Raw genomic sequence first — 72,089 nt, 5'->3', positions numbered from 1 at the left:
TGACTGTTGGCTAGTTGGTTGATAGAAAACAAACCCCCCCCCAAATGTTTTCTTGATTATGAAAACTCCACTGTTTAAGAGAGGAGCTGTAGCTACTCAGAACAATGTCACTAGATGTTGGTAAGACATGGAAGAGGGTCTAAAAAGGGAGAGGCAAAGAAGGATTGTATCATTTATTAAAATGCTCGTGCTTCTGAAGAAGACAGGAATGTGCTTTAGAACTGGTATCTGATTTTGAAGAGAATTCCTTTATAAGCGTAACTATCAGATTTTATATTTTAACACACTAGCTTGTTTTCTAACAACCTCAGATAAAGGAAGACACTTATCTACTCTCTTTCCCTCTATGGTTTGGCTTCTGAAGATTTTTATGAAAAAGATTTTTTAAAAATTCACAATCTATTATTCCAGTTGGCGGCTGCAATGAGCAGCTTCTGCATCAGACCTTGGTTTCTGTTATCACATGCTGCTGACTTCCTAAGGGCAGCCCAAGGAGTTCGTGGACAGGGAAGAAAGAATGAGGGAAGTCTATGCTCTACAATCTCCTTTTCTGGCCTGAAACACAGAGAAGTATGGTCTCTGGCTCGCAGCCCTGACACTATTTGCAAATTAGTACTGATTTTTGTATTCTATTCTAATCCAAAGTAGCGACTTGAAACTACCTCCACTTTGATGGAATAGTCTGTTTCTTGTTGTAGCTGATGGTTTTGGAGAGAACAAAGAAATATTTAGTGACCAAGAAAAAGCTGTTTGAAAACTACAGAAAAATTATGTGCCCTGAATGTGTGGACAATATGAAACACAGTGGTAGATGTGCTATGTTAGATAAATGGTTCTAAAACCCGACCTGAAGGGCTTGTTGAAACAGATCATGAGGGGCACCTCCAAAGTTTCTTATTGAGTTATGTCCGGTGTGGGTCCTGAGAATTTGCATTTTTAACGTGTTCCCAGGTGATTCTGGTGCTGCTAGTCCAGAGACCACACTTTTTTTTTTTTTTATTCTCTGCGGTACGCGGGCCTCTCACTGCTGTGGCCTCTCCCGTTGCAGAGCACAGGCTCCGGACGCGCAGGCTCAGCGGCCATGGCTCATGGGCCCAGCCGCTCCGCGGCATGTGGGATCTTCCCGGACCGGGGCACGAACCCGCGTTCCCCGCACTGGCAGACGGACTCTCAACCACTGCGCCACCAGGGAAGTCCCAGAGACCACACTTTTGAGATCTTTTAGATCTCAGGATGCTGAGAATCATGGTGATATTATTCTTTTAGGGGAAGGGAAGTCTATCAACTGGCAGGTTGCAGGTTGAAACAGGCGGACATTCCAACTGAAACTAAAATAGTTACATATAACCAGCCTGCTAACACTTCTGCCCTTTCCTCCTCTGTTACTGAAGTAAGAGGCCAGAGAACACTGTCCTTGCAGACATTCTTTGGGAGGAGGTTTGTTCTAGTTTCCTATTGCTGCTGTAACAAATTACTACAAACCTGGTGGCTTTAAACAACATAAACATTATCTTACAGTTCTACAGGTCAAATACAGGTCTCACTGGCTATAACCAAGGTATCAGCAAGGCTGTACTTCTTCTGAAGGCTCTAGGGGAGAATACATTTCCTTGCTTTCTCCACTTTCCACAGTCTACCCACATTCCTTGGCTTCCGGCTCCCTTTTCCATCTTCAAAGCCAGCAGTGGCTATACAATCCTTCCCACTCCATCACTCTGACATGGAATCTTTTCACATAGTTCTCCTACCCTCCCACATAAGGACCCTTATGATAACATTGGGCCCATCTGGATAATCTCCCAAATTTAAGGGATGCTAACGGATTAGCATCCTTAATTCCATCTGCAACCTTAATTCCCTTTTGCGACGTAATGTAAAATATTTACAGGTTCAGGGGATTAGGAAGTAGACATCTTTAGGAGGTCATTGTTCTATCATGGGATTCAAGGGTGACTCCTATCCAAATATTGTCTGAATACTTGGGAGGCATCTTGTTAGAAATCAGAATCTGTATTTTAACCGAGATCCCCAGGAAATTTGCATGTATGTTAAAATGGAGAGAAGCCCTGATATAATCAGTATATATGAAACAGTATTTATGAAACAGTATTTAAGGGTAACATATGTCAAGCCAAAATACTAAAGTCCTGATTTAGTTCCTTGATGCTAATACTCCCATACTCACTCATCATCAACAAAAGTTTATTGAGGGATTACTGTGTAATAGACAATGTAATAGATGCTGGGGAGACTGCAATATTTAAAACCAATGGGGCCCGTGCAGTGATGGGAGTTGCTTTCTGGAGGAAGAAGATAGAAAAAAAACAAAACAAAACAAAAGAGCAAATAAAGAAATATGTTGATTTTACATAGGGGTAAGTGCCATAATAACAATGAAACATCATCCTGTGATGCAGCAGATGAAAGAGGGCATTTTAGAGAACGTGATCAGGAGGCCTGAAATATTAAACTGACACCTGAATAATGGGAAGGAGCTATAGCCCTGTGCAGAGTCAAAGAAAGTGTCCTGAGCAAGAGATGCCGGTGCCACATCTTGTGTGCGGCACTAAGCTTGACATGTTTAAAGGAGAAAAACAAGGGAAGAATGGCTCAAGATGAGGTTCTAAAGGTTCTCCAGGCCAGATCGCACTGGGCCTTAGAGAGACTCCTTATGGTAAGGAGTCTGCAATAGGAAGCTTTGAAGGGTTTAAGCAGGACGCCGTGACGACATTGTAAAGAGACGTTCTGGCTGCTCGGGGAGGATGGATTACGGGGACAGGGAATGGAAGCTGGCAGCCCAATTTGGAGGCAGTAATAGTTGTCCAGGCAAGAGATAGTGGTGGCTTGGACTAGATGGTGAGAAGTGGTTGTATATTGGAGGTGGAGTTGATGGGACTTGCTGTGGGGCTGGGTGTAGAAATGAGGAAATGAAACAATTACGTTGGTTTCTAGCTTCCCTTAGGATCTTGCTTCTCATTTTTCCATGATTTAAACTTTTAGGTCTCTCTAATACGTGCCCTATAGATATATTTTTTAAAGCCAGTTAAAAAGTAAACACAGATGTGTCACACAACACGCGTCATGATTGGAGCAGATGCAGGCTGATGGTAAAAGAACACGCTTTGTGTATGAACAGCTGGGAAATTTTGTGCTGGTTGAGGATGATTACCTTGACATCACCGTCTGATGCCCCTTGTTCCCTTGAGATGGAGAAACTATTCTGTTAAGCCTTTCAGACTGATATGGCTTTCAGCCACTTGGACCATCCGGATTGTTACTAGAGTGTCTGAAACACAGCAGGTGGTCAGTGATCCTCGGAGTCATCTATGTGAGCGTGAACTACAGACAGGGCTTTCCTTACAGTGCTTTTATGGTGCTCTTCTGTAATGTCGCCATGACTTTGACCACTGATTCTCTTTACATTGGAAAAAATATGTTAAGCGGCCTCCTTGTTTCTATTCTGGGCATCCTCCATCTACTCTTCACACTCTATCCAGAGTATGTAGAACATACATAAGCATATCATCTGCTTTGGTTAACATCCTTAAATGTCTCTCTACTGCTCTTGGTATAAAAACCCCAAATCCTTATCACAGCAGGTGAAGTCCTGCTTGGTCTCTCTTCCTCTTTAGCCTCTTTTACAGAGGTGCTTTTTTTTTTTTTTTTTTTAAGAAGATGTTGGGGGTAGGAGTTTAGTAATTTATTTATTTATTTTTACTGTGTTGGGTCTTCGTTTCTGTGCGAGGGCTTTGTCTAGTTGTGGCAAGTGGGGGCCACTCTTCATCGCGGTGCGCGGGCCTCTCACTATCGCGGCCTCTCTTGTTGCGGAGCACAGGCTCCAGACGCGCAGGCTCAGCGGCCATGGCTCACGGGCCTAGTTGCTCTGCGGCATGTGGGATCCTCCCAGACCAGGGCTCAAACCCGTGTCCCCTGGATTAGCAGACAGATTCTCAACCACTGCACCACCAGAGAAGCCCCAGAGATGCTTTTTCCTGTGTCCTGCACCTCAACAATTCTGGGAACTTTCACTGGCTGGAACTCTGTGCTCCCTCTGGCCGTGAAGATGTCAGGCTGGCTCCCTGTGTCAGGTGTGCTCTCCTGCTGACTCTCTTAACCTTGTTAGCTTGCGTCACCTTCAGATCTCTGGACTTCCCTGCTTAGGCTAGATCCTTATTTTCTCGTAGAACTTGGTTCTTTTCCTTCTGAACACTGACCTCCTTTTGTTACCAGGCTTTTAGAGCTGTGGTCTCACTGTGATTTCCAGAGCAGTAGCATCTGTACCACCTGGGAACTTACATGTGCAAGTGCTCACTCTACTCCAGACCTGCTGAATCAGAAACTCTGGGAATGGGGCCCAGCAATCTTTATTTTACCAAGCCCTCCAGAGATTCTGATAAAGGCTCAAGTTGGAGATTAGTGGCTTCAGACTACAGCCTCCATGAGAGTAGGGCTCTTGTCTGTTTTTGCTCAAAATTGCTACCCCAGCTTCTAGTCAGCGTCTGACTAATGGTGTGCTCTCAGCAATTGTTTGTTTAGGGAATAAAATATAGGAAACTGAATGCTGAGCAACATTTAGAGGGGAAAGATCTTTTACCAGCATAGCTAACAGGACCAGAAATTCAAGTAAACTCTGTGTCATCTATTTCTGGAATCTTTGAATTTTGACCTCATCAGACTTTCTATTGAAACATTTTCAGTGTGTATTGGGCAGACAGATGATCTTGTTGTTTTTTAATGGACTAAGGTGATAAAATAGGTAAATGTGGAGTAGATACATTTTATTGTGAATAGCAGTCATATTGGTATGCTCAATGACTGTTAACAATATATATTCATTGAAAAATATCTGACATAAAGCTTAATGACCCTTTTCACTAGTCTGGGGGTGATATTACTGACCTTTATGTAAAATTGTGATATCCAATTTCTCACAATAAAAATGAATTTTTACTAGGTCACCAGACATGAATAATGGGAATGTTTACATAAATTTAAAAGGAAAACTCCCACATAGAAAAAGATTCCTCATTGTTTTTTTTTTTAGCGATACGCGGGCCTCTCACTCTTGTGGTCTCTCCCATTGCGGAGCACAGGCTCTGGACGCGCAGGCTCAGCGGCCATGGCTCACGGGCCCAGCCACTCCGCGGCATGTGGGATCTTCCCGGACCGGGGCACGAACCCATGTCCCCCGCATCGGCAGGCGGACTCTCAACCACTGCGCCACCAGGGAAGCCCAAGATTCCTCATTTTTAAAGGAGATGGTCCTACACATGTCTCAAACTTTTTGCCCTGGCTTATTTTAAAATCCTGACTCCTATCAAAATATGTCAGGGAGGACTCCCTTATTCTTTATTAAAGACAACAGTCCAAAGGTCTTTAGAAGAGTGTGGCCCTGTCTTTATACACCTACCTGCAGGGCATGCTGAGGCTTGCAGTGTTTGCGCCAGTTCCTTTGATCCAGAGAAGACCCAGGCCATGGGACCTGGGCAAACACTGCCCTCTGGTTCTGCCCGCCAGGTAGGACGCAGCCCCTGGAACACTGGCTCTTTGTGCTGAGTTTGTGCTCAGAGGTGCAGGTGGCTGCTTTCTTTGTTTCAGCAAAGGGTACTGGCCAACATGCTTGGCAAAAGGAACTGTTTGGAGTGATGCACTTTCTGCTCAAATTTATTACATCATGCTAATTAGAGTTAGTTAGTAAGGACAGGAATGCACATGGGCCTTGTGGCCACTGTTGGAAGAGCTGCAGCCTGCAAGGGTTTGTATTAGGTACCTAAGTAGGAGAATAAAAAAATCTAACAAGTTCCAAGAGTGAAATCTGATCTACACTCTAGAACTGGATTTGAACTCTTTTTTCAAATTCAGAATTGGCATTTACTCACCCCTAAAATGCCCTGATTTTAGCCTAAGACCTGAAGTGAAAGCACTTTGAAAGCAACCATAGGGAACCACTTTTTTTTTTTTTTAATACTCAGCTCACTTAGAATATTTACCACGTGAAGCAACAGAGCAGTGACAACCCCAGTCAAGGAAAGAGCAACTGGAATCTTAATCATTTGAGCATGGAGTTAACTTATGCCAACACCCTTCACTCAGGGAAGTTTCTAAACTCAGAAAATTCTTATCCAGGAGTAAGACATAAATGTTATATTGCTTACTGTGCTATTAAATCAATACCTCTTATTTCATGGATCATATGTTTGCTGAAAGCAAAATTTTCATTAAGGAAGGTCTGTTTTCCTATTAATTTGCAGCATTTTCATGTATTTCTGTGCATGAAAATAAATATCGCTTAATAAGTTGGTGATTTCTGTCTTGCCAGAACAACGCTTGTCACAGAATGGGAGCTGAATAACTACTTAAGTGAATAAATGAAGAATGGAGGGCTTCCCTGGTGGCACAGTGGTTGAGAGTCCGCCTGCCGATGCAGGGGACACGGGTTCATGCCCCGGTCCGGGAAGATCCCACATGCCACGGAGCGGCTGGGCCTGTGAGCCATGGCCACTGAACCTGTGCGTCCGGAGCCTGTGCCCCGCAACAGGAAAGGCCACAGCAGTGAGAGGCCCACGTACCGCAAAAAAAAAAAAAAAAAAAGAATGGAGGGGTTAATGACAAGCTGGATATCATAGGTAGTCAATGGTATCATTATAATTTTTGGTGACTATTTTGTAAAGATTTCCCTGAGTTCCAGAAATTTTGTTTATTTCAGGTGGGCAGAAGTTCTCAAACTTTAAGCCTTTCCTCCTCTGAGCAGTAGTTTCTAGACTCCAGTAATACTTCAGAATCACCTGATTAGCTCTGAGGGGGAGCGCAGCATCTGCACTGTTAATAAGCATCTTGATCGGAAGGCAGGTGGCCCCTGGACCACATTTTGAGGAATGCTATCTTCAAGTCCAGTGTTTGCATAAATGCTATATTATTTTACTTTACCACCTAGAATACCAATAATACATGGATACTAGGGTCTGAAATGGTATCTGTGGTATAGAAGATAAACTGCAAGTGCCCAATTCAGTCAATTCAAAATATGACACAAAATAAGGGTCACTAGAAATGCAGACACTTTGGAAATAGCCTTCCCCAGAATATGTGGTTTCATTTTAACATATTTCATTGTAGGCCAGTTATAAAATGGGAATGCACATAGGTTCTCAAATTTTGTTCATTTTCTTTCTCTTCTTATATTCTAAATGATTAGAATGTATGTATAAAAATATTTTCAGTGATTAAAAAATTACAAAATGCTGGCTTCAAGGCTATTTTGTGGGAAAGTGATTGATACAGTCTGGCTAAGGGCTATGGATATGCTGTTCAAAACTAATTATTCATGTACTGCTTTTATGAGTTTGGCTAACTCCAAGTATAATCTGTTATCAATACTTTTCTAGTTGAGGTTCCTCTTTTTATATATTTATTCAACAATTATGTATTACTTATTGCATTAATATTTGCGGAATTATATATGAAACACTACCCTCTCCCCTTAAATTTTCAGTCTTATTTGGGGAATAAAATAAATAAATATAATACATTAGAAAGTGAGAGTGTTCTGATAGCATGTGGTTCAGGATGGGTGTTTTCATTAGTTATAGGACCCATGGTTGTGAGTGACAGAAACCCAACCAAGTTACTTAGTAACTTGGTTACTAAGCAAGCTTTTATCTGTCCTGAGAAATAATGTTTGTGAAATCAAAGATTTCATGTGCTAGTTATATTTTTCTAATGCTTTCCAAGAGTGTTCAAATAAAAACCAATTATTTATGTTTAACCTAAAATCATCTCATGTATCAAGGCCATCCAGGTACCTCACCTTGGGAAAGAGGATGCAAAAGATACTTAGGTCTTACCTTCAAGGGGCTTACATTCTACCTTGGGAAACCAGGCATCTGTTATGAGGCAGTAAAGACAAGGCAAGAAGCCTTAAGCTGTTGGTGGGAGAGACAGCTCATCAAACTGTTTTAGAAAGCTAATTTGTGACAATAACATTAGATTTACTTGTATACTTTGATTCAGTAATTACACTTCTGTGAACTAGTCCTTGTATATTCAAAATGTTGGAGCCATCTTGAAGGTCAAAATTAAAGAAATTATATTATGACATTTCTATATTGTTGAGTGATATAGTATCATTAAAATCGTCTTTAGGAAGATTATTTTAATAGTATGGGGAAATATTTGTAATATAATGCCAGGTGTGTAAAACAAGATATAGAATGATCTCAACTATATAAAATAAAATCCTTAGAATATGGGTAATATGACAAAATTAAATAGTACATTTTCTGAGTAGTAAGATTATGGATAACTTTATTCTTTCAATCTATATGTTTCTATATTTTCTCAGCTTTTATAATATAAATATATAAAATACAATAATTTATAAAATAATCATACTTTCATAATTAGGAAGTAAATATTTTAAAAGAACAAATACACAAGTAATTAACAGGCTAATTAAAATCTTACTGCAGTTCAGGGAGGATTTCATGGGAAAAGTGAGAAACTGAGATTGGGAAACTATAAAATATTACAAAGGAAACGAAAGTTGACCTGGTAATCACCGGTGTATGGAATAGGTGTTTATTTCAGTGAAAATTCTTGATTTTCATACTGTGATTACACAGATGAATAAAAGGAATGTGGTGTCCAGGACGAGAAGTTACCATCAGCTGCTCATGGCTACAAATGAGATCGACATAAATCAATTAAGAACAGAAGAAAGAGCTTCATGAAGGTGGAAGAAAGCTGTTCTAGAGAAACAGAGGATTCAAGGCCTGAGAATAAAGAGAAACACATGTGAACCAATAGCAGGATTGGGAAGGACAGGACCACCCCTTGGAGCAGACATGAGTTAGGGAGGGCACTGGGACTTCTCTCTGACCTTTGTCTTGAGGTTTTATAGGGGAAGAGAGGTCATGGAGATGCCCGTGAGTGCAGAAGGGGACTGCGAATTGCTACTTGGATTATGCGGGGCCTGCTTAGGGTGCCTTTTAATCTGATCATAAGGGTAAATCTAAAGGTTTTGGTGAGAAAGGACCTTGCTTTCTCAGGAATCCAAGAGGTGAAGAGCAGCTGTGTAGCTGAAGTAGATGAAAAAGAAAAGATTGCAACCTCCGACTGAGAGGTGGCCCCAGGAGTAGTTTAGCAATGCACTGAGGGCGGGGCTGGTGGGAGGTGAGAATCAGGATTCCATGGGCTGACCTGCGTCAAGCAGAGTTGAATAACAGGAAAATACGTACAAGGGTTCGTACATTCTTCTCTTATGCCGTGTACGGTTTCTTCTCGAAACTTCCCTCCCAGTGTGGTAAATTTGTATTCCTGGCTGGTTAAACTTACACTGCACAGAAGGCATTTACGCAAAAAGGAACACTGGTGTAGACCCAGGGCTACTGTCTTTGGAGACACCTTTGTTCAATGTTTCTGTAATTTTCTCTGGGGGGAGGTACTGTGGTAGGGGGACCTTCTCAGGGCTGTGCTGGGCTCTTACCCTGTTCTGCCCTTTCTGTCACTCTCTCGTGAGCGTCCTCCCTTTTCTTCACAGTCTCTCCCATCTTCTCCATCATCCCTCTATCCTGAATCTCATTTGCCTCCTGCTTCCCCTACAGATGACTCACATGCTTTTTTCATCATTTTCTCTTCCCAAACCATCATCTTTCAGGTCCTCTCAACAATGTCCATCCTGTTACCATGTCCATCTCTTACTTCTCTCTAGGATCTTTCTATCTCTCTTCCCTTTGGTTTCATATGGATGTTACTTTCTCTGACTTTCATTATCAGTCATCTGCACTTATTTTAAAAATTAATTTCTGCCTTTCATTTCAATTTCCCATTTTCTCAACTTCCCTCTTCTCCTTGTATCCCCAGCAACACTTTAGCTACCTTGACATCCCCAAGCGGTGTTTTCTATACTTGCCCACTCTATCACTGCCCCTCCTCTCTGTTCAGTGTCCACATTCCTTCTGCCCACTTTCCATCCAATGTACTACTGCTCGCCTTGTTGTTTCCTACTTTTCCTTTCACTCTTTTCTAACCCTGGATCTTGAATCTTCTCTATCACACTTATTCCCTTGGTGACATTAGTCAGTCTCAAATGTAACTTGTCTAGGACTGAACTCCCGATCTTCTACCCCAAACCTGCTCCTCCTGTAGTCTTTATAATGTCAGAAAGTATTCACTCCATTCTTCCTGACCCAAATCCTTGGAATCATCCTTAATCTTTCTCTTTCTCTCATACCCACATCTAATCCTTCAGGAAATCCTATTGTTTCTTCCTTCAAAATATACCCAGAATCTGAGCATTTTTCCCCACCTCCACCCCTGCCACCTTGGTCCAAGCCACCATCATCTCTACTCTGGACTATCCGCTCCTCGATAGTTTCTCTGCTTCTATCCTTGTGTCCTCTTCAGTCTGTTCTTAAAGCAGCAGCCAGACAGATTCAGTCACTCATGTACTCAATAATCTTCAATGATTTCTCATCTTGTAAGTGGGAAAGACGAAGTCTCAGTGGCCTATGAGGCCTTACATATTCTGGTCCCATTCTGTCTCTGACCTCACCTTCTCCTACTGTCCTCCCTATTTCACTTTCCCATACCAGGTTCCTGCACCCTTACAGGCGTGTGCCTGCCTCAGGGCTGTGAACTTGGTGTCCCCTTTCCTGGAAGGGGACCTGGGAGGCTCCCAGCCAGATACTCACACAGCTCACTCGCTTCCCTCCTTCAGGCTTTTCCCTACTGCTACCTCCTTCCTGAGGCCTTCCTTGGCCATCTTATATGAAATCATAACTCACTGCTCTCTACCCCCCGCAATCATTACTCCCCTTCCAGCTTTATTTTTATTCTTCATATCTTTCAGCACCTAATAGTGCATCTTGTTTTACATTTATCCTACATTTTGACTGTATCCCTCTTTTAGGAGGCAACCCCATGAGGGTAAGGGTTTTGTTTCATTCATTACTGAACGCTCAGGGTCCACAGGAGTATAAACTGCTTTTAGGAAGCAGTTTATAAGTATCTGAGGAATGAATAAGTAACTCCTTTATCTTTTACTTCCTGCCTTCTTCCCGCCTCTTATATTTCATGCTTATCCTCCAGCTGTGGCTTTAATTCCATTTTTGACCATATTTATTCCTTTTGCTTTCCTATTGTGCAATCCTGCATCATTTATACGACTTTCGTCTGTCATTTATTTGGCTTTGTTTCTCTTCCCTGTAAGACATGGATCACATTCCAGGGCGACTTGTTTTTTTTCTTACCTTTGTGTCTTTTCCCTTTTCAGCTTCTGCTCTAGCTCAGCCAGGTTCGTCTCTTATCTTTACTCTTACAGTTTTCAAATCCCTGCTCTATTATTCCTAAACTAGCATAAGATGCTATCTGCTGCGTATAAGAAAATAGCCATAGCTGCTGACCATCTATTGCATAATCTAACATCAAGAGGGAAACAGTAAAAATGAAGTATGTCCTGAGGAGCAATGGAGGGAGGCCAGGAAAGCCTGGTTTAGGCCCATAGGCTAATTCTTTGGATATATTATTTATGAGGAGCCTGGATCCTTTACTTAATGCTGTTCCTGAGAACTGTGACAACTATTAAAATAGAAATTTAGCTTTTGGTGAGATTAGACCACTATTTATGAAATATGAGTGATTGTTCCATGATAGGCTATGGCTTTTCAGTCTTCAGGAACGTATTTATTCAATTTCTAATTCAGTGTCTCAACTGATGATTCATATCATTGATCTTGTGGGTCATACATCATGCTTTTTTTATTGATACACATTTAGACTTTATTATAACACCTATGGAAGACCCAAATTTAGGCACTCTTTATATCATATTTTCTGAAATATTTTACAAAGCCCTCATAATTTTTTATAACATTTAATTCACTGGGCTGTCTTCATAGCAGATGAGAAGAATTAGAAAATGTAATGATGCCATTTTCCAAGTTTGTCCAATACAGTTAAAGCTTTCAAAATGAAGCTTAGGGGGCTTCCCTGGTGGCGCAGTGGTTGAGAGTCCACCTGCCGATGCAGGGGACGCGGGTTCGTGCCCCGGTCCGGGAAGATCCCACATGCCGCGGAGCGGCTGGGCCCGTGAGCCATGGTCGCTGAGCCTGCGCGTCCGGAGCGGGAGAGGCCACAACAGTGAGAGACCCCCGTACCGCAAAAAAAAAAAAAAAAAAAAAAAAAAAATTGAAGCTTAGAATGACAAAATGCGTAATACACATAAGGTGTAATCCACAAACGAGTGATAACTAGAATAACATATAATACAGGTGTACAGTTACCTGGTAATGAATGTCCTCTCATTGATGAAGATCCAAGAAGAGGACTGGTGAGCCATCATAGTCATTTTCTCCCCCTTTCTGAGATCATCTGAGGCTACCCTAAAACATTAGAATAATATTAATGATATGTTCCTGTGATGCATTCATAAATTAGTTTCTGCCTTAAACTGAAATTATTTGTTGTGTCCCTATTGTATACAAATATTTTGGGGAGAATTTTTAAGTAGTGTTTTTTGTATGGGCATGAGGGTTGGGTTGGAGGGGCCGGGAGGAAAGAGAGGTTTTTTTTTTACCATGTACCTGCTCTGGATCCTACACTCTGAATGTCGGCCATTTGATGGATGTTATCTCATTTACTCCTCAGACCATGCCAGCAAAGTAGGGGTGTTATTTCCATTTCACTTAGTAAGTAGTGCAACAAATAATTTGAAGCAAGGTCTGAATGTCTTTAGGGTTTCCTCTTATTTTTCTTTCCAGCATTGTTTTTGCAGCTTGAAAAGGGTTTGAGTTTCTATAAATTTGTCTGTTCTAAGATTCTTTTAAAAGATTTTTTTCCAATGTCAAAGGGAATTAATTTTGAGGATAAGTTCAGAGTTCTAACTACAACTCACTTTGAGTGGGTTTCTAAATGGCATCCTCTAAACCTGCTTTTCATGTTTATTCACAGGATAATTTGTTTTGGGAACAAGTAATACTGTGTTGTTTTTCCCGTCCCCTCCCCCACCTCCATATAGCTTTAAGATGTTTAGGTGTTTTACTCCATTCTTATTACTCAATACATGCTTTTGAGAAAAATCTATTTTATTCTCTTTTGATATCAGTTTCCCATTTTAAACTGAAAATTATATTCTTCATATAATTTATGGAAAATAGTAGTAAAGGAAGAGGAACATATAATTTAATTTTGACCATCTAAAGAAAGATGATAAAGAGGGCATATGAAGAAGTACTAGATGAGCCAGAAATACATAGCTTGACATATGGTTTTCCCCTTGGTAATCAATTCAAGAGACTGACAACTGTGTGATAGAGAAGGGGAGAGAGAAAGGCAGACAGGGATGGAGCAAGATTTCTAACAAAGGACAAAACAAACTGCAACGTTGGCCCATGATAAATGCTACTGATTTGCAAATTTATAAGTGAAATCCTGGACCAGAGATGTGCTGATAATCACTTCCCAGTTCACGGCTGTACTAGCCACGCTCCCAGTGATGCAGGGATCCAGTATGTCTGAATTTGGCATAACTCCCTTTATAAGGAGTTCTATTTCTGAATTTTTAGTATTTGATTTGGAATACATGCTAAGAATTTTCTTCATTTTTCCATTTATCCACAGTTCCGATTCTACCAGGTTTTAGTGATTTAAAAGTTATCCTCGGGCTTCCCTGGTGGCGCAGTGGTTGAGAGTCTGCCTGCCGATGCAGGGGACACGGGTTCGTGCCCCAGTCTGGGAGGATCCCACATGCCGCGGAGTGGCTGGGCCTGTGAGCCATGGCCGCTGAGCCTGCGCGTCTGGAGCCTGTGCTCCGCAATGGGAGAGGCCACAACAGTGAGAGGCCCACGTACCACAAAAAAAAAAAAGTTATCCTCCTGTTCCATCTCTCTATAAATGCACAGATGGGCTTAGGGTGTTTGAAGCTGCTGCTTCCTGGTGCAGAGCTTACACTTTATTGAGAAGTGTAAAAAGGAAAAAAGAGAAGGCCCATGAGGAATTCTGTCTAGTTGAAATAATGTTTCTGAAGCCTTCCTGATCTTATATTTTATAGTAAAATTTCTAGATATTTTTGAGAAAAAATTACATGTCTTCCTGTTATACTTGTAAATAAAATTTCCAAATTTTATTTGTAAAATAAAATTGACTTCTTAAAAAAATTCATTTAGTTTTAAACTTCTGTTTATATAACAGCTCAGTGTTATTTTCTTTAAAAAGATATTAAATTCCCAAAGGCTTATGTGATCCAAAAAGAGGCATGTTGCAATCATTGAAATTTTGGGGGGCAACATGATAATACAAGCTAGCTAAAGTAGAGAAGAAATCCTAGGGCCATGTTTGGTGGTGTGCAGAAAAAAGGAACATGGACTGTGTAAACTGAAAAACTAGAGAAACTGTGGCCCAAGGCAAGGAAGGATCAGGCAGTTTAGTAAGTCTGTTTTTGGAGTATTTCTAAAAGAAATTCTCTCCTGTATGATTCTGTGCAAGGGAACATGTTCCTTCTATTCCAGCAATTGAATTCAAACTGACTGAACCCTGTCCCACCTCACAAACACAGCCTGAAGTTACCAGGCAGCCAAAATCAAGCTCTGACTTGCAGGGTTGATTAAGTGTGATGTAACATCCTTCCAGTCTCCTTCAGGCTCTGGAAACTGTGGTCAGACATGAGTAATAAACTCCTTTATGTCTTCATATAAATGGCATTAGGGTGTGACCAGAGATTTTATATAATATTTTCTAGTCATTCCATTTTGCAGAAATAGAATATTTAATTATCATTGCTTCAAGCCTATAGAATCATAGGAGCTATAGCCAGGATAAAAAGTAGGCTAGAGAGAAAAGTTCCATTTTTTTTTAACACCTTTATTGGAGTATAATTGCCTTACAATGGTGTGTTAATTTCTGCTTTATAACAAAATGAATCAGTTATACATATACATATGTCCCCATATCTCTTCCCTCTTGAATATCCCTCCCTCCCACCCTCCCTATCCCACCCCTCTAGGTGGTCACAAAGCACCGAGCTGGTCTCCCTGTGCTATGCGGCTGCTTCCCACTAGCTATCTACCTTATGTTTGGTAGTGTATATATGTCCATGCCACCTTCTCACTTTGTCACAGCTTACCCTTCCCCCTCCCCATATCCTCAAGTCCATTCTCTAGTAGGTCTGTGTCTTTATTCCCGTCTTGCCCCTAGGTTCTTCATGACCTTTTTTTTTTCTTAGATTCCATATATATGTGTTAGCATACAGTATTTGTTTTTCTCTTTCTGACTTACTTCACTCTGTATGACAGACTCTAGGTCCATCCACCTCACTACAAATAACTCAATTTTTTTATTTTAAAAAAGAAGGGGAGGAATTTCCTCCTTTTCCTTCTGAAGCAGGTCATTTTGATTTTGGTTGGGGTAAGCTGTGTGAAAGACATTCTATGTTTTCTTTCTTCAGGAGAATACCAGCAAAAAAAAAAAAAAAAAAAAAAGAAAGAAAGAAAGAAAAAAGATAAAAGCTATCCTCACGAAATCCTGATGCATAGTTTTTCCTTATAGTGAGCTATGAGCACATCTCAACAGGCATAATGTAATATTCAAGCTGTAATAGTCAAGCTGAATGCTTGACTAGTTTCCCTTTATGCTTTTACCATTTTGATCATCACATCTTCTTGTTCACAAACCTTGGGATCTCGTTCTTAGCAAATATAGCCCAAGTGTCTTAACCTGACGTTCAGGCTTTCTGCAGTTTCACCCAAACCTACATTTCCCAACTCAAAATTGAAGCTTTCTTTAATACCAGGCCTTCTAGTCTAGTGGAATTACGTGTCATCAAGTCTCTTCTCACTATTTCCTTTTCCCTCATCATTGCAGGTTCTAGTATCTGCTCAAGTGGGATCGTATCAATCTCCCCATGACCTGTTCTACACTGCTGTGATGCCGCTTTCTGCTGTCCATTGGTATTGTCATGATTGATTTATACCTTATCTAATTTTCTACTCATATCCTCTTGCTCAAAGAGTAGTGCTCCTCTAGTTGGGAATGTCATCCTCTTTGACAGCACATCATTGGAAGGGGGTTTTGTGGAGGACTCATGACAGAAGAGACAGAAGCTTAGCCAACCAGGCAAATTAACTGTATAGGTCAGAAGCTACAAGGGCATTTTAGGCTCCCTTGGGACAGAGACACAGCAAACTCCAAGAGCCCAACAAATCCCAATTACTCAGTCACAAGATTTGGTCTGGGCTGTTTGGTTATGTAGCCTTTGCTCTTGCTTCTAAAACATGAGTTTTGCCCCTAGACTTTGTCATTCTAATCATCCTCAAAAAGAGTTACTGATGCTCCCTAGTGAGGTCCACCCCCCCCCAAGGTGGTCACCTTGCTACCCAAACATAACCTTCTCCCTCCTGGATCCAAATTATTTACCATCTATTCTTCATTTCTATACTTTTATTTCTCCTGTACCTCTCCTTCCACATTCCAGCACCCTATATCTTGCCAAGTGGTTCATTTTCTCTCCTCATTTTCTCTGCCTCTTAGCAGCAATTGACAGAGTTGGTTGTCCCCTCCTTCTGATACACTTTTTTTGGAGACTTTTGAGACAAAACAGCAATCACACAACCTTACTTTATTTCCTTGCTCTCACAGGTCTCAACTTTTTAGTCTTCTCTACTGCTTCTTCCTTTATATAAAATGCTGGCTAGTTCTAATAGACTGTCCTCAGCCATCCTCTTTTCTCTAACTATACTTTCTTCCAGTTAATCTAATCCAGTTCCATCCCAGCCTCTCTGCTGAGCTCCAGACTCATGTCACTACCTACTTTATCTCTACTTGGATGTCTATCAGGCATCTCAGTGTCAACATGGCCAAACCAGAATCACTGACTTTCTCCCATGCTCCAGAATTTCCTCCTCCACAATTCTTTCCAATCTACCCAACTGGGCACCAAAACTGAAACTCAGTCTTATTTTCTCCTCTTTCATCATAACTAGATTCCAATCTGAAAGTAAGTCCTATTGGTACCTCCAATAGGTAACTCCAAAGCTTCTGTTTCCACTGCTACCACTCTGAGCCAACCCACCACCATCTTTCTCTTGGATTATTGCATCAGCCTCCTGACTGGTTTCCCTGCACCCACATCATGACCCATATTCCATTCTCCACATGGTATCCAGGATGATAATTTCAAAGAGCAAATTAGATCTTGTCATTTCATGATTAAAACATTGCAAAGACTTCCAAGAATGAACTAGAATAAAATATAACCTCCTTATGATGACCCCAAGATCCTGTCAATCTGTTCAGTATTCATTCCCTTCATTATTTCCCTCATTGATTACATTTCATCTATCAATACATTGGCCTTCTTTCTGGTTTTCAGTCACTCCCTAAGCTCATTCCTGCCTCAGGGATTTGAACTTGCTGCTCCTCCTACTTGGAGCACCTTACCTCAGACCTTCACGTGGCTGCCTGTTTCCCATCATGCGGATCTCAGTCCCTGGGTCTCTCCTCTCAGAGGCTTTCCCTAAGCAAGTCTCAGCCAGTCATTATCGCATTATTTTCATCTAGGTACACATCAGTATCTGAAAGGATCTTATTTATTTACATTGCCTGTATTCCCCAACTACAACATGAACTGTTTAGGTTGTGGGCTTTTTTGTTTGTTTGTTTGTTTACCTGGGTACATCCAGTTCTTAGAATTTTGGCTAGAACATGGAAGGGATTTAATTAATATTTGTTGAGTGACTGACTAAATGTCAAATTGTAGCTGTGACCCAAAGGACTAATTACTATTAATAAAACTTTTTCTTGACCTCATAGTTAATATGATATTTTAGCTGGGACTAGAAGTCGGGGATATTTTGAACTGAAGAAGCACAAAGTGCAAATTGACAGTGATGGGCTGAAGAACATGGCAGTGGCTTTCCGATTGGCTCCATTCTATTTGTGCTCATAAAAACAATTAGCTAATGTATCATTAAAGATAGCAAAAATCGCTATGTAATTATATTGTCAAACTCATGACCTATGCTGAAGCAAATCATAGCTAGCTTCAGAAGATGTGATTAAACAATTTCAAAAGCCCTGGGACTTCCCTGGTGGCTAAGAATCCGCCCGCCAATGCAGGGGACATGGATTCGAGTCCTGGTCCGGGAAGATCCCACATGCCATGGAGTAACTAAGCCCATGCACCACAACTACTGCGCCTGTGCTCTAGAGCCCGTGAGCCACAACTACTGAGCCCACGTGCCACAACTACTGAAGTCTGAGCGCCTAGAGCCCGTGCTCTGAAAAAAGAGATGCCACCGTAATGAGAGGCCTGCGCACCGCAGCAAAGAGTAGCCCCTGTTCACCACAACTAGAGAAAGCCTGTGCACAGCAAGGAATACCCAGTGCAGCCAAAAATTAATTAATTAATTAAAAAGAAAACAATTTCAAAAGCCCTTACATTATTCTCTGACCCTAGAAATAAGGAGAGTTGAATGGAAATTATGAAAGAAAAATGAAAATAGGATAAAATTTTTCTTCATAAGCAGTATATGCTAATTGAATAGGAGATAATATTGACCGTGTCTGAATCCAAAATTTGGCTAAGCAAAATATTCAAACAATTGAAATACCTGAAAGGTAAAAATGTGATTTAGTAAAAGTCCCATTTTATTATTAATTGCTGAAGTGAGAAATAGATCTATGAATTCCAATAGTTTCCCTTTTCCATTCCCATTAACCATGATTCACTGCAAATTAAAATCTGGTAATGACTTTGTGAATATCCTCTAAGTTATAAAGACTTGGTAAATTTATGAGTCTGAGCTAGTTACCTCAAAAGGCTTAAGAGGAGGATAACCAGAGGTTGTGATTAGCAGAAAGATTTATTAACAAAAGAAAAATTACAGGTCTAGAAGCCTAAGGGTCTTACTTTGAATGTTCACAATTATTTTGGTAGAACAGAACAAACTATGACTTGAGGAGGAAGGTAGTTGTTAAAAATCTATATACTTTACTGGGAGGGATAATCATACAGGGCTCTCCCATCCTGGGGCCAGAGCTTATTACTTAGATTGTGTATGAAATAAGATCATTTATTTAATGTTTGGCTATTTATTTTTTAATTATGTCCAGACAGAGTAGAGCTCAAGAGATATGGAATTAAATAGGCAAGTAATTAAATCCTGGAGAAATAAACAGTCCTAGAAGTGCTAGGCAGGTCTAAGCTCAAACAGACCTTGGAGGCTCAACAGGGAAGAGAGAAGACCAGGAAGATAGAATCAGTCTGAGCAGGCAGCAGGGTTCAGGAACCTGAGAAAGCAGAATAAGTCAGCACCAGTATCTGGGCAACGCTGAGAACAGAGAGCATCTGAGAGCATCAGTGGTTCACCTCTTCCTGCTCGGCATCCTGCCTAGATGTGGGCTTGCCTGGACTGGCCAGAATGAGGCCAGAGGATGGGAGGTGAAGCCCAGTTAACTCAAAAGGGCCGGTCATTTAAAGTACCTTCCTTGGTCCAAGCATGGATTAATTAAATGGTTGCTTGTTTAAAAGTGGGAAACTTGGCTCACTCTTTTGTATATCAACAAATATTTCATGAGCTCCCTCTCTGTGCTGTTGCTGTGCTAGCCAGGAAGTGTAGCCTGCATCTGTATCTGCAGCTCCTGATTCCTGAGGCCCCTGCGTGCAGGAAGTGTCAAAGTGGTCATGATTTTACAATGAACCAAAAAAAAAATACATGTGCTAATTTCCTTGGGTCCTCCAGCCAAAGTGAATTTCTCCTGCCTTTGAACTTTGATAGCAAAATATCTGCAGCTTTCTAATTACTTACTACTTTCTCTCCCTAATCATATTTTATTTTACCTGATTTCCTCTAGAACAGGATGATTGCTCATTTCATTTTTGTATCTCCTAGAGTGAATGTATATATGCAAGTATGTAGAGAAGACATATATAAAATTATGAATATCTGTATATTCAAGATGTGGAGAGATGTACAAAAATATTAACAGTAAAATTGAGATCTATGAAATTGAGTGATAATTATTTTCTTTTTGATTTCATATGTACTTTCTAAGTCATATACAAGGAACATATCTTAATAACACACACCATAAAAATTCCAAAAAAAGAAAAAAGAGCAGAGAGTATAACATTAGAATAGCGAGTGTGTATTTCAATTATGAATTAAGATTAACGGCTGTATGCATGGTGGGTTTTGTTTTAATTATTATTTTGGCCTGAAGAAGCAATGAAAAGTTACAAATATGTATTTACCTCTAAAATAAAGCTGTTTTCTCTAAGCTCTGATGTGGAACCTTGTAGTAGAGAAGAGTAGACCCGTATACAATTACATCACTTCAAGGAAACAAGACAAAACATCTATAATTCTAATCGTTATCCAATTCTTAGAAAACAGGAAAAGAGTCAAGAAAAGTGTGGTTTCTGGGAAATAATTGGCTCCATATTTTTTCTAAGGAATGTGTGTCATTTGCAGAGATGGTAAAAGTTGAACGTTGGACTATAATCACTATCACTTTATTAAGTGATATTGATTGCAGTTAGGGAATGTTTGAGATACAGACAAAAATGTATTACAGTGCTTGAATTTAAGACAGGATAAACAGGATGAATATCAAACAACCAGGCTTCTATGTGAGTATACCATCACAGTCAGTCCAGTGGAATCTAATTTGAAATGCCAAACTTTTAGTATGCTATTGTATATTTACATGGCGCTAATGTCCTGTGCTCCATTCTCCCCAGAGTGCCCTCAGGGAGGTGAGAAAAGCAGGAGCAGTAGGAGAAGCGAGCTAGTTGGAAGCCATTCAGGACTCAAGGCATCTTGCCACCACTCAGTCTGGGAAGGAGCTACTCCATCTGCCGATGGCTTCTTCTGGAATTGCTTCTATGGCACAGCTCAAGAGTCTCTGCTTCATCTGGGTTTCCAAGAGGAAATTCTAAGGTTGACTTCACAGGGGCCATGGCTCAATTTTTCCTGTTCATCTGTTGGCTGCAAAAGAATCAGCCCTCCTCTTGAGCTCCATTTCCTAGACTCTGGGATAATGATGGCGATGTCCTTCAACCATCTCAGCTACTAAGATAACACCCTCATCCCTTAAGAGAGAGACACCTTCATGTTCAACTACTGAAAGCAGTAGTATTGGTTTGTTTGGTACTTGAGACGATGTTATGAAATGATGAAATCACTCTACTTGATAGCTTTAAAAGACTGATTTTTTTCCAACAGATCCAACCCTCTCTAACCCTAGACTTTAGTGAAAAGAGAGAACATTCAAAAGGAGTTCTTTCTCAGAGGTTGTATTTTCAATTGACCTTTACTTGACTATTTTTAAAAATCTAAACTTTTATATGAAGCCCATGTATCTCTAACAACCCTAAATTCCCTGTCTGCATTGTAACCAAAGAATCTGTACAAGTAAATTGACTATTAGCACTAGATTTCTATTTTGATGAAAGGTATAGGATGCATCTTACTTTAGGAAGTTGAAACAAGTATCAATTATGAAACCTTGAATTACATGTTAAAAAGACATATTACATATATGTTATACTATTTTAAATGTAACCAGAAAACTTAATATTTTCTTAATCACTGCTGGTTACTTCTATCTCTTCAGATTGACCAAAACATTTAATAGTTTATCACAAAATCTTATAAGCATTAGAAATAGTAGAAAAACATTTGTATACTAAAATAGACTTTAGGAAGATTTATAACTGGTTATGTGGTTAAATAAATAAATCTCAAATTATTCTCAAATATGGTTAATGGATTTATCTCAGTTGGGGCTACTGTTTGCTATTTAGATATATGCCTATTAAGGAATACAAAAATCAAATATTGATAACTTGTTTAAATTCTAACAATATTTATTCAGCATAAAGGCATATTTCCTCTTTGAAAACTATTTAGTAAACACTGGTACTATAATTTATTCTAAATAGATTGGATTATTTTACAAGTTTTTAGTTAAACTACACTAAACTGATTCAAGCCCCGGAGTACAATATAATAGTACAGTTCAGTTTACTTGGCTTTAGAATTCTATCTCCAATCCTCCAGTCACTATCCCATTATAAGGGTGGGCGGGAGGGGGAATTGGATGAAGGTAGTCAAAAGGTAAAACTTCCAATTATAAGATAAATAAGTACCAGGGATGTAATGTACAAAATGATATATATAATTAACACTGCTGTATGTTGTATATGAAAGTTGTTAAAAAGTAAATCCTAAGAATTTTCATCACAAGTAAAAATTTGTTTTTCTATTTCTTTAATTTTGTATCTGTGTGAGATGATGAATGTTCACTAACCTTATTGTAGTAATCATTTTATGATGCATGTAAGTCAAATCATTGCACTGTACACCTTAAACTCATACAGTGCTGTATGTCAATTATATCTCAATAAAACTGGAAGAAAAAAAGTTCCTTCCATCTCTAAAAACAAAAAGCCACCGCAAAACAAAAAAAAAAACTCGAACAAACAAAACGAAAACACAGTACATACATTGCAGATTTTCAACTCTGCCATTTGAATACATTAAAACAATGATAATATTAAGCTAGGATCAATTGCAAAGCATTTAGCTGTTTTATATTAATAAAATAAAAAGATAAAATGTCATAATTGGAAATACTTTGCTAGTCACACCTACTAAGTTTATTCCTTCCTCAAAGTCATCCACATTAATAAAACCATCAGCAACATTAACCAAAATGCCCTTTAAAGAACCATAAAGTAAGTTCACTTCCCTACAATTTAAGTGGTAAAGACCAGCAGAACACAGGTATCATTCGTTTATGTTTCTTGTCCGTAAACACAAATAAAAGTCCATATCACTTTAATACAAACAATACAATATGTGCTACAGTGTAAGAACATGGACTATATGGTCTAATCTTATCAAAGTTTTTCAGGGGCAGTCTCATAAATAAAACTCAAAATTGATGGGTTCTACAACAGGGGGTTGAGTGTTTCTCTCCTATTATGAAATTATTGTTTCTTGTTAGAAATAACATATTCATATAAGTGAGACTTCCCCAAAGTAAAAATGATTGAGTAGCAAAAAGTTTGAATTTGCCACCACATACTCTATTGCAAAAGTGGCAAGAAGCCAGCTAATTTCATTGCTACTCAGAGGAATGAGTAGCTTTGCCCACTTGCCATCTGCTTACGTGTCCTGGACCCACTCACTGGAAACCAGTTCAACGCGGTACCCCCATACTGTCTGGTCTCACTAGTTCACTCACCCTCCTTGACATGGACCCTTTGGCAGAGCTGCAAATTTCTTAATGCTAATTGGAGGCACTATGTATAGCTATTTATAGAAGGCTTGCTAAGTGTTTAATTCCCATCAAAGCCCTATTGGCAGATACTGTTATGACGCTTACTTTATAGATGGCAAACAGAAGCTTGGCTAGGTTAAGTAACTTGCTATGGGACAAACCAGTAAGTGGCAAAGCCAAGATTTGAACCTATAGCTCTCTTGCTTCAGAATTGGACCCTTAACTCGTGGACTCTCATTTAATTATGATTATCCTTTCATTGTTTGGGGCAGTCTTAAATTATATCAGAAATCCTTTTCAATTTTGTGTGTGTGTGTGTGTGTGTGTGTGTGAGAGAGAGAGAGAGAGAGAGAGAGAGAGAGAGAGAGAGAGAGAGAGAAGTCTCTGTTGATTTGTGGAAAATAATAAAAGTTTAGCTGAACCGCAATTAAAAAGACCTTTCAAGTCTGCTGCTTGAATGTAACCTTGTAACCATAAGAGTACTGAGGGAAAGGGGGAAGTAATGCAGGAGTCTAGTATCTTTTCCAGGCAAACCACAATTCCGGGTGAAGAGCTTGAGTTCATGACACTTGTCAGAAGAGGGAGGAGGGTTTGGTGGCCACACTTACCTTCAAGCCCTCCCCTCTTCCCCTCACCCTCCCCATATGCTTACCTTGGTCAGGAAAGGGTGTTCTGAAAAAATCAAAAGGAAAATACGTCCGGGTTTCGGGCTGCTCTGACACATGCACACCTTCAAACTTGGCTCCCTATGGATTTTGCTTTCTAACAACTTGCCCTCAACTTGACCTCAGGGAGTAGATTAGAGGGTTTTTGTTTTCCCCTACCCCCATGTTTCACCTGCTACACTGTGAATGGGAGATTTTTACCTTCGTTGTTGAGCTGAACCTGCTCCGGAGAGTGTGTTTCCCTGCTCAGTTCCAAACTCTGATCGTCGTTGGAGAGTCAGGGCTTGCTCACCTGTCCCGGAGGTGGAGCTGGGGTCGGAGACAAGCGCGGGAGGAGGGGCGCACACACTCCTGCCCGGGCGGGGCTCCCTCTGAGCCTGGCAGTGCCCCTCCCACGAACAGCAAGCCCAAGAAACTGTTAATTATTACTCCTTTTCGCCACAGCAGGGAAGTGTTAGAAACCTGAGCCACTCCCTGTGCCTCAGTGCATGTTGGGAGTGTTTACTTTCTTTCTTCGGAGCCACTGATAGCAACTCTCCTTTGCTCCCTGTCACACATCTTGAGGACAAGTGACTTGACATGCTGGTTAACGCTTTAACCTCTGAACTGGCCGGATTCTAATCTCTCCTCTCTAGTCTGTAGAGAAATAGTCTTTAAGAAATGACACCGACTAGGACTGAATGTCATTATTCACATGTCTTTCTTTTGAAAATTTTCTCTTTTAATCAGAAATTTCTTAATTTCCCCCCCTTGTTCTTTTGCCACCTCCTTTCCTTACTGGCACCCTTTTCACCCAGAGTGGTGGTTCTCCCACTCAGAGCAAACCAGAGCCACCCAGTATCTTGCGAAACCCTCATAACCCATGGGCCTCAGCTCCTATGAGACTCCGATCTAGTAGGTCTAGGGTAGACGGCAGGTATGTTTTAAATAAGCTTCACAGAAGAATCTGGTAGACATCAAAATTTCAAAACTATTGTAATAAAAGTATACAAGAGGAAATGAATAGTAATTTAGTCACTACCTAGTGAATTGTGTTTGGAGACAGCTTTTCCTTAATACCTTTAATTTTAAAAAAGGCACTAAAGTCTAGTTAACTAGACTTATTATGGTGATGATTTCACAATATATGTAAACATTGAATCATTATGTTGTATACCTGCAACTAGTATAATATTATATGTCAATTATACCTCAATTAAAAAGAAAGGAATGGATAAAGGAACTGACAGTTAAAAAAAAAAAAAAGAGCTCCCTCTTTGAAAACTACCAAATTTACTTAAAATTAGTAAAATCAGACCCCAAAAAAGGGCACCAAAAACTCAGAGACACTCAGATGACAGATGCTCTGGAAATGGTGCTTTTATTTACGCTCACACAAATGCACTTTTTGGTATCATTGGTACTTTACCTGTTTCCTATGTAAAGCACTTGATCATGAAAAAAAAAAAAAGAAGGTTATTTTACAAGAATAAACCTCAGAGCCCTCAAAAGGAATTAAATATAATTCCTACAATGAGTTGAGTAGGCAGAGTTGATTTCTGGTGTCCTGTGTATTCAAATGTCAAATTAAGAGACTGACCATCACTCTAGATTTGCAGGTTACGTGTTTGATATAGAACTTTAAGGATTCTCTGTGTTCAAAAGGTCAGACAGTTTATCTAGTTGACTTGTGGTGTGTGGAGGCCAGGGATGATCAGACTGATCATTGCTTGGGCTATTTTAATAAATTGAACAGGCAAATTGGCTTATTGGATCACAATCAAACCTTCTACAACCTCATATATGAGGACAGTGTGACCTGGTATTACCTGTGGGGATTCATTTGATGGCCATGTTGACCTTACAACCCCCCATTTGTGACTGCTGGTATGGACTGACCTTTGAATGATGACTAACAGCAGCTGCAGTGTCCACAGCTCCTAGGCTCCAGAATGTCTTTGTTCACATCCATGCCCCACTCCCATTGTCTGCATTTCCTTATTATCAGTATCAGAGAAACCTTGTTTTGCCTTTTTTATCTGCAAGCATCCTTGAAGCCTTTATTCCGATTACTCGTTTTCAACTGGTTTCCTTTCACTAGTTTCAGTGATTCCTTTTGTTCTGGAGTACTTAACCTTTTATAAATATGTAATTTTTATTTTGTAATATAGAAAATACATAATTGCACATGTGGAAAATATAAAAAGCACAGATATGTAGAGGAAAAAAATCACCTACAATTCCATCTCTCAAATATAGTTACCAAGAACAATTTGGTGAATGTCTTTATTGACATACTTTCTCTATGGATATTTACCAAAATGCTATTATATTTGCTTATTGTTTTATAATCTGCTTTTATCACATTAAACATATTATGAACAATTTACCACATGTCAGTCAGTTTTTTTTCTGCAATATGTTTTTAACTAGCTGCACTGTATTACACCACACGGATATACTATTATTTATTTAATCAGTTCCCTATTGAGAAATTTATATTACTATAAACAACGCTGTAGTAAATGTTTCTATGCAATTGCACACAACCACGATTATGCCTTTTAGACATTTCAAACAATGAAGTTGCCAGATGAAAGGTAATACACATTTTTATAGAATTTCTCTCAAGTGTCAATTTTATACTCCTGGAGTAACTCTTGGATTATTTTTCTTCTTTTAAACATTTCCCTATTTGAAAGGTAAAAAAATCATATCCTATTTTAAATATGTATATTATTGATTACCTGTAAGACTGAACCCACATTTAGACTGACCCTGCATTTTTGCTTTCTGTTTATTGTACTTTTTGTTCATTTTTTTGGTATTGATTTCTAAGATCTCTTTATATATTAATCACATCAACATATTGTCATATATGCTGTAACTATATTTCCCAGTATTATTTGCCTTTTAATTTTGTTTATGGTAATTTTTGACCTACAAAAGTTTAAAACTTTAGTTATTAAATTTATTACTATTTTTCTTTATTGCTTATAACTCAGTGTTAAAAAACTTTCCCATCCTTAAAGTATATATATATATATTTTTTTTTCTTCTAGTTTATTTATTTAGAGATTATTTATCTATTAAATTTAACATTTCAACCCATCTGGACTTTATGATGCTAACAACTGTGATATTTAAATCTAAATTAATTTAAAAAAATTATTAGTTATTAAAAAGTAGGATTTATTGAATAATTATAGATTATAAATTCCACAAGGTAAGGACTATGTCTTCTGCTCTATTTTATCTCCAAAGCCTAGCACATGACTAGCAGGTTCATTGTTAACTCAGACCAGAGTTCTATTTGTTTATTCACTTATTTACTTATTTATATATTTGAGATATAGTTGATTTACAATATTATATTAGTTTCAGGTATACAACATAGTGATTAAAAATTTTTATAGGTTATACTCCATCTAAAGTTATTATAAAATATTGGCTATATTCCCTGTGCTGTGTAACATATCCTGTAGCTCATTTATTCTATACAGAGTAGTTTGTACCTCTTAATCCCCTACCCCTATCTTTCTCCTCTCCCTACCAGTAACCACTAGTTTGTTCTCAATATGTCAGTCTGTTTCTTCAGGCCAAATATTTAATAGTCACTCGATTCTTTTCTTTCCAACCTTCCACTCCCAGCAAGTCTTGAAGTTGTATCTTAGTCTCTGCATCTCCACTACCTGTTAGATTAGGCAGTATCACTTCTTGCTCAGATACTACAAATGGCCTCCTAATTGGTCTTTCTGCCTGTACTCTTGTCCCACAATAGTCCATTCTCCACCTGTAGCCAGTGTAATCTCCTATAAACAAAAACCAGATCACAATGCCACCTTTCATCTCCTTTGCTGAAAACCTTTCTGCCGGTTGTCCCCTGTATCAGGGATAAAATCTAGATCTGAACTCCCTACATCTTTGACCTTACTGATTCTCTGCTCTCCTGATACTGACTCTTTCTTGCTGTCCTGGTTTGATTTTTGTTCCTGGGACAGACCAAGCTGGTTATTGCCTCACTGCCTTTGCATTTGGTATTTTCTCTGCCAAGAAAGCTCTGCTCTTGTCACGGCTTCTTTCTTTCCATTTTTTCCCCTCAAATGTTACTCCTTGGAGAGGCCTCCCATGACCACTCTATTTTTAATTTTTATTTATTTGTAACATCTTTATTGGAGTATAATTGCTTTACAATGGTGTGTTAGTTTCTGCTTTATAACAAAGTGAATCATCTATACATATACATATATCCCCATATCTCTTCCCTCTTGCGTCTCCCTCCCTCCCACCCTCCCTATCCCACCCCTCTAGGTGGTCACAAAGCACTGAGCTGATCTCCCTGTGCTATGCGGCTGCTTCCCACTAACTATCTATTTTACATTTGGTAGTGTATATATGTCCATCACAATGTGTTCTTAATATAATTCTGCTGCAGGGATACAATCACCCATAGAAATGGCACAGAAAAGGAGAAAAAAAGAGATGTGTATAATTAGAATGGGTCATTTCTACATCTCACTAAATCACTCCTGAAAAATATTTAGAGCTGATTGCAACTGGAAGAAAATACAAAGAGAACAACAAATTGCCTGATTCTAACACTATGACCCAATTGCTGTGGGTCACTCATACCAGTTTGTTTCATAGCCTACACCTTGTTAGGTATCTGAGGCTGCACTGGAAGCCAAGGCTACGCACTGAATGAAGTAAAAAAAGGAAGCAGAGGAGCTCCAAACAATGAGGGGACTCCCAATAAAAACCTAACTAGAAATTGCCTTAATAAGGAAGCCAGGCATTGATAAGGCAACATGATAAATTACTTTTCCAATATGTAAAGCTTAAAATAAATACATTTTACATTGGGGAATTTTGCCATAGAGATCTTAATAAATTATAATAACAACATTAATTCTCTTTGAAAAATCCCAACATTTTTCTTGAATTTGAAGAATAATCCATCATTTCCTGTTTAAATTAAGCAACATTTAATTGCTTTTTTAATAAAAACAAAGACTTTAGAACTTTGACTTTTTAAAAAATTGTTGAGAAAAATAAGATAAGGGAGGGGAAATTCCCTTCTAAAATTCCCCTAAAAATTTAATTAAAGTAATGCTGTTATTAATGTACAGGTCATTTAAAAACCTTTATATAGTTGATAAATTTTTAAAAAGCCTCACTCTTCTGTAGTTATTGTATATTTTGTACTTATATTGACTTTTGAATCAGGCTGTAGTTTGTCCTAATCATGGGCATAAATGCCACACAACTGCTCTTACAATTTGAACAATGAAAAACATTATATTAATTGAGAAGTGATAAAGTAATCTCCATTTCTAATGCATTTTCTTTCTTCTCTCTTCTCTTCAGTATGGACTGTTTTTCAATAGTGTAATGGCCAGTGGAAAGCATTCAGCTTAGTAAGACATTGAAAAATTACTGGAATGTAAGGTTGATCTGACTGGGACATCAGTCACCCCATTGATCACAAGGGTTGATAGAGCTGATCTGGCTGGCTAGGTGGTGTCCCCTTTCTCCCTCACCCTTCCATGAATGTCCATTCTGCGGCTGCATGCTCCCCTAGGTCAAAGGAGATGACCTTCCCCTACATAGGCAGACCGTTCTTTGGTCAAGGGTATATGAGTAGCTGTGCTCCCCTGCTAAAATTACCCAACAAGCTCTCAAGGTGAATTTATAGGAGAACATAGGGCAGTCATGCTTTCAAGACTCCAGACACATCTGAATGAGGCACACATGTAGCAGTCTGCCTTTCTTTTCAAAAAACAGAAAAGGAAAAAGAAAAATTACTTTGTGCCAAGCAGGTGCAGAGATGGTCATACAAAGATGAATAAGACAATCTCTGCACTCAAGGAACTAAAAATCTTCAACATCTAGATGGACTCCATTCAGTCTTCTCTGCCATAGGAGAAAAGAGATTTCAAAGCACACATACTTTCAAAATTCAGTGACAGAAAGAAACACAGGGCATAGAGGTGTTTAGATAGATTTAAAGAAGTAGAAGGCACAATGTTTTTTTAACAAATGTACTCTTTATTTAAATTAAAAACTTTTTTATAACTTTTTAAATAACATTTTTAAAGATTATTTTCCAGTTACAGTTATTACAAAATATTGACTATGTTCCCTGTGTTGTACACTACATCCTTGAGTCTAATTTACCCCCATAGTTTGTACCTCCCATTGCCCCACCTCTATGTTGCCCCTCCCCCCAATGGAAACCACTGATTTTTTCTCTATATCTGTGAGTCTGCTCCTGTTTTGTTATATTCACTAGTTTGTTGTATTTTTTAGATTCCATATATAAGTGATATCATACAGTGCTTATCTTTCTCTGTCTAACTTCTTTCACTTAACATAATGCCCTTCAAGTCCATCCATGTTACTGCAAATGGCAAAACTTCATTCCTTTTTATGGCTGAGTAGTATTCCATTGTATATTCCATTCATCTGTTGATGGACACTTAGGTTGCTTCCATATCTGGGCAATTTAAATAATGCTTCTATGAACATTGAGGTGCATGTATCTTTTTGAATCAGTGTTTTGGGGTTTGGTTTGTTTTTGGATATATACCCAGCAGCAGGATTGCTGGATCATATGGTAGCTCTATTTTTAGTTTTTTGAGAAACCTCTATACTATATTACGCAGTGGCTGCACCAATTTATTTTCCCACCAACAATGTACAAGTGTTTCCTTTTCTCCACATCCTCACCAACATGGAGTGGAAGAATTAATATTGTTAAAATGACCATACTACCTGAGGCTGTCTACAGATTCAATACAATCCCTATCAAAATCCCTATCAAAATGGTATTTTCCACATAACCAGAACAATTAATTTTAAAATTTGTATGGAAACACAAAGACCCCAAATAACCAAAGCAATCTTGAGAAAGAAGAACAGAACTGGAGGAATCACACTCCCTGACTTCAGATTATACTCCAAAGCTACAGTAATCAAAGCAGTATGGTACTAACACAAAAACAGACACATAGATCAGTGGAACAGAATAGAGGGCCCAGAAATAAACCAACACACTTATGGTCAATTAATCTACAACAAAGGAGGCAAGGATATACAATGGAGAAAAGAGAGTCTCTTCAATAAGTGGTGCAAGGAAAACTGGACAGATACATGTAAAAGAATGAAATTAGAACATTCTCTAACACCATATACAAAAATAAACTCAAAATGGAATAAAAACCTAAATGTAAGACCAGATACTATAAAACTCCTAAAGGAAAACATAGGCAGAACACTCTCTGACATAAATTGTAGCAATATATTTTTGATCCACCTCCTAAAGGAAATAAGAGCAAAAATAAACAAATGGGACCTAATTAAACTTAAAACCTTTTGCACAGCAAAGGAAACTGTCAACAAAACGAAAAGACAACTTACAGAATGGGAGAAAATATTTGCAAATGATATGACTGATAAGGGATTAATATTCAATATATATAAACAAATGTACTCAGTAAATGAATACAGAATCATTTTTAAATAAATGAAATGAGCAGTAGTCATTAACCCACCCTAAATGGTACTGCTTTTGAAAACTGATAATTGTGTACAAAACATAAAGAAATTCAATGGAATGTGACAGTGATTGCTGTTTTTATAAATATGGCATTTAGCTAATTTGATCTGTATTCCATTCTGTTTCTCCATTCCTTCTCCCCCAACACACAGAATTTTTGATACCATGTAAGACCTCTCTTCAAGTTTTGGAAAAGAACTAATAAAGTAATAGTAATAATAATGTATGAAAACTTCAATTCCATGCAATAACAGCTTATAAGCAATTAAGATCAGTGTACTGAAACGTCAGTATAGTACTGTGTTGGCCAAAAAGTTCGTTCGGGCTTTACATAACAGAAACACCCCAAATGAACTTTTGGGCCAACCCAATAGTTGAATGCTGCTGAAAGTCAGGTTGTAACCTGGATGTTTTTTAAAGCAGTATTGTAACGATGACAATATTTCTAAACAAAAAATTGGAATATTTGATTGGATTCCTGGATAGAATACATGAAATTAAGAATTTTCAAGGAAATCATGGACATATGATTATCAAACAAATAACACAATTTTCATTAATGCTGACTCTATATGATGTGCTCAAAGGTATCATACATAATGACAGACTTAAAAACAATGTTCTAAACTATTAACTATTGTTTTTCTTAGAAGGATGCACAATTGCTTTCTGTCCCACCCTTAATAACCCTGGCTACTCCATCATACGTTCTAAGCATAGATGCTTGCATAATTTCAGAAAACAAGATATAGTTGAGTTGGTGTTGGTTACAGTCACAATATGCAGCTCCTGGAACATATCCTCTTTGTGCTAAGGGATTCTTCTTGGGGTAAATTCTTGTGACGTCATATAGATCACAGCATTTTGGCAGAACTGGGTTAAACACTTAAGTAACTGTAATTATTGGGTAGTGTCTGCTTATTAGTTAGAATAAAATGTTGATCTGGATTTAATATTAGTATATCTGAACACTTTTCATTTAGGCTATGTATTTTTTTTTACTAATTTCCACAGCTACATAGTCTTTGCTTTGACATCTAATATTCTATAGTTTTGCTGCTTTATTTTTTGTTGGGCCAACAATCCCAGAGATGTAGAGGAATAGTTCCCAAGTTTCTCCTGCATTATAATTTAGTTTTTCTGTTTAAATAAATTTTATTAAGGTGTAATTTATGCCTAATACAATGCACTCATCTTAAGTGTACAGTTTTGAGTTTTGACGAATGTACACACCCTGCAACCACCACTGCAATCAAGACGGAGAATATTTCCATCACCCCCACATTTCCTTCCTCCCCGTTGTAGTCCCTCACCCCTACTCACAGGCAGGTACTGATGTGTTCCTTACTGCCTGTAGACAATTCGCTTGTTTTCAAACTGCATCTGTATAGTCACCACAGTGATCTTACTTAGCCTGTACATTTACTTGGAATGGTTGCAGGTTCCAACGAAGATTTATCTTCTTATTTAACAAAGGTTTATTGAGCTTCTACCAGGCATCAGACATTTCCCACCAATCCTCTTTCATTGATGACAATAAAAATGGAGATAATATCATAACTAGATTTCATAGGTGAAATTTATATTACTTGTCAATATGCAATGTGAAAGTTAAGAGAAGGGAATATTCTGAGTACATTTCTTTAACTTTGAGTTTGGACAATTGGATTTTTTGTCATGTATTGAGTTTTACTGAGTATAGTTGATACATAATAATCTGCACATAGTTAAAACATACAATTTAGTAAGTTTTGACATATGTATACCACCATGGAATCATTATCACATTCAAGATAATGACCATGTCTATCACCCTCAGAAGTATCCTTACGTTCCTTTGTAATCCTGCTCCCCATTCTGTCCACATGTGAATCCTAATTGTTTCACATATTCATCAACACTGGGTATGGTTAGTCTGTTTAATTTTAGCCATTCTATTAGGTATATAGTGGTATCTCATTGTGGTTTTAATTTGTATTACCCTAATGATTAATGATATTGAATATGTTTTTGTGATTTTCTGGGGTATATTTTTTGTGATTCCTGGGAAGAGTTTTCCCAATTCTTCAGCACTTTTCTGATAAGACCAATGATGATATAGACAATGTGATTTTTTGATATTATATAGTGAAATGTCTTAACATTTGGAAGATCTGCATAAGTCATTAAGCCAATATTTTCCAAATGACCAATACATAATGTCACAGAATCTTGCATGGGTAAAAGATCCATCCAAAGTTTAAAACAGACCAGATGATTTTATTATATCAGAGTATAAAAACTTCATTGACATGGTTTCAGATTCCACATTGCAACTCATATTTAACCACTGGTTAAATGGTGGCCTCGTAGAATGAGTTTGAGAGTGTTCCTCCCTCTGCTATATTTTGGAAGAATTTGAGAAGGATAGGTGTTAGCTCTTCTCTAAATGTTTGATAGAATTTGCCTGTGAAGCTATCTGGTCTAGGCTTTTGTTTGTTGGAAGATTTTGAATCACAGTTTCAACTTCAGTGCTTGTGATTGGTCTGTTTATATTTTCCATTTCTTCCTGGTTAAGTCTTGGAAGGTGGTGCATTTCTAAGAATTTGTCCATTTCTTCCAGGTCAGCTTTTAGTTTTATTGATCTTTGCTATTGTTTCCTTCATTTCTTTTTCATTTATCTCTGATCTGACCTTTATGACTTCTTTCCTTCTGCTAACTTTGAGAGTTTTTCTTTTCTTCTTTCTCTAATTGCTTTAGGTGTAAGGTTAGGTTGTTTAGTTGAGATTTTTCTTGTTTCTTGATGTAGGACTCTATTGCTATAAACTTCCCTCTTAGAACTGCTTTTGCTGCTTCCATTTGGTTTTGGGTCACTGTGTTTTCATTGTCATTTGTCTCTAGTATTTTTTGATTTCCTCTTTGATTTCTTCAGTGATCTCTTGGTTATTTAGTACTGTATTGTTTAGCCTCCATGTGTTTGTATTTTTTACAGTTTTTTTCCCCCTGTAATTGATATCTAGTCTCAGAGTGTTGTGGTTGGAAAAGATACTTGATACAATTCTGAATTTTCTTAAATTTACCAAGGCTTGATTTGTGACCCAAGATATGATCTATCCTGGAATATGTTCCATGAGCACTTGAGAAGAAAGTGTATTCTGTTGTTTTTGGATGGAATATAAATATCAGTTATAAATATCAATTAAGTCCATCTTGTTTAATGTGTCATTTAAAGCTTGTGTTTCCTTATTTATTTTCATTTTGGATGATCTTTCCATTGGTAAACATGGGGTGTTATAGTCCCCTACTATTTTGTGTACTGTCGATTTCCCCTTTTATGGCTGTTAGTATTTGCCTTATGAATTGAGGCCCTCCTATGTTGGGTGCATAAATATTTACAATTGTTATATCTTCTTGGATTAATCCCTTGATCATTATGTAGTCTCCTTCTTTGTCTCTTGTAGTAGTCTTTATTTCAAAGTCCATTTTTTCTGATGAGAGTTTGTCTGATGAGAATGAGAGTTGCTACTCCAACTTTCTTTTGATTTCCATTTGCATGGAATATCTTATTCCATTCCCTCACTTTCAGTCTGTATGTGACCCTAGGTCTGAAGTGGGTCTCTTGCAGACAGCATATATACGAGTCTTGTTTTTGGATCCATTCAGCCAGTCTATATCTTTTGTTTGGAGTATTTAATCCATTTACCTTTAAGGTAGTTATCAATATGTAGGTTCCTATTACCATTTTCTCAATTGTTTTGGGTTTATTATTGTAGGTCTTTTCCTTCTGTTGTGTTTCCTGCCTAGAAAAGTTCCTTTAGCATTTGTTGTAAAGCTCGTTTGATGGTGCTGAATGCTCTTAGCTTTTGCTTGCCTGTAAAGGTTTTAATTTCTCCGTCAAATCTTAATGAGATCCTTGCTGGGTAGAGTAATCTTGGTTGTAGCTATTTCCCTTTCATCTCTTTAAATATGTCTGCCACTCCCTTCTGGCTTGCAGAGTTTCTGCTGAAAGATTAGCTGTTAACCTTATGGGATTCCCTTGTATGATATTTGTTGCTTTTCCCTTGCTGCTTTTAATATTTCTTCTTTGTATTTAATTTTTGATAGTTTGATTAATGTGTGTCTTGGCGTGTTTCTCCTTGGATTTATCCTGTATGGGACTCTCTGCTCTTCCTGGACTTGATTGACTATTTCCTTTCCCATATTTAGGAAGTTTTCAACTATCATCTCTTCAAATATTTTCTCAGTCCCTTTCTTTTTCTCTTCTTCTCTGGGACTCCTATAATTCAAATGTTGGTGTTTTTAATGTTGTCCCAGAAGTCTCTTAGACCGTCCTCAATTCTTTTCATTCTTTTCTTCTTTATTCTGCTCTGCAGTAGTTATTTCCACTATTTTATCTTCTAGGTCACTTACCTGTGCTTCTGCCTCAGTTATTCTTCTATTGATTCCTTCTAGAGAATTTTAAATTTCATTTATTGTGTTGTTCGTCATTGTTTGTTTGCTCTTTAGTTCTTCTAGGTCCTTGTTAAACATTCCTTGCATTTTCTCCACTGTATTTCCAAGATTTTGGATCATCTTTACTATCATTACTGTGAATTCTTTTTCAGGTAGACTGCCTATTTCCAATTCATTTGTTTGGTCTGGTGGGTTTTTACCTTGCTCCTTCATCTGCTGTGTATTTCTGTGTCTTCTCATTTTGCATAACTTACTGTGTTTGGGGTCTCCTTTTCACAGGTTGCAAGTTCGTGGTTCTCATTGTTTTTTGTTTCTGCCCCCAGGGGCTGAGGTTTGTTCAGTGAGTTGTGTAGGCTTCCTGGTGGAGGGGACTGATACCTGTGTTCTAATGGATGAGTCTGTATCTTGTCTGTCTGGTGGGCAGGACCGTGTCTGGTTGTGTGTCTGTGAACTTATTATGATTTTAGGCAGCCTCTCTGCTAAGGGGTGGGGTTGTGTTCCTGTCTTGCTAGTTGTTTGGCATGGGGTGTTCAGCACTGGAGCCTGCTGGTCGTTGAGTGGAGCTGGGTCTTAGCTTTGAGATGGTGATCTCTGGGAGAGCTTTTGCTGATTGGTATTATGAGGGGTCAGAAGGTCTCTGGTGTACCAGTGTCCTGAACTCAGCTCTCCCACCTTAGCGGCTCTGGCCTGACACCTGGCCCTAACACCAAGATCCTGTCAGCTCCATGGCTGGGTCATCCTGGAGAAGATAGACTGAAGCCAGGAGAAAGCTAGAGGATTGGAGACCTGTCAGAAGGCTTGTTTGATGAAATCAGGCAAAGGATGGTGAGTTTCTGTACCCATTCTCTACTCGCGAAGGGGAAAGTGGTGCCTAAGGATCCGCGTGCATGCTTCCACCTTATTACTTCTTTTAAATTGAGTTAAATGTTCTGGCCATTTCCCAGTTTGGCAGAAAGAACAGAGGCACTGTGATCAGATGTGACTTTAATTCTGGTCCTGCTTCATACTGGGTTTGTGCCTTGGGCAGCTAAACTCTTGGAGCCCTAGTTTCCTCATCTGTGACATGAGAACCTTGATAGAGACCTCAGATGCAGTCATATTATATAAGGAGAGGTAAGTGAAGCACCATTTGTCTTTCACATAATAGTTGCTCAATTAATAGGAGCTGTTATTGCTATTTACGGAGGTGTAAACAGGAGAGGGCAAAGATCTCAAAAGTGATGCTTCCAAGACTGAAGTTCTGAGTTATAACGGAAGGATGGAGCTACATGAAAAATGAAAGTAGACTGTGACCAATGAAAAAAACTTTAATTTGAAGTTTTTTGTTTTCTAATGTGACTCAAGTATCCATTTTAATACTTTCCGAAAGCATAGACATATATGTCTATATGTATATGTATGTATATATCTATATCTATATCTATATCTAGTGACAAACTTAGGCTGAAGGCAACAGAAATTAATCTGGGACAAGGAAAGAGTAGGAAGAGTGGTGAGAACCTAAGCCACAGGTTGCTAGATAGACAGATGGAGCGGTAACTATGAGAGAAGTCAGGTAGAAAGGACAGGGGGTCTCCATGAACTCAAACGCTGAAGACCTTGCAATGTCATTCAGCCCGAGACCTATGTTTTGCAACTGTGTTTGTGCCACTGTTTGCCCAGCTCCTTTTACTTGGCACCTCTTTTTAGGTTATTAATTTAAGGTTGATTTCTTTTTGTGAAATGTCATGAATATGTTGGAGGCAACACACACAGGCAGAAGTAGGTTTGACTCTTAGCTCTGCCAACTTGAGCAAACTAATTAGTGCAACCTCTATTATTGAGTCTCTATCATGTCCCTGGTATTGCACTAATTTCTGATGATATGATGGTGAACAAAGGCGCCTGTTAATACCTGCTCTCATGGACTTGAGAGTATCAAGTGGGAGACAGACATTATTTTAAAATGACACTAATGAATGTATAATTACACTCTTAGATAAGTTCTAAACTGTATCATAATTTAAAGGAGGTTGGGGGAAGAGTATTATATTTAGACGGAACAGCATGTGCAAAAGATCTGGAGCAGGGAAAATTAAAAGACAGAAAAATCAAAGGTAGATGGAGTGAAGACAGTCAAGGAGAATGCAGAAGCCTCAGTTTCCTTGTCTATAAACCATAGAGGGCTATCTTATGGATTAGTGAGAGCCTAAGATAATGCCCAACCAATAGTGGCTACTAGTTAGATGATGGCTACAATTATTATAACATAATTGCTGCAGAGATGAAGACATTTCTTGAATCACGTAAGTCAAATCAACCTTGTCTTTAACATTTATTTGTGCTTGACCTTTGTGATGGGCTACTGGCAGACAAATGTGTCTCAGTCCCTGCATTGCCCAGCAGACCTGTAGTTTAGGGAGAAAGTGGGGTGTTTTCTTTTGGTCTTGGACTATGTAAGATGCCTGTCAGTGAGAAGAGGAATGTCTAAAAGGCATGGTTGAAAGGAAGGAGGGAAGAGGTCAAAGAAGCTCGATGTTCTAAATCTTTTTTCCCCAGACATGTCTGGAAATGTGACATTCCGTTCCCCTAATCTGTCATTTTCTATCCTACAGGCAAAGGTTCCAATCTCCCAACATGTTCCTGCAAGCAAAGTTCTGAACAAGGAAACAACTGTAGAAAATCTCTTTTAGCAGTAAGAGTGGAATTGAACTGTAGAATTAGGAAGACTCACCCATCCAGCCTTTTAAATGGACCCCAGGATGAGAGCCCCTATAGCCCAGAGCCTGTAGCACGAATAACATGGATCCAAATCCCGTCTTCACTCTTGACTTCTGTGTGTCCTTTTTTCCCTATCTGTAGGATAGGGATAATGATGAAAACAGGAATATCTACTTCATATGGGTGTTGTGAGGATTAAATGAGTAAGCAGAGTGAATGTGCAAAGGCTTTAGAACAGTTCCTGGCACAGAGTAAGCATATGTGTAAGTGTTAGCTATTATTTTAATGCCTGAAGAAGTTGCCAGTTTTGCCCCTCCCCGCTTCCAACATATACACATGCACACCTATGTACGTATATAAATATGAATAAACACACCCACATAAGGTTTTCCTGATCTTGGTATCAAGATGTGTATAAATGTCTTAGGGTGTTGTATATAATTGAAAAAGCTTTGAATTTAATGAGTTTTCAAATGCTGCAGCTATTAAGGGCAATAGACAAAGGGAAGAAGTTGGATTTTTTTTGGCGGCGTCACGCAGCATGTAGGATCTTAGTTCCCCAACCAGGGATCAAACCCGCACCTCCTGTATTGGAAGGGCGGAGGCTTAACCACTGGACCGCCAGGGAAGTCCCCCGGAAGAATGTTTTAATTTCGACAGCTTCTTTCTAGGGACTAGTGTTGTTTTTTGTTTTTGTTTTTTTTTTTTTACGGTACGCGGGCCTCTCACTGTTGTGGCCTCTCCCGTTGCGGAGCACAGGCTCCGGACGCGCGGGCTCAGCGGCCATGGCTCACGGGCCCAGCCGCTCCGCGGCACGTGGGATCGTCCCGGACCGGGGCACGAACCCGTGTTCCCTGAATCGGCAGGCGGACTCTCAACCACTGCGCCACCAGGGAAGCCCCGTAGTGTTGTTTCTTAATAGTCAGTGCATGAGGGAGAAAGAAGAGTGGGAGAGTTATTTGGGGAGCAGCTCATCCTCCTCCTCCAAATTTCACGTGTGACCATCAATCCACATCAATCTTCCCGGAGGCCCCATCCCCTGACACCCACCCCAGCATAATTAAAGCCTGGGGAAAAGATAAAGAGCTAGATAGCAGGAATGGGAGTTGAGAACCCGTTGCATCATTTTGCACACAGTTTAGCTTCCTGCATCCAGACCAAGGTCCCATGGCCACCCTTGCTTGCAGAAGGCTGAGCTCTTGTAGGCTGGGACTCAAGATGTATCCCCAGGCTTTGAGTGAACAAAAAGGGATTAGCTAACCCATCAGCACCTCTCTAACTCCACATCAGCTGTCATCAGAAGCAATAGGTTGGCTTTCCTAACTTCAGGCTCCTATTGGTACAGCTTCCTGGAACCTGAACCTCAGAGGCTCACATTTCCATTGCAATGTTATAGCCAGAGGGCGCCCTTGTTCCTGCCAATCTCTTACTTTGAGTCTGGTTTCTTTGCCATTCTTTATAAAGCTGGAGAGGTTGAGGCTGCAGACACCGGTGCTCAGTGATACTGAAGCTGCACTTGCAGGACACACATTACCAGTTTTCCTTTCTACACATGTTGCTATCTGACCTATGTGTGGATTGTTACACTGCAGACTTCAACACATTTTCTTTGCTGCCACTGAGAGTTGCTGTGTTCCTAACTCTCTTTGCTCTAATCATTTGTCTTAACCCAGAAACCTCTGTAAGGAGAGGTGAACACTCGTGAGGGTGAAATGTGGCTCAACCTGGGGTAAGTATAACCTCATATTTCACTACCATTTGTTCTCTACCGACACAGCACGAGGACTCGGCCCTGGCAATATCCCTCCTCAGGACTTCTAGCTTTCTCTAGGGATCACAACTCAGTTCTCCATTTTCTTCAACTTGACCCCTATTTACAACCATTTGAGGCCACTCCACTTCCACTGCTGCTGGGTTTCTTTGTGAAGCGTCGGATGCCCAAGCCTGAGTATTTTATCCTGAGGTTTCCAACACTGTCACTGGGGAAGGGTCAAAGTGGTGCATATGTCAGCAGATACACAAGAGACGTTCCTGCTCTCAGCCACACTGGCACCAGACCCCAATTGTACTGCTCATGTCCAAAGCCTCATAGAGTCCGCCTATGAAGGCGGTCCTTCAGCTGCCACCAGCAGGCTTACTCTTCATGGCCTCAGTCACAAATCTAAGGAATAAAATAGAGATTTCTGGCTTCTGATCTAGCATGTAAGGAGCTTGGAAGTCACCACTCTGTCCTAACAAATAAAATGCTGAACAGACTGAAAATGCAGCATCTCTTCTTAGATCTGTGAGAGAAGTGAGGTCATGATCAAACCACTTCCCCCAAATTGATTAGACCAACAGGCATGTACAGAGAATCACAACTTGCTGGAACAGAAACCCACAAGCAGAAATCTCCACGGGAACCGGTGCTGGGGTAGGAAAACCTGGACTGATCAGTTTATTATAAAAAATTTCAAATATACAGAAAAGTAGAAAGACTTTTACAGTGAATACTATATACTCACTCTATGGATTCAACAATGAACACTTTCCTATACTTGTTTTTTGAAATTATATATGTATCCATCCTTCCATCTATCCATTTTACGTCATCGTCTTATGTTTTGATCCATTTTAAATAAATTATAGAAATCAGTTTGTTTACCCCCAGACACCTTTGTGTGCATATCATTAACGTTATTAGCTAGAGTTCAATATAGCTGTATAAACCAAAATTGTTCCTTCTTTTTAGGTATAATGAAATGCACAAATCTTAAATGTTCCATTCGATGACCTTTGACAAATGGATATACCAATGCAACCCAACCCTCTTTTTTCTAGCCATGCTGGCCTCTGGATCATCCTCAGGGTGCTTGCAATTGCTGTGTCCTCTACCTGACATGCATCCCTCCCAGAGAAGACATGCACATGGCTCATCTTGAGTTTATGCTGAACTGTCACCTCCATAGAGATCCCCCACTTAAAACTGCATGCCTACCCCCACCCTGGCACCACCCATCCCCCTTCCCTGCTTTAGTTCCTCCATAGAACTTATTTTTTAAGTTAGTTTATTTATTTATTTATTGAGGTATAGTTGATTTACTATATGTTAGTTTTAGGTGTACAGCAAAGTGATTCAAATATATATGTATATAGATATGTATATGTATATTTTCAGATCCTTTTCCATGGGTTATTACAAGATATTGAATATAGTTCTCTGTGCTGTACAGTAGGTCCTTGTTGTTTATCTATTTTATATATAGTAGTATGTATCTGTTAATTCCAAACTCCTCACTTATCCCTCTCCCCACTTTCCCCTTTGGTAACCGTAGGTTTGTTTTCTGTGTCTGTGAGTCTGTTTCTGTTTTGTAAATAAATCTATTTGTATCATATTTTAGATTCCACATATAAGAGATATCATATGATAATTGTCTTTCTCTGTATGACTTACTTAGTGTGATAATCACTAGGTCCATCCACGTTGCTGCACATGGCATTATTTCATGCTTTTTATGACTGTAATATTCCGTTGTATATATGTGCCACATCTTCTTTATCCATTCATCTGCTGATGGACACTTAGGTTGCTTCCATGTCTTGGCGACTGTGAATAGTGCTGTGATGAGCAGTGAGGACTCCACAGCGCTTACTGCTCTCCACTTTTGCCATTGTGTACTGTTCATCTCCTTTCACTTGACTATAAACTCCAGGAGGACAGAGCTTTTCGTCTCTTCAGTTCCCTACTATAATCTGAGTGGTACAATGGTGCCTGGAATACAGTAGACACTAAAAATTATTTGTTGATTGATAAAATTAACAGATGAATTAATATGCCAATATTAATACTTATTTAAGGGTCTGTGAGATTTTCCAAGAGGGTCGTCTTGCTAAACACTGCTTGATCCGTGAAGGAAAAGTGTGACCTTCCGGCCACTGCGCATGGAGGCCACTGCATATGTGGGTCAACAGGGGCCCAGGGTTCAGCTGGGGAATCAGGTAGGGACTCAGGTGCCCCAGGTTCGGCTGGCCCTGGGGGCAATGCATACAGACAGAGCACTGGTTCGCATAACTTAGTATGCATCAGAATCACCTGAGGACTTATTAGAACTTACACTCCTGGGTGCCCGTCCCAGAGTTTCTGATTCAGTCAGTCCTTGGTGAAATCCAAGAACTTGCATTTTTTAACAAGTTCCCAAGTGATGCTCTGCTGCTGGTCAGGGATCAGCCTTTGGAATACAGTAGAGCATTGAACTGTTTCCTGCTTCTCTTTTTCAAGGCTGTGTACAAACCCCTCCTCCACCATCCCTGCTGGACCCTGTGCTCCCTCTGCTTCGCATCCAGGGCTCCTGCTTGTGGCTGAGCAAGGGAGGTACTAGAAGCAATGGGCAGGAGAAAGCCCAAGTCTCACTCTTCCCTGACTGTGCTCTGCTTCTGCAGCTGTGAGGCCTGACATTTTCCATCCCTTACAAGTGGTGATGACTCCATAGACATATTTGCATCAAAGAAATGAGTTAGTTAATTGATTAATTCCTCAGATGAATATGGGGGGGGGAGCGGAATTGAGACCAGAAGTAGATTAAGCCAGTGGTCCTGAAACTTCAATTACACATGGGATGCTTATTAAAAAGGCAGATTTCCCATGACCACCACCAGCAACTCAGAGGAGTGCTAAAGTATTAGGTCTAAGGTAGTTTAAGAAATAACAATTTAAATAAACACCCAGATGATCCAACTATGGCTGATCAGTGGACCCACTCTAAAAAGTACTGGATTAATTACTTTGCCCAAGTTCACCCCAATAATAGCATACATGGAATAGAACTGTGTCTAATTCATTGAAATATGTTCTTAAGAACCTACTGTGTGCAAGCAGTGTTCTAGGCTGTGAAGAGGCAATGGTTCCAAGATAGATTGGATCACCCACGCCCTTCCAACTAGAACATTCTGCCTCTTTCTGAGTCTGGTGAAGATTTCTTGAGATGAATTATGCTTTATTGTACTTCAATTTAGCCACTGTGATTTAAGAAAATGACAATTATGGACACGAATTATAGGCATCAATTTAAAAATGTAGTAGCAAATAGAGAACAGTTTCTCTAAGGCAATTCAATTAAATACCATATAAATCCATATCATATGACACAACTTAATCTAATGCAATTCAATGCAATACATTACGCTACAATACAGCAAAAAATGCATTGCAATGCAATGCAATATCTCACTGCAGCTGCAGTGCAGTGGCCTTAGCGGCAACCTCATCTCAGGTCTTAGGCTGTGGCGTCCTCTAGTGGCAGAGACTGAGATGCTTTTTTTTTTTTTTTTTGTGGAGGCTACAGATGCACTTCCCATTAAATGAAAAAACTGTCAACAAACATCTGTTAGAATGGAAAGGAGCTGAGCTCCAGCTGCCTGCTTTTTATATAACAGAGGTCACAGATTAAGAGACTTATCTGAGCTGTCACCTGAGCTAGTAATAAAGTAACTAATTATCCTATCCATACTACTATTGTTTTCACAGTATTTTTTTTCACTTGTGACACATAAAGGAGGAATAGTAATCAGCCTTTTCTCCAGCCTGAAGATAGGAGCCTGGAGTGGCAATATAGGATGGTTAGAAACCCTATAAAGGAATAACACAATAGAAATATAGAAATAAAATATATAATGGAATATCATAGAAATAGAAAAAAATCTGTATCCTTTAATATGGAGTCATCTTCCTTCATGGTTGGAGGTTAGCTGCTCTTATGCTGTTTGGGGATAGCAAGGAGAATGTTAATGGTTAAAAATACCTTATTTTGCAAAATGTCTTTTGAAAAATGTAAAAACTGTGTAATTACAATTCATTAAATTCATATTTACTGAGCACCTACTATGCTTCAGCTCAAACAAAACACACACACACATACCCCTAAGCAATTTCATCTGCATTGTAGGCTCCTTTTCCTCCCTCACACATTTGCTGAGGATGACAAGAGCTTCCTTAGTGCCAGGCACTCTGTTAAGTACCAGCGGAGCTCATGGTCATGGGCTGACTCCTTCATCTCCTCTGTGGAACATGGGACTCTGACTGAATATGATGTTATGTAGCCTCCCATACCAGTGGATCAAACTCAGGTGATCCACTTAGGTGCCACTTGGCACTCTCTTGCCCAGTTTTGATGACAAATAGACCAGTATAGTAATCCTGCCTTGAGAAGATCATGGTGATCAGGGCTTTAGGCTCTTTGAGGATGAATTTCCAAATCATGTCACCAGGAAGCCTCTGAGACAAGCAGAGGTGTCAGCTAAAGAGAAAGGAAATCTACAATGGATAATGGAGGAGGGAGACCATATCAGTTGCAGTGGTTGGGACCATAGCTCTTCCCATTTCATTTCCTCACCCAAGCTTCCCTTAGGAAGAGAGATCCCCAGAATCCTAGAAAAGCTGCTCCCTGTATGTATGTGAGGAAGTAGATCCAGGCAGTGCTAGGGGTGGACTGCAGTGGATGTGCGCTGTGCCCTAGGTTCTCCTTCATCACCTTAGCTACTGGAATAGGGAAGAACAAATCTGATTCCAGAGTAGATCTGTTTCTTTGCTTTCTGTCGTTTTTGTTACAAGTTACTCACTAAAAGGATGTTGACTATAGCTATAAACATACATAATGGCCTGTCTCAGGGAACCCTGCCCCTCTGCCTGAATGTTAAACTAAAATACCTTTGTTCAGCTCACAAGGAACATCCTGACCCAGCTCACCTGTGAATGGCTGCAGGAAAGAAGAAATTAACACATCCCCTCCCTGAGTCTGGCGAAACCAGGAGACATTTGCAAAACTTATGGCCTTTTTTTACTTTACCTCCTCACCAACCCGCTCTCTGTTCTATAAAAGAAACTAGCATCCAGACCCTGGGAAGATGGTTCTCTAGGACTCTAGTCTGCCATCTTCTCGGACTCCCGGCTTTCCGAATAAAGTCGCTATACCTTGCCCCAACACCTCACCTCCCGATTTATCGGCCTGTCGTGGGGCGAGCAGAATGAGCTTGGACTCAGTAACACTACTGGAATACTGTGAGCAGATGACCTTCAGCTCAGACCCTTCGGAAATTGCCTCAGTTGCTGAGGTGAACTGCCGAGGTGAGCTGACCTCACCTAAGGTCATAGCCTTCTGGGCCCTATACCCATATCCGATGACTGATAAGGTGGAGATAAAAGACCCATTGGACTCAAAAGCAGGACAACTTTGACGGGCCATAACACCTCCAGTAATGATCAGTTAAATTATGCCTTAGTAGATAATCTAGGAGACTTCGATGCAAAATTATTGTTTCTCCTATTGTTTGAAATTAGGATGCTATTAAATTGTAATTAGGGACTTCCCTCGTGGCGCAGTGGTTAAGAATCCGCCTGCCAATGCGGGGGACATGGGTTTGAGCCCTGGTCTGGGAGATCCCACATGCCACGGAGTAACTAAGCCCGTGCGCTTCTACAGCCCGAGAGGCACAACGACTGAGCCTGCGTGCTGCAGCTACTGAAGCCCGCGCGCCCAGAGCCCGTGCTCTGCAAAGAGAGAAGCCACCACAATGAGAAGCCCGCGCACTGCAACGAAGAGTAGCCCCCGCTCGCAGCAGCTAGAGAAAGCCCGTGCGCAGCAACAAAGACCCAACGCAGCCAAAAATAAATAAATAAATAAAATAAATTAAAAAAAAAGAGTACTGCCTTTGACAGCACCTTTTTTTAAAAAGAAAAACAACTGTAATTACCACTAGTAATTTGATGGTAACATCTTAAGCATGTAATTTTTCTATTTTTAAAGAGTATTTACAAAGAATAAAGCCTTATGATCAGTGTTACTAACTCAAAACACATATATATTTTTATACCTCCTGACGTCTATGGCCTAATCACTTTTCAAAAGGGTCGGGCAGGTTTGTTGTGACATACATCAAAATATGTTTCTGTATAGCCCGTGCTTTGTAAATATTTCCAGGTCAGTATTTGTGGACTCTTAAAAATTCTGCCCAGTTCTTCTTGACATAAAGAAAATTTATTTAGCTAATTTTGAAACTTCGCATTGACAAAGTTTAAAAAATTTATCTGAATTTGAATGATGAAGATGAGAAATTTTATCAGCTTGTCTAATGAAAGTGGCTGTCAACTTGATAAAACAATTTTCTCCTCACTCACACTATAACTTTACAAATCTCTTTCTCAGTCTTTTTGGACCTGTTTCTTTGTTGATTAGGAAGAATTGCTTTATATAATTTGATGCTGAAAATCTCGTATGGTTTTAAGAAAGAGAAAAGCTGTCCCCAACCTCCAGGGACTGGGCTGGTACTCCCAGCAAGATCTTCATGTTCTTTTTTTGAAATAAACAATTTCACAGAACACTGACATCAGACAAGCTGCTCTGTGACCCTGATGGATCAAGACACGAACAAGGCCACTTCATAACCACAGCTGAACACAGAGTAAATCATGAATGCGGGCTAAGCCACAAAAATGATCAAACATCTGGCTGTGCAGGCTGATCAGCACGCCTGCTGCTTCTTTACTCGTTACAGTTTTAGCCTCGGTCTTGATATCCCTTTGTCTAGGTAAGATTTAATAAGAGACCCAACCATAGAATTGCCCCACTTTCTGACAACATTCAGTCCAGAGCGAAGCCCTGTTTCCTAACCCTCCCCCCAAATCACCTAATGCAAGTCCAAGTTTAAAAAGAAGTTCTTCTGAATGAATGCCATTTTCATGAGATACACCCTCCCCAAGATGTGATTTCTCCCTCACACAACGAGCAGCACACACTGCTTGTTCAAACACGGTGGTGTCCCAGTGGAGGGTGTGACACCTCCTTTACTTCACCTATTAGTAATTTCAACTTAACTTGGCTAGAACATTGCAGGTAAACTCGATGTATCCTAATCTAGCTTTCCAGGTTCACATCTCTAATTTACACAGTATTTTCTCTCCAGATTTCCTCAATTTTTCAGTATTCTTTTCTTTAGACATGTAATAGGTCAACAATAATTTTGTTAAATGCTTGACAATCTTCCTCCTTTCCAAGTATTTTAATAAATGTGATATTTATTTATTTACTTATCATAGAAACATAGAAATGCTTATGGAAAGATGACAATCCAGTTTCTGTTTGGCTGGTGCATGTGTTGCCATTTGCTTGTAAGGCATTTTGAAACTCTGAGGTTTCCTCTGAGTCAACTCCCTGCAGGTGAATAAGTAGAAAGGCCTGTGTCAGGGTACTGACATGGGGAAGCCAAAATTCCCAACTGTCAATAAGTGAGGTCAGTGGAGAGACTGAGTAATGCTCCATCTATGTAATTCTTTGAATTCCTAGAGGAAAAGTTCATAGAGGAAACGGTTTTGAACAAAATGAGAAACAATCCTTTCAGTCATGTTTTATTTCTCAACATCATTTCCTGTTCTTAGACTAAAAGGTACCTATGACGGATAACATTTGCTCCAAATTCTCAGAAAATAAAGCTTGTTTTCCTCGGCAGGTGTCATTATCCTCTGTTTCTCTGCTGCATTAACCTCGACGTCTTGCCTACTTCCCACTTATCTGCGGCCTACAAGCTACTGCAGCACTAGGGTGTCAGTTGGTCCCGCCCAGAACACTTCAGTTCTGCCCTGCAAGGATATATTTAATAACTGATTGGTGTGTCCCTTTAATACAAGAAAATGGAAACTGAACGGCCAGAGGAAGCCTTTCCCAACACCGAAACCAGTGGCGAACTTGGTAAACACCCTGCTGAAGATATGGAAGAGGAACAAGCTTTTAAAAGATCTAGAAACACTGATGAGGTGGTTGAATTACGCATTCTGTTTCAGAGCAGGAATGCTGGGGCAGTGGTTGGAAGAGGAGGCAAGAATATTAAGGCTCTCCATACAGACTGCAATGCCCGTGTTTCAGTCCCAGACAGCAGTGGCCCCGAGCACATACTGAGTATCAGTGCTGATATTGAAACAGTTAGAGAAATTCTGAAGAAAATCAGCCCTACCTTGGAAGAGGGCCTGCAGTGGCCATCACCCACTGCTATCAGCCAGCTCCCGCTCCAATCTGATGCTGTGGAATGCTTAAATTACCAACACTATAAAGGACGCAACTTTGACTGCCGAGTTGAGACTGTTGATTCACCAGAGTCTGGCTGGAGGAATTACTGGGGTCAAAGGTGCTAAAATCAGAGAACTTGGAGAGAACACTCAGACACAATCAAGCTTCCCCAGGAACGTCGTCCTCAATCCACTGACAGGGTAGCTCTTACCGGAGGAAAACCTTTTAAGGTTGTAGAGTGCATAAAGGTCATCCTTGATCTTATATCAGAGTCTCCCATCAAAGGACGTGCTCAGCCGTATGATCCCAATTTTTACGATGAAACCTACGATTATGGTGGTTTTACAATGTTTGATGACTGCCGTGGACGTCCCTTGGGATTTCCCATGTGGGCAAGAGGTAGTTTTGACAGAATGCCTCCAGGTCGGGGTGGGCGTCCCATGCCTCCATCCAGAAAAGATTATGATGATATGAGCCCTCGTCGAGGACCTCCTCCTGGACGAGGGGGCTGGGGTGGTGGCAGAGCTCGGAATCTTCTTCTTCCTCCACCACCACCCCTTAGAGGAGGAGAGCTAATGGCCTATGACAGAAGAGGGAGACCTGGAGACCATTATGATGGCATGGTTGGTTTCAGTGCTGATGAAACCTGGGACTCTGCAGTAGATACATGGAGCTCATCAGAGTGACAGATGGCTTATGAACCACAGGGTGGCTCTGGACATGATTATCCCTATGCAGGGGGTCGTGGCTCATATGGTGATCTTGGTGGACCTATTATTACTACAAAAGTAACTATTCCCAAAGATTTGGCTGGATCGATTATTGGCAAATGTGGTCAGTGGATTAAACAAACCCGTCATGAGTCAGGAGCTTCGATCAAAATTGATGAGCCTTTAGAAGGGTCCGAAGATCGGATCATTACCATTACAGGAACACAGGACCAGATACAGAATGCACAGTATTTGCTGCAGAACAGTGTGAAGAAGTATGCAGATGTTGAAGGATTCTAATGCAAGATATTTTTTTCTTTTTTATAGTGTGAAGCAGTATTCTGGAAAGTTTCTCTAAGACTAGTGAAGAACTGAAGGAGTCCTGCATCTTTTTTTTTTTTTTTTAAATCTGCTTCTATTTAAAAAGCCAACATTCCTCTGCTTCATAGGTGCTCTGCGTTTGAGGTGTAGCGAAATCTTTGCAGTTCACCAGGTGAACTGTTTGAGTTCCTTACAAATAGGGTTGGGGGTTGGGGGAGGGTGTGCAAAAACGAACAATGAAATTTTGAAACAGCAGCAGAGTGAGTGAATTTTAATTTCTGTTCATTGTTGGTGGTTTTAAAAAAAAATCCCCCCATGTAATTATTGTGAACACTTTGCTTTGTGGCCACTGTAACATTTGGGGGAGTGGGACAGGGAGGAAAAGTAACAATAGTCCATATGTCCCTGGCATCTATTCAGAGCAGTGTGCAGAATGTAATGCTCTTTTGTAAGAAACGTTTTATGATTTTTAAAATAAATTTAGTGAACCTGTTTTTGGTGGTCATTTCTTTTAAGACTTTTTTTTTAACATCTTTATTGGAGTATAATTGCTTTATAATGGTGTGTTAGTTTCTGCTTTATAACAAAGTGAGTCAGTTATACATATACATATATCCCCATATCCCCTCCCTCTTGCGTCTCCCTCCCTCCCACCCTCCCTATCCCACCCCTCTAGGTGGTCACAAAGCACTGAGCTTATCTCCCTGTGCTATGTGGCTGCTTCCCACTAGCTACCTATTTTACATTTGGTAGTGTATATATGTCCATGCCACTCTCTCACCTCGTCCCAGCTTACCCTTCCCCCTCCCCTTGTCTTCAAGCCCATTTTCTACATCTGCGTCTTTATTCCTGTCCTGCCCCTAGGTTCTTCAGAACCATTTTTTTTAGATGCCATATATATATGTTAGCATACGGTATTTGTTTTTCTCTTTCTGACTTACTTCACTCTGTATGACAGACTCTAGGTCCATCCACCTCACTACAAATAACTTAATTTCGTTTCTTTTTATGGCTGAGTAGTAGTCCATTGTATATATTACCACATCTTCTTTATCCATTCATCTGTGAGACGGTCGGCTGAATTCCCCCCAAACTGCCCCCGATTACTGCTTGGGTCTGGTTATAATTCTATATCTTTTATCCCAGGAAGATGTCCACAAGTAAGCCCTTATTAAAACTATAGCATGTAGAAAGTAAATCCCTCATTTCAAGTCATTTCAAACACCAGAATATACAGTGTTGGTGTCTATTTATCAATGAAGAGCTTTCAGTTGCAGAAAACCTGAGTCAATGGGATTTAAACAATAATGTGGATTTATTGGCTCTTGTAACTGAAAACCAAAGGACGATCCCACATCAGACACGTTTTGGTTAAGAGCTTGGTTCTGTTTCTTCATTCTGGCTTTATCCCCAGCCAGACGTCACCCCACAGTCACAGAGATGCATGGTCACGAAGGGGCGACAGGCTTCCTTGTCCATTTCCAGGGTAGAAAGTGGCACTTCTTACATATCAAATGCTATTTCCTGTTCTTCAGGCAGATTGAACTAAGGTACATTGACCATAGTTGCAAGGGGTTTGAGAATAGGCTGATTGACCGTCAACTGGAACTGTGGAAATGGATAAGTCCACTTTCACATCACGGTTACTGCGTGATTACTCCATGGTTACTACAGATATTTCCTTAAAGGAAAATCAGAGATCTATTGGGTAGGAGGAACAGAGGGAATAGATGCTGGTCAGGCCTGTCCAGGACTTTCCATTTTAAATCTTTGAAGTGATATCCCATTTTACCTCTAAGTGGCAGTATTGGGCTAAAGACATGGGATCTAGACAGCTTGTGGTCATTCAATTCTTAGGTCGACAGTTACAAGCAGTATGGTTTTATGCACGTCGCTTAACCTCTCCTTGTCTCCGCACCGTCATTTGTAAGATGAAATTAGTAGAATCTTCTTTGTAGAGCTGCTATGTGTTTTCAGTGAAATGATGCATATATACAGCACTTAGCACAGTGCTTGCCAATTTCTAAGTATTGGGAACAATATATTTTCAGGTGAAGTAGCCATTTGATGGACTCTCTAAGGCATTGTTTTATCCGTTGGGGCATGTACAGGCTGTCCAGAATGTTTTGGAGGTTTTTCTTCCTATTCTTAGGGTATTTTTATCAGTTAACTAATTTATTTTAAGTAAACTCAGTTCTTTGACCCAGAGACCAGCAGTCTGGTACTAAAGAAGTGATGTGTTGTGGCATATTGTGCTATAAATTCTCCAAAAAAAAGTCCCACCAAGTGTTCGTGATAAGGAATTTCCTTTGCAGTGTAAATTTCATTCTTAAATGGTTTGAATACAGGGTTCCAGCAGCATCTTACTGGGTCTCCATAGTTTCTTGTTAGGAAAATCACCACAGAAAGCCTGCTAAACCCATACAGGGCAATAAAGTTTTGATTATTCCTTGCTTACTTCCATCAGCTCAAGTAATTAGATAGCTGAATATATGCATATGGCAATAGCAAAGTAATTTTCTTTTGGCTTGCAACTTTTTAATTTCATTTTAATTGAAGCTAGTGGTGAGGTGGGACAGTGGAGAGCAAGAAGAAAGGAGGTGAAGTAATCCTGGTTACTTGTTTTAAAACCCATCCAATGAGGGCTAAAGATGGAGCTTGGACTACATTCCTTTGGGAAAATCTATATAAACCTCGTAATGTATAAAGTAGATGAATTAGGGTGATTCCTTCAAATAGCTCTTTGCTTTTCAAAATGATTTATCTTATGTATTTACAGAAATGACAAACTTGATGAATTTGGAATATGACTTGTGCTTAAGTATATGGAAGCAATTAGATCAAGGGAAAGAACATCAGCTTTGGAGACAAACAGACCACTCCTTAAATCCTGACATCACTGTTTGTCAGGTGTGTGACTTTGGAAATAACTTACGTGACTTTGGAAGATAACATCTCTGAGCCCTCAGTTTCCAAATCTGTGAAAGGGGGACAATAATACCTTCTTTGTAAGAGTTTATGGCATGATTAAAAAAGAATTGTCTAGCACAATGAATGATAGATGTAAAGAGCACAAAAATTATTCTTATTTATAAAGATTCATTGAACGTGTAAGTTATAAGGAAAGATCTATTATATAAAGTAAAGCACATCTACACTCAGAATTCTATGACTTCTTATTGAATGTCCTACATCTGATCCTAAAGCATTCTTTTGTCACAGGATCTCATCACTTCAGGTTTAAAACTGAGAGACTTACACACTTCCTAGCGTCACTGAGGAGAACAAACAAACTGGAATGCCGCTGTCAGCCCACTGAATCAGTGCTTGGCAGCACATTATAATTACTTGGGAACTTCGAAAAACCTCAATGCCCCAACCGTAACCCAGAACAATTAAATCAGAAGTTCCGGGAGTTGGATCCAGCCATGCGTTTTTTTAAAGTTCTGCAGAAATTCAAAGTGCAGCCAAGCTAGAGAATCATTGCTCTAAGCTGTTGCTTCTCAAACTATAATGTGCGTGTGAGTCACCTGAGGTCTAGTTAACTTGCAAGTTCTGATCCTATAGCTCTGGGGTGGGGCCTGAGCCTGTGCATTTCCAGTACTCTTTTAGGCGATGCCATTGCTGCTTGTTCCTGGACCACACTTTGAGCAGCCAGACACTCAGATGCTTATTTTCCTTTCTCTTTCCGCCACCACCCAGGTCTGGGGAAAAAAAAAAGCCTTTTATAAAAATACTTTCTCTTTCCTAGGAATAGCTTTATTTCCCCTTCAGTTTTATTGGTATACAGCATAATGACTTGACATACCTATATTTTGAAATAATTACCAAAATATGTTTAGTTAACATCTGTCACCTCATATAAGTACAAACAATTTTTTTTCCTTCTGATGAGAACTTTTAGGAACCACACTCATGACAACTTTCAAATGTACAATACAGCAGTGTAAACTGTAGTCATCGTGTTGTACATTACATTCTTAGGGCATATTTGTCTTTTAACTGGAAGTTTGTACATTTGGACAACCTTCATCTAATTCCACCACCCCTTACGCACTGCATCTGGTAATCACAAATTTGTTCTCTTTCTCTATGAATTTTTTTTTTTTTAAGATTCTATGTGTGAGTGATACCAGATAGTATTTGTCTTTCTCACTCAGCATAATGCCCTCAAACTCCATTCATGGTGTCACAAATGGCAGGATTGCCTTCTTTTTTTATGGCTGAATAGCATTCCTGTGTGTGTGTGTGTGTGTGTGTGTGTGTGTGTGTGTGTGTATACTATATTTTCTTTATCCATTCATCTGCTGATGCACACTTAGGTTGTTTCCATGTCTTGGCTATTGTAAATAATGCTGCAATGAACATTTGTGTGCCTATATCTTTTCAAATTAGTGTTTTTGGTTTCTTTGGGTAAATACCCAGAAGTGGAAGTGCTGGACGATATGGTAGTTCCATTTTTAAGTTTTGGAGGAATCTCCATACTCTTTTCCATAGTGTCTGTGTCAATGTACATTCCCACCAACGGTGTACGTGGGTTCCCTTTTCTCCACATCCACACCAGCACCTATCTCTTGTCTTTTTGATGATGGTCTTTCTAACAGGAGTGAGGCGATATCTCATTGTGGATCTGATTTGCATTTCTCCTAGGAATTGCTTTTACTTCTGAGTCCACTGTCATTTTTATCCATGATAGGAGAATGTTATTCTTTCTCCAGGAGTGTTTCAAACTGATCTACGCTTCTTAAAATATCAGTAACTTTGACTTATGAAAAATACATACCTCTGTCTTCAGTACAAGATGACTCACAATTTTATCAGGAAAAAAATTGTTCAAGTATTGACATCACATGAACACCTTCAGGAATTTGACTGCTCTGAAAAGTTTTTAAAGAAGATAATTTATGCACAACTAAAAATCAAGAAGAATTGCTTATTCAGGCAGTGTTTGTTTACACTGGAAACTGTTAAGAATTGTTGATACTGCTGAGATTTAGATTTGAATCCACAAAGCAGCTTTAAACTGAACTGTCTTGTCCAGGATCATTTGGCTAAACTCCACTGGTCAGACTGCTACCAGCTGCCCCATAGCGGACCTTGACTTTTGACAAAGAAAGCAGCAACTCCTGAATAGATCTGGGACTTGTCCAGGCTATGGCACAGGAATATCCACATTAGTGATGTGCCTTTAAAGGAGAGAGCCAGGATACTTAATGTCCATTTTTTACTTTCTTGCTTTTTTTTTTTTTTTACTTCTTTAGCCTGGCATAGTCGACCAAGCCAATGGCGTTTGAGTCAGTTATATCTAGGTTTGAAATCTCAGCCCTTCCTATTTGCTGTCTTTGAGTTTGGGACAAAGTACTTGGCTTGTTTGCATAAATAATTGTTTATTATAATCTCACGTAACAGGAAGTCATGAAATAATGATTTTAGGAATGGCTCAGCTGCTTGACCATGTTATCAAGTTTCTCCTGATCCTATCACATTGACAATGTGTTTCACCATGATGACTGTGGAAACTCCAAGTATCATATCTGCACAGGTATCATACCTACACAGGACAATGCCCTTAATAGAAAGACAGCGTATATCATATACCTCTATTTAATCAGGGAAAAAAGTCCTATCTAGAAGACTCCCTAGCTGACTGCCCTGTCATCTAACTGAGCAGGAATAGATCACAGGTCAAACCCTGAACCAATCACTGACAAATAAGAATGGGATTATCATTATGGATTTAGATTTCTCATAATTCATCCCTGGGCAGAATTCACATTGTCACATTGTGGAGAGCACAAGGTCAAATCAGGATCCTCTTAGCAGGGAAAAGTAGGATATGCTAGTGTATTGACAAGGTAGGTCTTTAAAACACCATTAACAGTTGTCCTTCTTCATTGTTGAGACTATCTCTGAATTAGGCAATTACATTGGCCCACAGGGAATCATCAGCAGGTTTGGTTCCCCCAAACTGATTCATTTCTTTACTTGAGAATGGCTTCAGTTTGCATCTTGGAAATTTTGTTTCTAGTAAAAGAGTTCTTATCGCATTGCCATAAGCGTTTTGAAAGTTTTCACCTAGAAGTTGAAAACAGTATGATCTTTGTTGCTCTCTTCAAAACCTAAGACCAAGAAGGCAAAATTACATTTTTATTTATAAACAAGGACTAGGTTAACATCAAATTTAAATTTGAAATCAGAGAGGAAAGAGGACAAATTTTGCTCCTGTTGTATTAATATATCATGGACATTTGTTGCTTCCACTAATACTGTATTACGAGTTCTTCACTGGAAGTGACTGTCTTATTAATCTTTGTATTCCAAGAAGTTGACTCATTTCTTGGTTCATAGGAGATGTATGATAAATGTTGCATTGAAAATAATCTCAAAATACACGATTTCATGCAATGTTAACTTGGCAAAGTTATAAGACAAAGTCCTTGCCTTGGCGTTAATGAATACCTCCTAATTTTCCTATGACCATACTTGAGGCAGCTTGTCAATGATCCTCCAGCTTATGGTGAATGTATCAAGTGGTGTTGACAGTGTCAAGTCGTGAATTGGCGTTACTTGGCACACACAGAGTAGATGTGGCGCTTAGACTGTTTTTTGCAGCACGAAGCCCTCCAGTTGTCCCGAGCTCGTTACCGCACATTGGTCTCGGAGTCCACAGCTGAGGGATATCAATTGTTCTGGGAACCAGCTCACATCACACCCTAAGCTTCACTGATGGCTATGTCTGAATCAGAGCAAGGCTTGAGGGCGCAGGATTTCTTATAACTTGTTTGGCTGGTTTTCAGGAGTTAACTGATTAATGTGGAGAGTCAGCTCATTTCTCAGTGTGAAAAAGATGGAACCACTGTGTAATACTAGAAATTTCTTGAAAATGAAATACTTACGGAAATACGAGGAGAGCCTGAGGGAAGTGAGAATCAAGAATAGCTTCCAGTAAGATTTAACTTTAGAATGTAATTTTCTGGAAAGCAGAGACCTGTGACTTCTCTGTCCTCAGTCCCCATTGGTGACTTGCTGCAACACTTTATACTGTGTAATGCTCAGGAAAGTTCACATGTGCCGGATACCCTTCTTTTCTCCCGAATCATGAACACTGAGGGCCAGAGGGGCATTTGCACATAGAAGCACCCCTAGGTGGTCATCCTGCCCTCACTCTCTCTTGGTAAGTGGCCATTCTAGGAGGGCTGGTCATTCTGGTCACTTAGTTTGTGCTTCCTCCATCATTCTCAGTTTGGGTAGCTCTTGCAGTCTTCCCAGAGCACGAACTTCCTCCCTAGGGTTCCTTATGAGTAGCCGTTGCCTTGGGCTTAAAGCTGAGCTTTTATGAGTAGAGTCAGAGTATGGTAGTGATGATTTAAGATTCTGGAGTCATATTTTCCGGGTTCAAATCCCAACTCTGCCACTTGCAAGTTCTATGACCTCAGATACTACACCTCTTTTCGCCTCACTGCCTCACTTTCCTCCCCTACGGCGTAGGGCTGTAAGGAAGATTAAATGAAAGCATTGTCTGCCACAGAGAAAACACTGTGTAAGTTAGTAAGATTATCATCATTTGTGTCCATCCCAATTCAGATGTATAACAACTTTAGCAATCCTACATAGAGCCTGTACAGCAGTGGCATCAACTTAGAAATTTCCCAGCTATGCAAGATAGGTGACTAAGTAAACTATACAGCAATGGTTGTGATCACCATTTTGCATCAATATTTTGTTTTAAATTTTCTTAAATATCTTTCCTATAATTTCTTTATTTTTCAGGGTAAAATATAAAATTTTCAAGGGCTGGGACTTTTTTAATGAATTTCTTCATATACCCAATGCAGAAGTGCTACATATGTGTCAAATATAAAATGTACTGTTTTCAAAATTTAAAAAAAAAAAAATGAGGCTTCCCTGGTGGCGCAGCGGTTGAGAGTCCGCCTGCCAATGCAGGGGACGTGGGTTCGTGCCCCAGTCCGGGAGGATCCCACGTGCCGCGGAGCGGCTGGGCCCGTGAGCCATGGCCGCTGGGCCTGCGCGTCCGGAGCCTGTGCTCCACAGTGGGAGAGGACACAGCAGTGAGAGGCCTGCGTACCGCAAAAATAAATAAATAAATAAATAAAAATTAAAAAAATCAGTTGAGAGGCAAGCCCTTCACAATGACAAAACAACCAACCAATTCAGTCACAAGGCTCCTAGTTTTAGGACTGTTAAATTCTAGGGTCAATTCCATTATTTTCAGTGTAATAATCTGACTACCTTATCACATAATCTTCCCACCTAACATCCACATGACTTTAGGATGCCTGGACCTCATCATTGCCTTTCATCTTAAGGAGATACTAGGATTTCTAATGGTTTAGCTGATGACAGAGGTTGTAGTATTGAGGAATAATCCCTATTTAGAGATTAGAAGGCTCATGAACAGGTCCTATGCAGTTAGAATATGTTTTGACCAATGAAATATCCAGTTGGCATTGCTCAAGTAACACAAGAGTTTCCGATCATTGGAAACCATGCAATGTGGGCAAAGTGTCGGTGAAACATAGCAGTGTGTCCTGGTCCAAAAGATAACATTTTGGTTGTTTCTCTGGTCATCGAAAAGCTGCATCTATATCACATGTACACAGCTTCTTGTAGGTGACTCAAAATGAATGATTTCAGCAAGGTAGTGGGTTTGACTCAGTTAGACAGTGCAGAAGAGTTATTAAAAGTACTGGCTCTGGAACGGAACTCCCTGTGATCAGATCAAAGCACAGATGCACTAACTGGTGTGTGACCTCAGGCTGATTCCTTCACCTCTCTAAAGATCTGTTTTCTTTTCTAGAAAACTGGCATAAAAAACAGTACTACTTCATTACTGTAAGCATAAAATTTGAGAATGTGTAATAAAGTGCTTAGCCCACAGACTGTATAGTAAGAATTCACTACATTTCAGCCATTATTTTTTACTATTATTTGAAGACAATTTCTAACTTGATGCTGCATTGGTAAATAACATAATGGTGAGAAGAAAGCTCTTCCTGATTAGCACTGAGACCTGCATATTCAGGGAACTCTAATTTGTGTTTCAGTAAATGATCTGATTACTGGTGAGACCAGAAGGTCCTGTAAATGGCTACCCACCCTGTTCCTGTCAGAACCTGAGTCAGGTTGAGACTAGCTGCCTGACACATTCCTATAAGGTTTCCACCTAATGAAGCCACCTTCACACATTGCTTTCTTTAATTGGCCAAGGACCTATTGAGAAAACTGTCATAACATGACAGAGGGTTCTTGGAAGGAAGAAGTGACTTGCCTGAAGCAAAGTTTCTGCAGTACTACTCGGACAGTCTTAATAATAGCCAACTTTTGTGAGCATCTACTATGTACTGGCATGAGTTAAGCACTGTACATGCATTATCCTGCTTAATATTCATAACAACCTTTTGGAATGGAACTTTCATTATCTCATTTAAGTACAAGGAAACTGAAGTGAAGAGAGGTGCGCAATTTGTCCAAATCCCCACAACTTGGAAAAACCAGGGTGTGCTCTGATACTATACAATGATGGATGCAAGGACTTTGTGTATGAAAATTGTTGTTTCTCTGAGGCCTGTAGGGTACAGATATTTTTGGAAGGGCAAAGATTAACTTCTGTTGAACTTTTTGTTTTTAATTTTATCTTTTATTCTATTTTATTTTTTTAACATCTTTATTGGAGTATAATTGCTGTACAATGGTGTGTTAGTTTCTGCTTTATAACAAAGTGAATCAGCTATACATATACATATACATATATCCCCATATCTCTTCCCTCTTGCATCTCCCTCCCACCCTCCCTATCCCACCCATCTAGGTGGTCACAAAGCACCCAGCTGATCTCCCTGTGCTATGTGGCTGCTTCCCACTAGCTATCGATTTTGCATTTGGTAATGTATATATGTCCATGCCACTCTCTCACTTTGTCCCAGTTTGCCCTTCCCCCTCCCTGTGTCCTCAAGTCCATTCTCTAGTAGGTCTGCGTCTTTATTCCCGTCCTGCCCCTAGGTTCTTCATGATCATTTTTTGGGTTTTTTTAGATTCCATATATATGTGTTAGCATACGGTATTTGTTTTTCCCTTTCTGACTTACTTCACTCTGTATGACAGACTCTAGGTCCATCCACTCACTACAAATAACTCAGTTTCATTTGTTTTTATGGCTGAGTAATATTCCATTGTATATATGTGCCACATCTTCTTTATTCATTCATCTGTCGATGGACACTTAGGTTTTGTTTTTCTTTATACATGTTTCTTTTTAAATTAATTTTTATTTATTTTTGGCTGTGTTGGGTCTTCGTTTCTGTGCGAGGGCTTTCTGTAGTTGTGGCGAGTGGGGGCCACTCTTCATCGTGGTGCTCTGGCCTCTCTTATTGCGGAGCTTCTCTTATTGCGGAGCACAGGCTCCAGACACGCAGGCTCAGTAGCTGTGGCTCATGGGCCCAGTTGCTCCGCGGCATGTGGGATCTTGCCAGACCAGGGCCCGAACCCGTGTCGCCTGTATTGGCAGGCAGATTCTCAACCACTGCGCCACCAGGGAAGCTCGCTATATATGAGTTTTTAAAACTAAGTAATAGCTTTATTTTCTAATATAGAGGTAATTAGAGACATCAAAGCAAAAACAACTACATAAAAGAAGAAAGGTTTATTTTGGTCACTTACAGACTCAACTCACATTTCAACTGCTTTCTATAGCCTTCCTAAATCTCCAGGGTTGAAATTAATCACCTCAACCTCTGGGCTCCCAAAAGACTTTTCAAAAAGAAATTGACATCCTGAGCAGGGTTGATATTAAAAATATTTAACAACTGGTAGAGATGCTGGCCAAATACAGAAGCAAGGGCTTGGAGCTTATTTGTGCTAACCATTAACCCTTTAGCTCCTGGATCCTGGGGAATTCCAGGGTGACTCAGGCTTCTGTGAAGACTGGGAAGCACTCAGAGAACAAGAGCGAAGGTTATTTGCCAGGTGGTATGAAAGAATATGTTATTTCAACAACCAAAAAATATGTATGGGCACAGGGCCTATTTCTTTTTGTTGTTGTTGAGATATAATTGCTATGGAACATTATATTAGTTTCAGGTATGCAACACAGTGATTAGATATTTGTATGTATTGTGGAATGATCACCACAGTAAGTCTAGCTAACATCCATCACCACACATAGTTACAAAATTTTTTATCTTGTGATGAAAAATTTTAAGATCTATTCTCTTAGCAATGGTCAAATATACAATACATTATTGCTAAATATAGTGCCTACGCTGTACATTATATTCCCATAACAGATTCATTTTATAGCTGGAGTTTGCACTTTTTAACCCCCCTCTCTCATTTTACCCACTCCGCAACCTCCTGCCTCTGGTAACCACCAATCTGTTCTCTGTAGCCACGAGCTCTGTTTGTTTGACTTTTGTTTCATTTTTTATGGTTTTTTTTTTTAGATTACACATATAAGTGAAATCATATAGTATTTGCCTTTCCCTGTTTGACTTATTTCACTTAGCATAATGCCCTCAAGGTCCATCCGTGTTTTCCCAAAAGGCAAGATTTCCCTCTTCTTTTGTGGATGAATAGTACTCTATTCCATTTTCCATAATTACACACACACACACACACACACAAACACACACACACACACACACACACACACATATATATATATATATATATATATAGAGAGAGAGAGAGAGAGAGAGAGAGAGAGAACATCTTCTTTATCCATTCACCCAAAAATGGACGTTTAGGTTGTTTCCATATCTTGGCTATTATAAATAATGCTCCAAAGAACATGGGGATGCATATATCTTTTTTTTTTTAGTTTGCATTATTTATTTATTTATTCATTTATTTATTTTTTAACATCTTTATTGGAGTATAATCGCTTTACAATGGTGTGTTAATTTCTGCTTTATAACAAAGTGAGTCAGCTATACATATACATATATCCCCATATCTCCTCCCTTTTGTGTCTCCCTCTAACCCTCCCTATCCCACCCCCCTAGGTGGTCACAAAGCACTGAGCTGATCTCCCTGTGCTATGTGGCCACTTCCCACTAGCTACCTATTTTACATTTGGTAGTGTATATATGTCCATGTTACTCTCTCACTTCGTCCCAGCTTACTCTTCCCCCTCAGCCTGTCCTCAAGTCCATTCTCTACGTCTGCGTTTTTATTCCTGTCCTGCCCCTAGGATCTTCAGAACCACTTTTTTTTTCTTTTTAGATTCCATATATATGTGTTAGCATATGGTATTTGTTTTTCTCCTTTTGACTTATTTCACTATGTATGACAGTTTCTAGGTCTATCCACCTCACTACAAATAGTTCAATTTCATCTCTTTCTATGGTTGAGTAATATTCCATTGTATATATGTGCCAAATCTTCCTTATCCATTCTTCTGTCCATGGACACTTAGGTTGCTTCCATGTCCTGGCTATTGTAAATAGAGCTGAAATGAACATTGTGGTACCTGACTCATTTTGAATTATGGTTTTCTCAGGGTATATGCCTAGTAGTGGGATTGCTGGGTCATATGGTAGTTCTATTTTTAGTTTTTTAAGGAACCTCCATACTGTTCTCCAGAGTGGCTGTATCAATTTACATTCCCACCAACAGTGCAAGAGGGTACCCTTTTCTCCACACCCTCTCCAGCATTTATTGTTTGTAGATTTTTTGATGATGGCTATTCTGACTGGTGTGAGGTGATACCTCATTATAGTTTTGATCTGCATTTCTCTAATGATTAGTGATGTTGAGCATCCTTTCATGTGTGTGTTGGCAATCTGTATGTCTTCTTTGGAAAAATGTCTATTTAGGTCTTCTGCCCATTTTTGGATGGGTTGTTTGTTTTTCTGATATTGAGCTGCATGAGATGCTTGTATGTTTTGGAGATTAATCCTTTGTCAGTTGCTCCATTTGCAAATATTTTCTTTCATTCTGAGGGTTGTCTTTTCGTCCTGTTTATGGTTTCCTTTGCTGTGCAAAAGCTTTTAAGTTTCATTAGGTCCCATTTGTTTATTTTTGTTTTTATTTCCATTTCTCTAGGAGGTGGGTCAAAAAGGATCTTGCTGTGATTTACGTCATAGAGTGTTCTGCCTATGTTTTCCTCTAAGAGTTTGATAGTGTCTGGCCTTCCATTTAGGTCTTTAATCCATTTTGAGTTTATTTTTGTGCATGGTGTTAGGGAGTGTTCTAATTTCATTCTTTTACATGTAGCTGTCCAGTTTTCCCAGCACCACTTATTGAAGAGTCTGTCTCTTCTCATTGTACATTCTTGCCTCCTTTATCAAAGATAAGGTGACCATATATGCGTGGGTTTATCTCTGGGCTTTCTTTCCTGTTCCATGGATCTATATTTCTATTTTTGTGCCAGTACCATACTGTCTTGATTACTGTAGCTTTGTAGTTTAGTATGAAGTCTGGGAGTCTGATTCCTCCAGCTCCGTTTTTCTTTCTCATGATTGCTTTGGGGGGGGATTAGAGAAGATGGCAGAAGAGTAAGACACGGAGATCACCCTCCTCCCCACAGATACATCAGAAATACATCTACACGTGGAAATTCTCCTATAGAACACCCACTGGATGCTGGCAGAAGACCTCAGACCTCCCAAAAGGCAAGAAACGCCCCACGTACCTGGGTAGGGCAAAAGAAAAAAGAAAAAACAGAGACAGAAGAATAAGGACGGGACCTGCACCAGTGTGAGGGAGCTGTGAAAGAGGAAAGGTTTCCACACACTAGGAAGTCCCTTCGCGGCCAGAGACTGCGGGTGGTGGAGGGGGAAAGCTTCGGAGCCATGGAGGAGAGCACAGCAACAAGGGTGCGGAGGGCAAAGCAGAGAGATTCCTGCACAGAGGATCGGTGCCGACCAGCACTCACCAGCCCGAGAGGCTCGTCTGCTCACCCGCCGGGGCGGTCAGGGGCTCAAAGCAGAGGCTCAGGCTTCGGAGTTCGGATCCCAGGGAGAGGACTGGGGTTGGCGGCGTGAACACAGCCTGAAGGGGGCTAATGTGCCACAGCTAGCCGGGAGGGAGTCTGGGATAAAGTCTGGACCTGCCGAAGAGGCAAGAGACTTTTTCTTGCCTCTTTGTTTCCTGGTGCGAGAGGACAGGGGATTAAGATCACCGCTTAAAGGAGCTCCAGAGACGGGCGCGAGCCGCAGCTATCAGTGGACCTCAGAGACGGGCATGAGACGCTAAGGCTGCTGCTACTGCAGCCACCAAGAAGCCTGTGTGCGAGCACAGGTCACTATCCACACCTCCCCTCCAGGGAGCCTGAGCAGCCCGCCACTGCCAGGGTCCTGTGATCCAGGGACAACTTCCCCGGGAGAATGCACGGTGCGCCTCAGGCTGGTGCAATGTCCTGCTGGCCTCTGCCGCCGCAGGCTCGCCCCGCATCCATACCCCACCACCCCCGGGGTTTGACACCGCCTCTGCGTGTAGGTCACCTGAGGGCATCTGTTCCCCACCCAGAAAGGAGGGAGTTAAAGGAGAGGTTCATTAGGTGGCTCTGGCTTACTCAGGCAGGGGGGAGGGAGGGGTACGCATGCGGGGCGAACCTGCAGTGGCAGAGGCTGGTGTGACGTTGCAACAGGCTGAGGCATGTTCTGTGTTCTCCCAGAGAAGTTGTCCCTGGATCAGGGGACCCTGGCAGTGGCGGGTTGCACAGGCTCCCAGGAGGGGAGGTGTTGATAGTGACCTGTGCTTGCACACAAGCTCCTTGGTGGCTACAGCAGCAGCCTTAGCATTTCATGCCCATCTCTGGTGTCCGCAGTGGTAGCCACCACTTGTGCCCATCTCTGAAGCTCATTTAGGAGGTCCTCTGAATCCCCTCTCCTCGTGCACCCCGAAACAGTGGTCTCTTGCCTCTTTGGCAGTTCCAGGCTTTCCCGGACTCCCTCCTGGCTAGCTGTGGCATACTAGGCCCCTTCAGGCTGTGTTCACACAGCCAACCCCAGTCCTCTCCCTGGGGTCTGACCTCCGAAGCCCAAGCTTCAGCTCCCAGCCTTCCACCTGCCCCAGCAGGTGAGCAAACAAGCCTCTCAGGGTGGTGAGTGCTGGTCGGCACCAATCCTCTGTGCGGAAATGTCTCCAGTTTGCCCTCTGCACCCCTGTTGCTGCGCTGTCCTCCGTGGCTCCGAAGTTTCAACCCCCCCATCCCCATCTCTGCCAGTGAAGGGGCTTCCTACTGTGTGGAAACTTTTCTGCCCTCACAGGTCCCTCCCAGAAGTGCAGTTCTGTCCCTATTCTTTTGTCTCTGTTTTTTCTCTTTTCTTTTGCCCTACCCAGGTACGTGGGGAGTTTGTTGACTTTTGGGAAGTCTGAGGTCTTCTGCCAGTGTTCAATAGGTGTTCTGTAAGAATTGTTCCACATGTAGATGTATTTCTGATGTATTTGTGGGGAGGAAGGTGATCTCCATGTCTTACTCCTCCACCATCTTGAAGGTCTCCCACATATACCTTTTTGAGTTAGTGTTTTTGTTTTCTTTGTAAAAATATATAGGAGTAGAATTGCTGGATCACATGGTAGTTTTGTTTTAATTTTTTTTGATAAACCTCCATACTGTTTTCCACAGTGGCTGCACCAATTTACATTTCCACCAACAGTGCAAGAGGCTTCCCTTTTTTCCATATCTTTACCAACACTTGTTACATCTTGTATTTTGAATAACAGTTATTCTAACATTCATGAGGTAATATGTCATTGTGGTTTTGATTTGCATTTCCTAATTGATTAGTGATGTTAAACATCGTTTCATATACCTGTTGAGTATGTGCATGTATTCTCTGTAAAAATTGTCTGTTCAAGTTCTTTGCCCATTTTTAATCAAGTTGGGTTTTTGTTGTTGTTGTTGTTTTGCTATTGAGTTGTATGAGTTTCTTATATTTTGGATATTACCCCCTTATCAGATGTATGGTTTGTAAATATTTTCTCCCAATAAGCAGGTTGCCTTTTCATTTTGTTGGTGATTTTCCTTGCTGTGCAGAAGCTTCTTAGTTTGATGTAATCCCACTTGTTTATTTTTGTTTCTGTTGTCTTTGCTTTTGCCTTGGTGTCAAATCCAAAAAATTGCCAAGATCAATGGCAAGGAGGTTGTCACCTATATTTTATTTCAAGAGTTTTATTGTTTCAGGGCTTATATTCAAATCTTTGATCATTTTTGAGTTGATTTTAGTGTATGGTGTAAGATAACACTCCAGTTTCATTCTTTTGCATGTGGCTGTCTAGTTTTCTCAACACTTTTTATTGAAGAGACTGTCCTTTTACCATTGTATATTCTAGGCTCCTTTGTCATAAAGTAATTGACCATATATGTGTGGGTTTATTTCTGAGCTCTCTATTCTGTCCCATAGATCTATGTGTCTGTTTATATGCCAATACCATACTGCTTTGATTACTATAGCTTTGTAGTATAGTTTGAAATCAGGGAGTGTGATGCCCCCAGTTTTGTCCTTCTTTCTCATGATTACTTTGGCTCTTTGGTTCTCTTATGGTACAAATTTTAGAATTGTTTCTTCTATTTCTGTGAAAAGTGCCATTGAAATTTTAATAGGAATTGCACTGAATCTGTAGATTGCTTTTGGGAGTATGGACATTTCAACAATACTAGTTCTTCCAATCCATGAGCACTAAATATGATCATTTTCTGTTATCAACTCACCAGCTGAATTTTTCATAGTTGCCTGCCTATAGAAACTTTCACTGAACTCAGAGGGCAGCCAGCTGGCTGTACTTTTATTTTTTCATTTTTAGGAAGCCACAGAGCCGTTATGACCCTTGTCTAGCACTTTGCTTAGTGATCCTATGTACTAAGAGTTTGATTGGCCTATCCTGGAGGATCTTCCAACCAGGTAAAGCTAAAGACCACACAGATACACACACACAAATCTGTCATAGATGTTTAGAGATTCTCCTGAAAGAGTTTCTATTTTGTGACTCACTTGGGAAATATGGAGCAAGCCTCTTTGTAATATGTTGTATCTGAAGCCAGAAAAAACATGAAGGGAGTCTGGGATCCTATCCTTTGCCACCACAGTGGACTTGTGTTTCTGCAGCTGTGTATTTGCTGGGGTGTTAGTGGTGGTTATGCAGAAGAGTGTGCTGTGCTCAAGGAAGTTTGTGAAAGTGTGTGTAATACTAAGTTAAACAGGTCTCTTCAGAGTCTTTATTTGACAATGTTAATGGTGAATTGCAATGAATTAAGGTAATATAAATGACTAGAATAAATTTTTTACCGAGAATCTTGTAGAACTACTTTCCTGTGGAGTGCGTTTTGAGAAACTCTGGTAAAAATTGTTAAGATTGTAGGCTCAGGGTTAAATCAAATCTCCACCACCTAGGTGCTGTGTGACTTTGGGAAAAATATTTAAACCCTCGGTGCCTTCTCTGTTTCTTCCTCAGTAAAATTAATATAATAACGACATCTATCTCATAAGGTTTTGTTAAGTGTGGTCGTGGTTAGCATTCAATAAATATAAACAGTTTCTCCATTAAAGGACGCTTCAGTTGCATATTTGGGTTAGTTTCCTCAGCTTCATGTAATTTAATTTTATTTAATCTTATTTCCTCTTAAATGGTCATCTGCTGACTTGCAAGGGACCCCCTTCCAAAAAACAAACAAACAAACAAAAGCAAACCTTGAGCATTGCCTCATGGTAAGCTATGTCCAAGGGTGCTGTTGACCTAATGATGCAGTTGAAAATAACACTGAGCAGCAAGAAGATCCTTTTATGGTGAAAGGGGTCCACACAGCTCCTCTCCCAGCCCACAGGGAGCTCATATTATTAGTCTATAATTCTGAGTTCTCAGGACCAGAAAATTCTTCACCTGGGGCTCAGATTTTGTTCACAAGAAGGCTGTCTAGCAGGGCTGCCTATGTGGGTAAATGACTGAATCCCTTGTTCTCAGTTGTTCCTTCCTCTGAGAGCTCTGCAAGCCAACATCCAGACACTTCAATTTTGAGACATCAACTTGGCATTTCACCAGTTTTAGAGAAGAGAAGACAATAAAAAGATGTCAAATGGTTGGTAAAAGTGTTAAAAATTGTGGCCCATGAGACGATGAGGTGGACATGGTAAATAGATAAAGACCACTTATTTTTTCACATTCCCCTGGCTACACTACACATTGGTGGGGTGAGAACCTGCTGTTTTCTCTAAAGGAATGTTGGACTCTGGAAAGACAAAAGCATTCCCCTTCAAAATCATCTCTCTTCAAAATCATCTTCATGGCTTCAAACTCATCTTCCTTCCAAGATGGACCAAGCAAAATCCTTTGTGTCACAGCTAACTTAACAAGCAGCGGTAAAAGTAACAATTGGGTGAGCCTAGGTGGTGGCACTTTTGTATAAGAGAGGGGATATATTGTTCAGGGAGGAGAGACAGTGCCCAGAAAATCCTGCTTCCTCATCTGCGGAGGAAGGTCAAGGGGTGGGAAACACATAAACCCTCACCCTGGGAGATGTGGATTTAAATAGCATCTGTGGGATTTAAGCAGCATACACGATGTTAGCCTGCAATCATTCCACACTGGTAAGTGGAATTATTACCTAGAACACTCAGGATGGGCATGGAAAAAGAGTGGGAACAGAGCAGCAATAAAGGGGAAAGTTGAGAAATATTTATGGAACAAAATTATTAGGACTTTAAGATTGATTAGTTTGGGGGGGTGAATGGAATAGTCAAGGATAATTCTGTCTCTGGCTGACTATGCTGGGTGGATTCTAATGTCATCAAAGGAGAAAGAGCAAGGTTGGGGAGGAAATAATGAGGTCGGATTCAAAAATTTGCACTTAGGTGGTGACTGTCAATTCCCAAAAAGGCTACCAGAAAAACCTGTTGATCAAGCAATGCTGTTTATTAGAACACTACCAGTTTTAATGATATCTCAATATGCTAAATTAAGTCAGGGAAGCTATAGCATTTTAGGGCCTGGGCTGGGGGATTTTAAGGTCAGTTTTTCAAGGAGAGGGGTGTTAGGGATCAGTGGGCACACTGAGGCACAGATCTTGAAGCAAGACTTGACTTGAGGAGAAGTTCCTAAATCTTGATAAATAAACTGTCTAATTGGCTTGCAGTCTTAACTTCCAGGAAAGAGTATTTCCTAGATCAAGAAGCTAACTTGTTTTGCTTGGTGCCAGCATCATTTAACATAAGGATACAGTCAGTAGGTGTACTTCTACTATTGTCTAGTTCAGGGAAAGGAAGTTCTCAAGATGTTCACGGGACATTCAATCAGTCCAACAGGCTGTCTAGAAACTGGTGGTGGAAATGTAAATAATGGCTTCAAGTCATCTGAATAGAACATGCTTTCTGATACAAAGCAGGAACTCAATGAAATATCAGACAAACCTCCTTTGAGGATGTCTTCTATCCAGGATCACTCAGGAAACTAAAACTTATAAATGCTCCTGAAACATTAGTGACTTGACATCCAAATCCAAGAAGGAAGGAGAAAGTGATCATTTTATTCTTCTTCTTCTCTCTTTATTATTTTAGGATCTGTGTAGCTAGGAAATTGCACTGCCCATTTCTTTCTTTTTTTTTTTTTGTCAGGGGGTGCTCCAGGAAAGGTTGTGGAAAAGAAAACTGTCTAAATAATCGTTATATATATATGTTATATGTTACCTTATATATCAGTTCCTACTCCTCAAGTTTCTATCTCTAAACTATAGCCATTGTTTTGTTATCAGGACAATTAAATGTGTAAAACGTGCCTTATAAATGGTCCCGTTCAGAAAATTAAGGTCATTTAATTTTAAATTTAGGTCATTTTAAATTTAAATTAAGGTCATAAGCTTTAAGGTCATTTCCAGAAAACAAGAAACAGATAAGCTTACATATTGTCCATGATCTGTAATTGTCTCCTGAGAGGAAGCCATAATCGAGCCTTTGGAAGAGGGAGCAGAGGAAAAACCAGAGGGTAGAAAATAGACTTGACAGTGTCTTTCTCTGTCTACCCAACGTTTTGACTTATTCTAAAGGATGGTCAAATATATTGGGTGCATTTAGTTAATTCATTCAACACATGTCTGTTAGTCACTTACTGTATGCCAGCCACTGTTATAGGTGCTGGGATGCAGCAATGGACAAATGGAAATCCCTCTTCTCGCGGAGTTTACATTCTAGTCACGGACACAAGAAAACTGGAACAAATAAATATATTAGATAAATATATATGTCAGGGAGTTATCAGGGCTATGAAAAAAATATGACAGATGAGTGGATAGAGATCAACAGGGGAAGGGCATTTTAAATAAACCAGAGACATGATACAGGGTTAGGAATGAGGTTCCTGATTCTCAGTTTGGGATTTTTTTCCATTACAACATTTTGCCCTTCATAGTTTCCTGTTATTGCTTCATATTCCAGAAGCATCTTCCCTTTTCTCAAGCAGTAAATATAGAGGTAAAATACATGGCCAGAAAATCTGGAACTCTAAGGGCAACAGGTAAGTGCTTATTAGACCTGTAGGTTGTACTTTAGCCCAAGGCTGAGGCTGGATGGAGGAGATTACAGTGGTGTTCCAAACAAATAGTCATTTCAGACAAACAGAAGTGACTGCTTTTCTGTCTCAACTATACTTACAATTCAGGTCTTTTTTGACTTAACTTGTTTTATCATCAGATAGAATTGTAGCAGCTTTTCTAGCTTAAGAACAGTTTAACTGGAGTTGTCCAACAGTTGGTCCACAGTCCTCTGGAATTGTAGAATGATATCAGTTGATATTTTAAGCACAGTAACCAACTTCTTTCCTACCTGTCTCAGAGAACTATTTTAGGTAGAGTTCATTCTTCTCTTACGTGCCTTGGCTAATGAGATAACAAAGCTGCTATTCATGTCAGCCGATTGTTTATCTCTAGACAAAAGGACACATCTTAGGTAAATAGAAACCTCTGCTCAAAAAACAAAGGAAAAAAGTTTTGACTCATCACTTTGAGTGGAGTCTTTAATATGGAGTGGATAACTTTAATATGTATGACTCAAAAAGAACAATCTCTATTTAAGAACAGGAGTGAAAAATCCCCTAGTCCTTTGGTGGGCCTTGGTCACAAATATATAGAAAGTAGATTCTTATTTTATATGCAAAGTGTTCAATGGATGATTGGCTAAATCTCCACCTCTCTTTCTCTTTCGTTTTCTTTTAAAATAAAAAGAAGTTTTGTTAGCTTAAATGAAAAGAGACTTATGGCAACTGGGGGAAGTTGGGCAGCGTGGCAGTAGTTACAGAATGAATAAAGTTTTGATTTTGTTTTTTTAAGTACAAGATATCAACAGCTTTTCAAAGCAGAGTTATACTCCACCCAAAATCCACCATGGAAAATAATGCTCCCTGAAATAAGAGTAAACAAAAGTATTTGCATAATAGTCATACTAACCAAAATCGATAGACAACTCCATTGAACTCCGCCTACCCATAATCTGCATAGATCTCATTCCGCAGTACACTTCTCTCTTTTCTCTTCATTTCATGTTGAACATTGAATCTGGAAGAACTGTTCTGTTTCCTTTGAGATTCTTATTCATCTGCTTTTTATTTCTCCTTACATTTTAGTCATCCTGATGGAAGACAAGGGAGAAAAAAATGGACAAAAATTTCTCCGTACATTCTTTTAAAGAGCCTACTATATGTCAGACTATTCTAGTCCCCTCCAAATACCAGAACCCCCAAACTCCACTCAACTGGAGTTTACATGGGATTGAAAGGGGATGGAACAATAAACAGTAAATAAATGAACCCAAGAATTATTTCACATTGGGGGGTTAAATTATTTTGGATGTTCAGAAAAGGCCTTGGTTACATGGTAATGATATTTGAGCTATGAATTGAAGCTATGCACAGCTCTGGGAACAGAGATTTCCAGGCAGAGCACAAGACCCTAAGAACTGAACTTGGCATGTTTGAGGATCAGAAAAAGGCCATCTGAGTGCCACCTGAGATGCAGAGGTGGGCTAGAGTTTGAGAACCCTGAGGGGCTATCATAAGAAGCCATTTAAATGAGTACTTTATTCTAGTTACAGTAGGAAGTCATGGAAAAGTTTTAAGCAGGGCAGTGATGTGATTTGATTTACCTTTTAAATGATCACCCCTGCTGTTATATCCAGAGAAGAGAAGATGATGTTTGGACTAATGTAGTAGTGGTGAAGATGGAGAAATGCAGACAGGTTTGAGAAGCATTTTGAATGCAAAAGTAAGAGGACTTACTGATGGATTAAATGGCAATGTGGCAGGAAAGAGAGGACTTGAGGATAAGTTCTTGGTTTTTGACTTGAGCAACTAGGTGGATAATGGTACCATTTACCAAACTGAGGAAGTCTTGGAGATGAGCCAAGGAGGGAGTGGAGGGAGTATCAGGAACTCTGTTTTGGCCAGATGATGCTGGAGAAATCTCTAAGCCTTC

The 72,089-nt window shown here is 39.9% G+C and overlaps 1 protein-coding gene and 1 pseudogene across 4 annotated transcripts in view; one reads left to right on the top strand and one right to left on the bottom strand.

Annotated features, from left to right (window-relative positions):
- The window catches only part of RASSF6 (Ras association domain family member 6), a 63,891-nt gene extending 39,485 nt beyond the window's left edge, over nt 1-24,406 (bottom strand). The window contains exons 1-2 of one of the 4 annotated variants that reach the window (XM_033412533.2): nt 24,147-24,406; nt 12,282-12,380 (exon numbers count right to left, since the gene is read on the bottom strand). In XM_033412533.2, coding sequence (XP_033268424.1) covers nt 12,282-12,346 — 65 coding nt within the window. In that variant the 5' untranslated portion in view covers nt 12,347-12,380; nt 24,147-24,406. Of the gene's footprint in view, nt 1-7,844; nt 7,864-12,281; nt 12,381-24,146 lie in introns of those variants that run through there. The other 3 variants (XM_004283555.3, XM_049709602.1, XM_049709603.1) reach the window with 3 other exon arrangements.
- A 23,682-nt stretch (nt 24,407-48,088) lies between these two features.
- On the top strand, nt 48,089-50,167 carry LOC101278373 (heterogeneous nuclear ribonucleoprotein K-like; annotated as a pseudogene).
- Nucleotides 50,168-72,089: the final 21,922 nt, after the last annotated feature.

This window comes from Orcinus orca, chromosome 4 (genome assembly GCF_937001465.1).
Source record: "Orcinus orca chromosome 4, mOrcOrc1.1, whole genome shotgun sequence".
NCBI lineage: Eukaryota > Metazoa > Chordata > Mammalia > Artiodactyla > Delphinidae > Orcinus > Orcinus orca.
The sequence above is the reverse complement of the archived record's forward strand: the minus strand, read 5'-3'. Positions and strand labels throughout refer to the sequence as shown.